This window comes from Brachycentrus maculatus, unplaced genomic scaffold (assembly GCF_059751285.1).
Source record: "Brachycentrus maculatus isolate JH-2025_06_01 unplaced genomic scaffold, ASM5975128v1 h1tg000326l, whole genome shotgun sequence".
NCBI classification, from domain to species: Eukaryota; Metazoa; Arthropoda; class Insecta; order Trichoptera; family Brachycentridae; genus Brachycentrus; species Brachycentrus maculatus.
Window position 1 is genome coordinate 799526 of NW_028281075.1, and position 72089 is coordinate 871614.

The 72089-nt window shown below is 31.6% G+C and overlaps 1 protein-coding gene across 1 annotated transcript; it reads right to left on the bottom strand.

Annotated features, from left to right (window-relative positions):
• Window positions 1-4568: 4568 nt before the first annotated feature.
• Window positions 4569-39928, bottom strand: RunxB (RUNX family transcription factor Runt related B). Its single transcript, XM_088268582.1, has 5 exons — window positions 39782-39928; window positions 37250-37466; window positions 21740-21934; window positions 6167-6319; window positions 4569-5413 (listed from the first exon to the last, which is right to left on the bottom strand). The coding sequence occupies exons 1-5, from the start codon at window positions 39926-39928 to the stop codon at window positions 4569-4571; spliced, it is 1557 nt and encodes a 518-aa protein (XP_088124708.1).
• Window positions 39929-72089: the final 32161 nt, after the last annotated feature.

Below are 72089 nucleotides of genomic sequence, written 5' to 3' on the forward strand. Positions count from 1 at the left end.
CACATCACATACATAATTACGTCACACATAATTTTCAGTTGTACATGTTTTCGGAATGCCCAGAAAATTACTATATCCCAGCAAAAGCAGCATAATTTTTACTTAACATTTACCCGCTACAGGGCAGAAAGTGTTGTTTTTGCATTATGAAGAAAATGTATTATTTAATTAATTTTTTAAATATCCTTAATATTTTTCAAATGGAAAAAAAAACATTCAGGTTTTACTTAAAAAGATCTGTTGCTCAATAAAAAGTTCAATAAGTGGCTTGATATTTATTTTTAATATATTGTATTATATTTTTTAACATTAAAAACGATCTCCTGAAAAATCAAGTTTTTTGATATATGACGTTGTTGAAAGGAGTGAGCGATATGGTATTCGATAAAAATGTTGAACGCATTAAAACACGTGTTACAATAGATTTTAAGAAGAAGTGGTATCAACTAAGCAAAATTTTATTGAAAAATGATTAAAAAATCCCCTTTTTAATCAATGTTAAACTGCAATATTTTGAAGCAATTAAAATGCATAAAATTATAAATAATAACAAACCCATAATACACAATATGACAATGACTCAATTGTCAATTTTCCATCTGATAAAAAATAATAAATGAAAAAAACAGCTCCTTCATCATTTAACGTCCCGATGACACAACTCTAAAAGTTTGACGTAGATTTGCTTACAGTGTTTGAAAATGCATCGAAATACGTGTCACAATAGATTTTAAGAAAAGGTGGTATTGACCAAGTAAAACTTGTATTTTAAAAAAAAGTATTGTTGGAAATTGAATATTCGTATTTACTAATTTGGAATATTAGTATATTTTTAAATGGTATACCGGTATTAAGTGTCCCTGCAGCATACGGTTAATAGGGATGAAGCATCGCTGCGGTTTGATAAAATAATGGACGCTGTCCAAAAACTAGTGATCCTTCCCAACGACCTCCCCCCGCCCCCACCCCGACGCCCTACCCCTCCCAGTCTCCAACACAGCGCGAGGGTGTGCGCTCTGGGAATGGAAAATGAAATTATATTATTCTGATTGGGAACCTTTACATTCTAGTATCAATTGATTATTTGTGCCAATGATAAAGATAATTATATCAAACGCCACCGCACTGATCAAAATTAACTGGTATCCTATATTGTTCAAAATAATGAATATAAATATATATTTTCAACATTTTGAGTGTGTACAAAAACCTGTTCACAAATCTGGATTATCTCCAATAAGTAGTTATTTTTTTGATATCTCAATAAAGATGAAGAAGAATATGGAAGTCTGGCCATTGGAGTCTTGGTTAAGTGATCACATTACACACCTGTGACATTCACCAATTTTACCCATGATCAACAACCACACTACTGAAATTTTCGAAACCTCTAGATATATTGATCAAACTCGTAACACAGTATGCGCGAGAACACAATTAACATCTATGGTGGGATGAGGAAAGCTATTATTAAGCAGAGACTCTCTCCATTTATATATGAAGTCAAAATCCTAGATTATATTCACATACTCAGTGTCGTAAACCCTGTGAGAGCCCAGACTTCTATTTTCTTCATCTGTTGAAATTTCAAAAAAATAGGTAAATGTTATTGGATATATTTTAGATGATGTATTGTATGACGGTGTACTAGCTTCACAAACTAGTACGAGTGCGAGTTTCCAACCTGGAATGCCCTAAGTACTGCTGCTATCCTAGGCTCCTGCATTCATTTCTGATCCATTTCCTTTCCCATAAAATAGTAATGTAGTTCACCCAAAATTCCTTCACTTACGTCAGATGTATCCCATTAAATAATCCGCACCTTGGCATTATATCATCTGAATGCAGATAGGGATAAAAATATACACGTATACAAATTTATATCTAACGAACAACAAATATAACTGATAAATACAATATTTAAACAACATTTTGAGTGTGCCCAAATACTTCTTCACAAATCTGGATTATCTCCAATCATAGAAGTTTTTTTTTTAATTATTTTTAACATCCCATGATGTTAAAAAATTAAATGAAAAATAATTCATATAATTGGATATAATCCATTTGTGAAAAAGTTTTGGACATACTCAAAATGTTGTAATTAAGTTAACTGGCCAAATTATAAGCTAAAATAATAAAAATGAAAATGATATTTTCAGGCGTTTCTCATGTCGCTCACTCCTTTCAAGAACGTCATAAATCAAAAAACTTCATTTTTCAGGAGAACGTTTTTAATGTTTAAAAATATAATACAATGTATTCAAAATAAATATCAAGCCACTAATTGAACATTTTACTGTGAAATAGATCTTTTAAAGTAGAACCTGAAGGTTTTTTCTCAATTTGAACAATATTTAGTATATTTAAAAAAATAATAAAACAATACCTTTTGTTCAAAATGCAAAAACACTTTTTGCCCTGTAGTGGGTAAATATTAAGCTAAAAATATGCCTCTTTTGCTGGGATATAGTACATTTTCTGGGCATTCCGAAAACATGCATAACTGCAAATTGACGATTTTTGATTTATGACGTTCTTAAAAGGAGTGAGCAATGTATGCGATTATAATCCAGGATTCGGTCGTCACATACTAATTAAGAGTTTTTGCTTAGTTAAGAGATTCTTTTCATATCACCAATAGATGACTCTAGTGAAGTTCTAATGATTCAAGAACAACGTTTCCAAATTGGTTCATATATATATATATAGAACTTCCAAGAATTTGAGTAGTGTGGTTGTCAATAATGGGTAGAATTGGTGAATGTTACACGTGTGTAAATTGATCACTTAAACCAGCCTATGACGGTTGTCAGCCCCGTAAATGCCCGGAATTCCATGTTCTCCCTCATCTTTGATGGGATGTTGAAAAATAATATTTTTTTTATCTATTTTTTTCCGCAATGAAAATAAAACAAGAAAATTTTCGGTTCGATATAATTTATTTTATTTTTACATGTAATGGTTTTAAACATTCTATTAAATCATACATGAACACAACAGAGCGATATTTATTCACAGTGCTTTATGTATACAGAAACAATATATTATTATAAATGTTTTAATTTTTATCTATGTGTTATATTTACACCATTTATCACGCTAACACATATAATTTGAATGTGTACATACATACAAAAAATAACAATAATATATATTAGAAAAAAAAATTCAGTGCTATTTACACCATAATAATGAAGTCAATATAAGTGATCATGCGACATAATTTTTTTTTGTTTTTGAAAACTTACCGTCATTGTGTTCATATATATAAAGGGTGGCAATAATAACTAGTTTTGTAAATTAATGAAGTACTTGAATACACACTTTAATAACGCGAAATTACATTTTTACCAATAACTATGTGCTTGTTTTGAAATATCAGTAATTTCATTGATTTCGAATATCAACTGTTACGCCATCCTGTAGCTCGATATTTTCAAAACAATATGGCAAATTAAAACTTTAAAAAAAAAATTTCAACATTGATTTTTTTTAAATAAGGATAACAAATTTTAATAATCAGCTACATACAAGGTAAATAATATATATTGATGGCACTATTTACATAATTGAATTGATTTATTTGCTGAATTTCATAAAAAAAGAAGGTCATGAAATGTTTTTTTGTTATTTTAATAATTTTATTAATGAAATAAATATAGATTTATAACCATTTTTTCTATCATAAATTTGTACAATCACTTTACTTTGTAAGTACATTATAAGTGATATTTTCTTATAAATAATAGTATATAGTTCATAGGTGATCCAACTAAAACTTTTGATTCACAGAAGACCAAATTAAAAATTAAAATGAAATAATCGTTTGTTGATTTAATTTAATACTTAAAAATTATAAAAAATAAAACACCAAAACGCATTTTTTTTCAACATCCAAAGTTTAATGTTCTTCGATTTTTTTTGAACATGATATTATTTTAATTTTTCAGTCATTGTAAAGTTACATAATTTTTCAAATCATTTTATTTTTATTTTAATATTTTACTTCACAAATTATAGCAGTATAATTTTAGATAGATAAAACAAAGGATCAACATCGACTCATGAAATAACAATAAACTTATTTTATAAGAAAAAGTAACTAAATGTGTTGTGTGTTTATATATATATATATATATATATATATATATATATATATATATATATATATATATATATATATATATATATGTCTGTACTCATATAAGGATCGATTAATTTATTTGGTAACTTAGATAAAAATTGTTTACATAATTAATATTTTGTACATAAATATATTTCTATACACCAGAGAATAATAAACCAATTTATTTTCCCATCCAAGAGTTTCTAGTGGCACTGTTTGTATACGCACAAAACCGCACACCGGCATTTTGAAAAATTTCAAGTTTACTTAAGAATTTAATAAAATGCACGTTATCGTGTGGGATCATTATTTATCTTGACATGAAAATCCAACAACATATGAAATCACTTTTATCAAGTCCTCGGAATGTTTGGAAATGTGTTGGTTTCTATCAAAAAGTACCGATTAAAAACTCAGAAACAAAAGTTACTTTATACAATTAGTACGGTCTCCATACATCCGAATGTCGTGTAGTGGTATTTCTATCGCTTCCCCCCTTCGTTCGTCCACTCGCCGTGAGAGGACTCGATGACCGTTTACTCGAACTGACACTTGATGTTTCCGTCTCTTTTTTATCGGAAGACTTCTTTTTGCTGAGGTTAATTCCATTCGACAGTCCTTTATGAGCTGCAGAAGCATCACTTCTGCTGCTGCTAGATTTTGTTGCGTTAGTGGCTTCGAGAAAAGCTTTGGGAGTTTCTTCTCTTTTTGTGCTTTCTTGACTGGAGTCTTCTACTCTGATGGTGTCCGGTGATGCGGTACTTATCCTGGTGTTGGAGGGCATTAGGGATGGATGCCTCATTTGGAGCCAGGGCCAATCGTAGCCACCTTGATAAAGTTGGGAGTAAAGCCATTGGTTCGGGGGTTGAAGTAAAGGAGTATTGAGGAACAACTGCGCAGCGAGAGCATTATTGAATAAGTTTCCTTGCGCATGTCCGGCGTGTTGATTAGAGTTATGGAAAAAGTTATTTATGTCTTGATTCTTGCCATGAAAGAAACTTGATAACTCGTGGTTTTTCTGCATGAAGTCGTGTTTCTTGTTGAGGAATAAGCTCAGATCGTCGCTCTTAGATTTGGAGAGGACTGTAGTGAATGCTCCCGGTCTATCATCAGGAGGGGGAGAGCCTTTGGAAGAGGCCGTGACAGATATCTCGTCATCCTGAGGAGAAGAGAGATGAGACGAAGAGTTGAGAAGATCTAACTGAGGAGATGCTCGAGGACTGGTGGTGCTGTGAGGGTTGCACGTCAGACCGACGGAATTCAAACTCTCTGGATGGTTTATATCTGAAAGAAAGTAAAACATGTTACTCCGGAATATTAATTAAAAAGGACTTCTTATAATTAAAGCGTTCTAAATTTTCAGTAAATAAATTAGGACTTGGTATTTTAATCAACTTATTTGTGTTTACCGATAAATTTCAACGCAATATCATCAGACTAGTCAGTGGAAGTGAACTAGTCAGATAATAATACAAGAGCGATTAAATTGCTAATCATTTAACAGAACTCAGTTTATCAAAATATCAATATGTCAGTGATATCTTCTTCTTGTTCTTCACTTTGCAAATCCAAAGGATCTGTTTGTTCCTCCGCCTGTCGCTCTTGGGATGTTGACTCCCAGCTGTCTCTCCAATAATTGTATTATAAAAAAATTATATCCTAAGTACAGAAACCGAATTTTAGCATATTGTAAATATTTACAAGCGCATTAAAAGCATTCAAACCATCTTAAACATGCATATATTTTTCCTTTCATGTTTATAAAATCAATGAATTATCATTAATATAGTATTGTACAAAGTAGTTAATGTGTATTTCAGAAAGGTATATTTTTCGAGTATGGGCATACAAATCCGAGTGCCCTTACAATTTTTAAATTTGTAATATAAATATATGGCGACCATCGTAATTTTTATCTGTATTTTATCGTTGTAACGTTGTATGTCGTTCTTAAACTATGAAAGTTTTTTTGAGTTGCAAAATGAATATTTAATGTTTCATTGTTTGAAAGTTAATTTAAGAAAATTCTCATCTTACCTCCATGAAGCTGGGCAGCTCTCGGGACTCCGGGCTCTAGGGCGGCAAAGACGTAGGGGCTGAAGTGCGGCGGCGGCGGCAGGAAGGGGCCCGCGGGGCGCGGCAGCCCTCCCCAGTCACCGCCCGGTATTCCAGCTAATTGTTGAGCTATACCTAATAACAAAAAAAAACAAATAAATTAAATCGAATATAACGGTTCGTATATTATGCGTCCATCTCACATCTATCGAAAATGCGCACAAACTTATATATTAAAATTCAAGAATAGTGTATAATACGGCATTTTTTCATTGTTGCATTAAATGACCGAATCATACCAGCTTAAAAATATACAACTGCTTTGTTACAAAGGACTATTATTGTTCATCTGTGTTGTATGGTTAACGCGTTTGGCTACCGTGTTTGAGGTCACAGATTCGAATCCCTAGGGGGTCATTATTATTGTTATTATTATTCTTCACGATTTTTCTCTAACCACCAATTTAAAGTATGAATTGTGGGCAGCACTTTGGCTCTATGGGATCAATTTTTTTATCAAGTTCACACTCCGCCAATCCGATTTGGCGCAATATCATTAAATTACAGTTACAAAACCGTTTGCAAAAATATGTATTTGCAATTTATGAGAAAAATATTTTATGGTTGGATGTGAGTCTTTTAGATAATCTAGATTTTTTTTAAATAATTATCTCTCTAAAAAATATTCTTAGCATCCGTAAAGTAAGGACATTTTTTACTAAATTGACTTTACTTTCATTTCACACGCTTTCACACGAGTCGTGTGAAAATGGTTCGAGTCTAGAATTTACGACCGCGTTATGTTCGTATTGAAGTATGCATTACCATCTAGCGGACGATAGACGAACATGATGGATAGAAATCACTTTCCATAAAAGTAATATATTAGTTGTTTTTTTCTAATAATAACGCGACTCCACGACGAGGGAAGCAGAGAGGACTAACTGGCTTTATGGGTCAATTCTGTAGCCAGTGATTTGAGGTTAGCGGATCGGCTATTCAATTGAGAATAAACAAAATATAAAAACAAATTCTACTTCATAGAAGAATAAAAAGTATTTCTTTTTTATCCATCCGAATTATTTTATTGAACAACTTCAGTGCCTTGTTCTATTGCCTACTAGTTACTATTTCTTCAACTAGAAAATATCGTTGAGTAGACTGGAAAATTAATCGTAAACATGTCAAAGAAGTATAACTAGTCAACTGCGAGTAATTATCTAAGAATTTTGTGAATTGTATATTTTTAGAGATCACACGTACTTAAGTACCACAGAAGTTACTTAAAAATATATTTTCCTCAAATTTTGGAAAACGAACGTTTTTATTGTTATTATTTTAAAGTATGTTTTTTTTTAATTGTATATCATTCTTTTTGTGGAAATGACTAATGAATTTCGTCGAAACTGACATCAATATTTAAAAATCCTTCTTTTGAAAATAAACGTCTTTAATATTGTCTGCCTTGGCTAGTGTAATGGTCAGTACGCTAGGCTACCATTCTGGAGGTCCCGGGTTCGATTTCCAGAGGAAGTAGGTCAAATAAATATAAGTGATTTTCTTCACTCTAATATTCATTCAATATTGCCCTGGACTGGTACGTGAAGCGGAGGGCTGGAGGGCTGATCACTTTCTTTCACGCGTTAACGACTAAGAAAACACTGCGTTATAAACGCAATCATATAATAATGCAGTGACCATTACACCATTGGGGTGCGGATAAGTGTTTGAAGAAGAATGTTATTTCAATTCATCTATCATTTCTTAATGGATAATTCAATTTTAAAATATTGATTTTTTATCTTATCTTAAAAGACAACGGCATTTTTCTACCTACGGTGAATATATTATGTATTATCTACCAAACATTATTATGTAGATCTGTGTTTTAAGTAATGAAATATTCAACTTAACGAACCCTTGATAGATTTCTTTATTGGAATTGTTCATTTCATTAATGAAGCATATTGTGCCACCTTTTCTGTATCATTAAGCCTTTTATCAACCCTTTCTCCCTTAATCTATTACCCTCCCGCGCCTCCCCGTTAGTAGCTGATAACGGGTAGGAAGCCGTTCTTACCCTTTTACCAGTTTTAGTGTTTCAACCCCAACACTTACCATTCTTTAAGGGCTGGTAACAATCGACAAAATCTCAAATAATGAAATACATTACCGACCCTCTTAATAATTTTTCGCGTCCGTCGCTTTGTTTCTTTGTAGAATACGCTTTAAACTTTTCGTTTTGACATTATTATTTGTCCTTTGTAAAGAAATGCTCGAATCTAAATTCAGTTATTCTGATAAAACATTTGATCAGACTGAAATACTATGCTCTAGTTCGAAAATCCATCGGTCTTATCGTTTGAAATTATACGAGTACAAAATACCTTAGTATACCTAATGCCTACATATTTTTTTGTAACTCCAAAAAATCCAAGAAAAAAATCACATATAAATTTTGAAAAATATTTAAAAAAAAGACTATTGTACCATTAATTATATAAAACAATAAACCATTAGTGTAAGTCCCTCTCCAAGCACAAGAGCTAAGTCTCTTTTTTGGAGAGGCACAGCGAATCTAAAACTAAAAGTTTGCCATATGTATAAATGTTTAGAAAATGTATTATATTGTACTTAAAAATGTAACTATATCAAATAAATAAAAAATAAAAAAAAAACATTTTTGACATAATATTTTTTTTAAATGTTTTTTAAAAAACGTTGTAATAACTGTTACAGCAACAACAATAAAATCCCTTTGTTCAAAAAGTATTAAAATATTGTACCCAATGATATTCTGAAAAATTGAATTGAAGGTGTTTTATTTACATCTGCTTAAACATGGTTTTCTATTGGATTACCAAAACTGTTTTAATAACCTTTTTTGTCTGCTTCAATCCGAAATAATTATTATTTTAATTTTTTTTATTTATACCTTTCTTTATAATATTTACCTTTGTAATATTTACACCCAATTAGTTATCGCCGTTTTAATGGTAAATACTAATTTCATGTTTTCAGTGAGTAACTATTATTGGCGCGCCGAGCCATTAATTTCGCAGCGATATTAGCCATAAGATTTATTTATACAAATAAAGCCACGAGAGGAGCTGGTGTGTAGAGGAGGAACGTCGGAGGCCTAGTTAACCCCTGGTTAACTTAATCCTAGAAATTATTTCAGTGCCCGCGCCCGCGGCATTAATCATAGTCTGCTTTAAGACTGAGCATAATCACCTCTCACCCTTTTAACAACTAGAATTAAGCAAGATCCCGGGAGTGGGAGGGAGACGGGCGACGGGAGGCACCTCCCCCCAAACTTTACCCCCAAACAACCCTTTTAACCTACAGCCCCTGGGCTTAAGCTCGCTTATGTTCCCCGCGCCGCGCCAGAGTCGCTTGGAACAAATTATCATTTGTCGCCCAACTTGAAATCATTTTGGCTAAATTAATTAACGGGCTCATTTTTGCCGGTCAACTCACCGAATTGATTAAAAACATTGATTTTTTTGAGAAAAATATGAATGAAAAATATGAAAAATATTTTAATATCAATATGAATGAAATTAGTAACACAAATTAATATCAATGTGAATGAAATTGGTAATATTATGATTTATTATAAAATTACATTTAACATATGTATCATTTCCTTTTCAGTTATTATTTTTTAAACAACAAAATAAAAAGAGTATTTTCTAACGTTTCTCAACGAATATAGTCGAGTATTCAGATGTCACTTAAAAATTTGAGAGTTTCTGCTCAATAAAAAGCTTCTTTCATCTCACCAATAGATGTCTGTAGTAAAATTCTAGAGATTCAAGCATAATGTTTCAAAATCTGATCATATTATAAATTGGATAGACCTTCCTAGAATTTGAGTAGTGTGGTTGTAAATCATGGGTAGAATTGGTGAATGTTACACGTGTGTGATCACTTTAATCAGCCCCGTAAATGCCCAGACTTCCATATTTGTTGAGATGTCAAAAAATAATATAAATGATTCCTTTGACTAAGCTATCAATTTTCAAGTATTTTTTTTAAATGCTTTATTTTGCAGCAATATATTTTCATCATCATCATCATCAAACCTTTATCCGCACCCCAATGGTGCATAGGGCACTGCATATAAACGCAGTGTTATCTTGATCGTTAACACATGAAGGAAAGGTGATCAGCCATCCGCTTCAGGTACCAGTCCAGGGTGATATTGAATAAATATAAGAGTGAAAAAATCACTTACATTTATTTGACCCCCCCCCCTGGGAATCGAACCCGGGACCTCCAGAATGATAGTCGAGCGTGCTGACCATTACACTATGGAGGCGGACAAATATATTTTAATTAAACTTTATGTTGTCACTTTAATTAAGTAAACCTTTTAACTCTTCTTGTTCATTTATGTTAAGAAGTCAAAAAAAAAAATCACTGCTACGTTTAATTTTATATATCTAATGAAATAAATTATACATAACTATGATTCAAAATATGAGTTAGCGAGTTGTGTATCAAGCACTCTTAGATATGTATACCCGAGGAAGGAATACCAACCTAAATAGATACCCCCCCCCCACTTCCGCAGTCCTTTGCTGATTTCCTTTCCCGCCCTCCGACAGACGGGACACTACTTTTAAATGCCCAGATTTTCAGCGCGTCCCATTTCCCGCCAAGAAAAAGAGGGATTTTTACCCGACGGGAATTTTCGTCCCGAGTGTCAAGTCATGCGGATTGCGAAGGATTTCCTCCGAGTTACGCCAGATATTTGAACGGAGATTCTTTAGAAAAAATAACAGACGGGGATTAAGTCGCTCGTCTTAGTGGGCTTTGTCTCAGGCAGGAGGATCAGTAATTTTCTAAGCCTCTTTCCCGCCCGTAGCCTGCGAACGACTCCGGTCTTCTTTTTTTAATAGCGGAAGGGGTTGACTAAAAAATGGAGGGTTAAAGAAACATCGTAATGCGCTCTAAGAGATTGTCTTCGGATCTCTGTTAAGTTTTGTGATAATCCTTTCGAAAAAATGTAAGGATTTTAAAGGCAACTGGAACGAAAATGTTTTCGGTGGAATCTATCGAGTGGAACCTGAGAAGAGATTACACAATCGACAAGGATATTAATTAAAAAGGGGTTTAAAGAATTCACATTAAATATGTTACAATAAAAGTAGATTTTTTTTAAATAGCTCCTTTAATTGGAAATAATTCAGATTTGTGAACGAATAATTGGACACACTCAAAATGTTCTAAATAAATTTAACTGGTCAAATAATAAGCTAAATAAATAAAATGAAAATTATAATTTTTGGCGTTTCTCATGTACCAATGTGATTATAATCCAGGATTCGGAACTCACATACAAATGAAAGAGTTTCTGTTTAATAAAAAGCTTCTTTCATCTCAGCAATATATGTCTCTAGTAATTCAAGCAAAATGTTTCGAAATTGGATCATATTTAAAAATTTCCAAGAATTTGAGTAGTGTTGTTGTCAATCATGGGTAGAATTGGTGAATGTTACAAGTGTGTAAAGTGATCTCTTAAATCAACGCCTATGACGGTCGAAAGCCCCGTAAATGCCCATGCTTTGATATTCTTCTTCATCTATATTGAGATGTCAAAAAATTATATGAAATGTCGACTACTTAAAAATGGTATTCCTTATTTTATACGCTTAAAATAGCTGTCCCCTTTATTATAAATAAATAAATAAAATAATAAAATAACAACTTTGTAATTTTTTCCACATGAATTTTATTTGACCAGCAACCGGATTTCGTCGTAACCAACATCACGAGTCTTATGATGTTGTTTACGACGAAAAAATGTGGAAAAAAATATAAAGTTCTTATTTTATTCTATAAAATGCAGTTCCACAAAGAAATGTCAGTACAAAACATGAATCAAATAAATAAAAACTACATGGCTGATTCTTTTGACCCATAAACATCACAAGACGATACAAACGCCTCTCTCCCTGAGAGGCATGAGGCTCTATCTACACTCGCACCCCACCGCACCCCACCGCACCGCCGGCCACCCGCCCACCCTATCCTTGACGGCCGCCGGCGCCACCAGTGTGAAAGACACCTAACTAATGACACCTTTCCTGCTACAAATTGTTACGCTCCAAAGGCCCGAGCTACCTCCGCGCGGAGTAAGGGCGGCCTACAACACACACACGTAACTCTATACACACGAGAGCCGAGGGGAGGCTGCTCCCCGTTAAGGAACTAACGACACATACCAACCGAGGAGCCAACTCAGCGTGCGTAGTTACAACATAATTTTAACGACACTAACACGTATCTCTAAAATCAAAATCAAGATAATTCTTTTTCTCATCAATTTCTGAGACGAAAAGATCTAACCTAAACTATTCTTTTTTTTTAATATTTATCAACATGGATGAAGAAGAATATGGAAGTCTGGGCATTTACGGGGCTTATGACCGTCAAAGGCTGGTTTAAACCAGATTCATATTTTTCTTCATCTATGTTGAGATGTCAAAAAATAATATGAAAAATAACTCCTTTAATTAAAGATAAACCAGATTTGTGATCAAGTGTTTGGACACTTTCGAAATGTTGTAACCTATTCGTGATAATAATAAAATAAATATAAAAATCAGTTTACGCGATTTTAACCATCAGAATTTTTAACGGCTCCTGACATCAGGGTTTATTTTGTTACTACTACTACATATATTACCATCACACCGTTTCCCCGCAGGAGTAGGCAGGGAGGACGGAACACGACACTCTTTTATCCTGACATACACTCCTCGTTTCCTTCACATTCATACATCTTGTCACACATGCCACTACCAGATTTAAGGTTCGGATTAATCTGGTCGTGCCAAGTCTTTTTCGGCCGTCTTCGTTCTGTTCTCCCGCTTACATTCACCATACATACTTTTTTAGTCAATCTCTCGTTATCTATTCGTTCCACATGTCCATACGCCTACAAAGAACCCTTCTTAATCTTTTCACTTATCCCTTATTCAGCATTACATTTTTTTTGTTTTAGCATTTAAAATCTAAACCATAACCATCAATAACTCTATGCTAAAATTATTCTTGAAACATAAAGCCGTAAAAATAAATTTGATAAAAATGTAAACAAGATAATCCCAACATTTTGAGTGTGTCCAAATACTTGTTCACAAAATCTGGATTATCTCCAATTACAGGAGTTATTTTCATATTATTTTTTGACATCTCATCAAACATGAAGAAGAATATGGAAGTCTATGGAAGTAGTGTGGTTGTCAATAATGGGTAGAATTGGTGAATGTTACACGTGTGTAAAGTGATCACTTAAACCAGCCGATGACGGTCGTCAGCCCCGTAAATGCCCAGACTTCCATATTCTTCTTCGTGTTTGATGAGATGTCAAAAAATAAGATAATCCCATATTTCGTATTTGATTAATTTCGATAAATCTCAATTACTCTACAATAAAATAATTGATACGAATCTTTCGACTTCTCCAATTCTTGACAAACTCTCTAAACTGATTTTTTCAACACATCAACGAGCAGCAATCGAGTTTAAAAGATAATTTGTGATTTCCGGATTTCGAATTTCTGTTCAATCAGCGTTCCTAATTTATATTATTTTTTGACATCTCATCAAAGATGAAGAAGAATATGGAAGTCTGGGCATTTACGGGGCTTACGACCGTCATAGGCTGGTTTGAGTGATCACTTTACACACGTGTAACATTCACCAATTCTACCCATTATTGACAACCACACTACTCAAATTCTTGGAAGTTCTATATATATGAACCAATTTAGAAACCTTGTTCATGAATCACTAAAACTTCACTAGAGACATCTATTGGTGAGTTGTAAAGAAGCTTTTTACTAAGCAGAAACTCTTATATTAGTATGTGAGATCCGAATCCCGGATTATAATCACACACATGAGAAACGCCATAGATGTCTCTAGTGAAGTTTTAGTGATTCATGAACAAGGTTTCTAAATTGGTTCATATATATAGAACTTCCAAGAATTTGAGTAGTGTGGTTGTCAATAATGGGTAGAATTGGTGAATGTTACACGTGTGTAAAGTGATCACTCAAACCAGCCTATGACGGTCGTAAGCCCCGTAAATGCCCAGACTTCCATATTCTTCTTCATCTTTGATGAGATGTCAAAAAATAATATGAAAATAACTCCTGTAATTGGAGATAATCCAGATTTTGTGAACAAGTATTTGGACACACTCAAAATGTTGTTCCTAATTTATTGTTCGTCTTTTTACATTACACACACTCGGTTTAAGAACTTTGAGATCACAAAAGTATTGACTAAGTAATCAAAATCCTCAATATATAGGTGTCTTAACTTGATATGCAAACATCCATCGTTATTTTTTTATAAGAAAGAAAATGGAAGTCAGAGCATCTCAAAGCTTACGACTCGGCATTTGGCTGGCTTCAGCGATCACCTTATACTATTGTGTAACATTTACCATTCTGACAATTATTGAACATTCGTATTGCATTATTATTTTTTAATCTGTATTTATTATATGTAATGGTCTCGTTTACCTTCCACATGCGGGTAACTTTTTTAATAGATTTGGAAGTATGGCTGATTGTGGCGCCATCATTTGAGAGATGAAGTGATATGAAGTATTTACATTATTTATCTTGCTATATTTGAAAATAGGTGAGATTCAATCCAAATTTTTTTTAAGTCACAGCCTGAAATAACATATGTTTGTTTAGATACTTCTATTGTGACCAGTTGAGATCATTAACAATATACATAAAAATAATGTTGAGACACCTTTAATATTGGTAAACAAATCCAGTATTTAATGTTATAATAATAATCATATTTTCAAAATCCTTTGCGCTGATATTTCTTCCTTCAGTTAGCTTATTTAATACAAACCGACATATACACTTTTTTTTAGTATCACCTCATATATATATTTCCGTCTTTTTACAATAAAACAAAACATTTATTTTTATTACAAATCTTAAAAACGTATTTATACAAAATAATTTATTTTGCGATATACGGTTTGTTATTATGTAAGTAGGCTCCCTTATTACGAGACGTCCCACAAAATGTTCACAAGAAACTGTATATGCGAGTACTCTCCCTGCTTGTGCTCGCCAGACTTCGGCTCAAAGTAAATTTGCCGCTCGCAACGTAAAAGACAAACGCTTTAAGATATATCATAGGCTTAATAAGAAGGCTTTGGCATTTAACAGTTTCACTTTGTCATGTCGAAAGTTTTGGGCCGTGAAAGGGTTAACTAATCCTATAGGGAAAGAGGCTCTTTGTTCCACAAACTGTGCGTACAAGCTGCTTATGTGAATACTGTCTTAACGCTCTGATCCATTTTCCTTCATTTCGCGTTCATTTTCACACTCTACTTAAGGTTTTAAAATTGCCTGAATATTTAACATTGCAATAAGGTTATTGGATTTAGTTTAGTGGATCTTGTCTGGTGGATGATTCGACCAATAAGAAACATGTATTTGGGAAATCGCTCTGCCCACAAATTATTGCAACTACTTTTAAATAAAACCAAATAAAATATGTACATACTTCATTTAAAAGTAATGAAATGAAGACGTATTTTAAATCATTTTCAAAACATATTTGAATTATTAAAAGAAATTACTAATATCCAAGGCGTGTAACTTTTTCTTCAGATTTTTTTCAATAAACAGATTTTTTTAAATAACGTTTAGCTTAGTTTATAAAACAATGAGAAAATATGCAATTTTTTTTATATTGGTTTTCGAAAAGAATACAATAATTGAGAAAATAAAAACACAAATATTTTGGGAAAAATAGTAAAATTAGAGTTGTTGAAATATTCATAGAAAACTTTCAATCATTTTGTAAATAAAAAATTAAATCATTTGTAAATAAAAAAATAAATTTTGTAAATCTGTTTTGTGTTTTTGTCATTTTTCATATTTAATCTTTTTTTATCCAAAGTTATTTTTTTTTTATGAATTTCCATATTTATATCATCTGTAGACATTTTTTTACTTTACCTAATAAAAAAAGAAAGTGTCTGGTATGTTTGTCTATTTATATTGTAATAAAAATTGTGTTTTTCTATTTTTTTTAATATTACCCTTTTCACTTTTGCAAATAGAAAATAAACGCCAATTTTCGACACTAAACTGAAGAAAAAATTGGTTATGTGATTAATTTTTATTTTCGTTTTTGGTGGATACAAACGTTTGTTTCCAACGCCCTCATTATATTTCTCTTCTTTCTAACTGTATGCGTTTCTCTACTCGTTCGAAATACATACTTCCAAAATAATGGCTAGATATTTCAACCGTCGCCCATCGATATAATTCCAAATAATGTACGATTTTCATCCCGCCTCGAACCAACCCTTAACTAAGGAAGAGGATGTACCAGTATTAGGAAATGTGGACAGAATCTCCATCATACGTGTTCTTAAGAGTCCCGAAGGTTGTTAAATTTAATGCCCCATTAATTTTATGATTCCACGGGATAACCCACTTCCATCTAATTTCCACACGGCGAGATTAAAATATCATTAGTTTTACGTAACGTTTTATGATTTTGTCCTGATTAAATCTGAACTGAAGATTGCAATAGTCAATCTCATTTGATTACATTTACATTATGTTTAATTGTCCGTTAAGTTAACTAGACACAAGTACCTGGAAAGGAAGCACTCAAAGCCTTATTTAACGTAATTAAAGTCGTATCTTGTTTTTTTTTACACTAACATACTCGTAAATCTTCAAGTATTAAAAATGCATATGTGATATGAAAACAGTTTTATATTTTGATTCGTATCGTGCAAATAATTTTTTGTGTTATATAAATAAATTTATGTTATATTTAACAAGATTGTTTGCGTTGAAATGTTTTGATTTCTAGAATTGTTTAATTAACTTAGATTTGCAGAATATTTCATTTTAACTTATTTCATGCCACACTTTTTTCATCACACAGTTTAAATAAGTTTTAGTTTTAAAATTACCCTTATCCATACTTATTGCTTCTTTGGATCATAATACCAGTCCAGGGTAATAAATTTAATTAAGTAAAAATTTAACTTCATTCGGAGCATTTTTGAGCATGTTTTGCTTGAAATCAATTTAACACCAGATATCGCCCACTCCTTTCAAGAACGTCATAAATAAAAAAACTTGATTTTTCAGGAGAACGTTTTTAAAGTTTCAAAATATAATACAATGTATTAAAAATAAATATCAAGCCACTTATTGAACTTTTTAATGTGCAACAGATCTTTTTAGGTAAAACCTGGAGGATTTTTCTCCATTTGAAAAATATTCAGTATGCTCAAAAAAATAATTAAACAATACATTTTCTTAAAAATGCAAAAACAACACTTTCTGCCCTGTGGCCGGTAAATATTAAGTTAAAAATATGCTTTTTTGCTGGGATATAGTACATTTTCTGAGCATTCCGAAAACATGCACAACTGAAAATTGACGATTCTTGATTTATGACGTTCTTGAAAGGAGTGAGCGATATGTTATTTAAGTCAGTTCTTTAAAATATATGTTACTTTTCGTGTGTTTAAAATAAGATTCATTAAAATTAAAGCTCTCTTCAAGTTAATAACCCATTTATTTCCAGTGCCCAGTTTTCTATTCATTTTATGAAATACATTGCATATTATGTAATTACACAATGATCGACTCATGGTACATTATTGAATGGTACAAAAAATCAGCACCCTAACAAAAAAGGTGGCATTTAAAAATAAAATACAAATGTTTGTTATAATATATTAAGGCATTTTACATTGAAATTGTCCAAAAATTGTTTAAACACTCAAATATTTTTCAAATGTTACAATCATTAAGCATATTTTAGACTAACTTATGAAGATTGACTCGAGTCGAAAATAATATTAATAGTTTAGTAAGTTAAGATACGAAGTTGCAGTAGAGTAGGGTGAAGGTAAGGTGGGTAACTCTGAGTTAAGTTACGAACTCGGGGGAGGCTGTATCGGCGTGTTGATATGTTTAGGGGCTGACAAAGGCGCTGGTGCTGCTACCCCTTCTCATCTTGGCACCGTGAGCTTTAACAGAATTATCTCAAATATCGAGGGATGTTTTGACATAAGTCGTAAAATTACCGTTTCGCACGATTTTGATGAACGCAGATGCGATTTCAATTCGGTGGGTCGGTGACTTGAAAATTAAATTTATGCGAGATAACATTGCTTCATGTGTCTTTACAGGCAGCCGTGCTAATGTGATTATTCTATTTTTGTTATTTTTTGTTTTTCAATATTTTTAATATAAAAATAATAAAGTTAATTTATTATTTCGGCATTTACTTTGAGGTAAGACATTTTGATTTTTTTAAAGAAAACACTTGTTTTTTACCACTTGAGTTTATTTTATGACGACTAGTTTCGGTATCTAAGCTTCCATCTGCAGGTCTAAATTTACATTTGTGTTTTCTTTAATAATACAAAAAAAGACAAGTGTTTTTTTAAATAATAAAATAATGAAGATTTATTAAAATGATATTTTTATGGATTTTCCCTTAAAATCGAAAGCTTAAACAAATAAATAACATTATGATTATGTAACTATTGTTACAATTAACTAAAATAAATGTCAAATACTACAAAAAAAATGTTCATAATATTTTCCGTAGTCGAGACACAAATTGTATTTTTATGAATTTTCTCTCAGATCTGAAATCCGAAAGTAAATATATTATTTATCTTATAAAACGGTTGTTGCAAATAACTAAAATAACGTAAAATAAAACTCAAATACTTCAAAAATTAAAAACTTTCTAATATTTGCAGTACAGAAATAATTAAAAAACAAATGATATTTTTTTAATTCATTTATTGATTCGGCAGCCACTTCGTGGTAAATCCAATCCATTTTTAATAAAAATTATACTTAGTAAATACCACTATTTCTTAAAACCTTTATTTAAACATAATTTTTTTATATTTTATGTAGGTATTTTTATATTAATATTAAATATTTAAATAGATATTTTTCTTACCAATTTAATTTCACAATGGGGCAGCACATCAAAGACTTTTAACATATTAATAAATATATTTAGGGCAAATGTAAAATATGACAATTTTTGTGTAGTATTTTAAATAAAAACTCATTTGAGTTTAGGAAAACGACAGTTTTAATAAAGGTACAGATTTATTTTATAATTAATCCTCGTTAGTACAACGTATTCCAGCTATTTGTATTTCCAGCTTTACTCGTGTGGGAGGTCATGTATAGGAGTTATCCGGGGAGCAGAGAACGGAGGAGACGGCGAGATGGTGGTAGGAAGGCACTTGTTAGTTACCTGTGCGGTTTGCAACAATCTCCTGTTAACGTCACGTGGAGTGATTGATCCGGAGATATTTGAACAGGATCTGAGACTGTTTGCCGAATACTTAGGATGGGAAAACAAAATGTTTGGAAACTCGAGTCGTGCGTCACTTTTGAACTTGTTTTAATGCTTATGTCAATAATATCTCGACCCTCTTTTAAATGGTGAAGCGTACGAAATTGTGGATGTATTGAATTGTATCCGTATATTTTTTTGTATCGTTTTTAGATTTGAAAAAGCCTTTTTCTATTATAAACCGTGAATGGTAAGATTTTTTAATTTAATTATTTTTTTTTATTTAAAAAAATATAAAATTAAAAAAATAAATAAAACATCGATAAAAAAACATTTTATTAATTTATAGCAGATAGGGGAAAAGTGAGAAAAAAAATGTAGTCAGGTTGCCCAAAAGAAATATTTTCAATTGATGATACTATAAATTCGATATGGTTTTAAGTGGCAAAGGGAGTATTCAAATTTAAAAGTATTGTATTTAAATTAAACACTTTCAAATGAATGTTATCTTTTACTTCAAGTCATATTCACGTATTCGTAATTTTGCAATTTCGTTAATTACTTAAGCACACTTAATGCTGAATGCAGATTTTTAGTGGTATTAATTTTCAATAATTCTTTGATTGTTTATGTATCATGATTGAATTTTTAAATGTTATGCTTTTACCTTATTTTTTCAAAAATAATGTTTTAAACTCCTCTAATATACATATTTTATTTTTAAAAAAAATTATCAAATTGGTACCTAGCACAAACGATACGAGTACAAAGATTATAACAAAATTTTGAAACTTGCTGATTGTTTTCATTAAAAACAAATGGTTTTCAAAATTTTATATCGTGTTTTATTGACTGATTGTTGTATTCATTATTTTAAAAGTACAATATCATTTTTGCATTTATAGTCACCACATCGGTTTTGAAGTATTTTCTCGTAAATAGCCGCCCTCTACACATTTATTTATCCAAGAATTTATTCTTATTGCCAGGGCGGAATATGAAGGGATATCAAGGCCATGTGACACCTAATGCGAGACATTTCAAATGGAAGTGTCAACCCTTGTTCTAGATGAAGGAGGAAATAACTCCCAACTTGCTGACAGAGCTGCTGCTATCAGACATCTCACGCCGCCCGAGAATCATGCTTCTGGCAGTTGTACCACGCTTTCATTTTTTCTGAGAGTAGCGAACAAAATAAAATATTAAACTGTTTTTTAAAACTATATCATAATAATGAAACGTAAAAATAAAATATGATTTGCTTTGTCTTCTTAGATTCCCATTATTTTCTTTTTATTATACTTTAAACAAGGTATTACATTAGATTTTACTGTGTTATACAGTATTTTTTCCTTTTATTTTTTTGAGAAGTGAAATATTTTCATTTTATTTATTCATTTACTCTACAGGTAAAAATTGTGAATATTTTATCCGTAAACAAAAGTACAAACATTTTTACAAAAATAATCGCTTTAGCTGATTTATGAAAATATATTCCATTTAAACAAGTAAAGTTAACCGTATTTAGTGAATATCTCCCAAAATCTACATTCTAGGAAAATAAAAAAATTAAAAGAGAAAAAATACCGAAAAAAATATGAAAAATACGTCACCAAAAGCCTATTTAAAATGATTATTTTTTCTTAATATCATTTTGCAAATGATTTACTGACTGATTGGCTGACACTAGTTTCTCAGACGTTCGTGTACCCAACGATATAACCCCAAACTCCCAAAATGTAATTGATATGTTGATATTTATTTCAACCGTTTTTGCTAAATATCATATTACTCTATTTATTGTTTCGGCATTGACTTTAAGGTAAGACATGTTACAATGATTAAAGAAAACACTTCGTTTTTTACCACTTGAGTTTTATTATAGACTACATGTTTCAGAAGTTAAACTTCCATCATTCATTATTATGCAGACCTGAATGATGGAAGTTTAACTTCTGAAACATGTATTCTATAATAAAACTCAAGTGGTAAAAAACGAAGTGTTTTCTTTAATCATCATATTACTCTAATAATAGATGACAGAATAAAGCACTAAAAAAAATCTCGATGTTAAAAGTATGATTTTACCAAAAATAATTTACCTTTTTCGATAAACCGAAGCAGAATGTACAAAAAGTCGGTATTTTCTTATTATTATCACATAATTTTTAAAAAAATGTGTTAACTTACCAGAAAGCTTGAAAGGAAGTCCAGCCATAAGAGGGTCGTGAAAACGTGGCCCAAAATGGAAAGGGTGAAATGATTGATGCCTCGCCTTGGACCTAGGTTCCCTGGGTCCATCCACTGTTACTTTGATAGCCTTGCTATATGTAGCAATTTGCGGTGGTGTAGTCGATAAGATTATCGTTAGAGTGAATGATTTGCCTGAAAATGAAAAGAAAAAAAAAACAAATTAGCCAACATTCATGATATTATTTTTTGACATCTCAAAGATGAAGAAGAATATGGAAGTCTGGGCATTTACGGGGCTGACGACCGTCATAGGCTGGTTTAAGTGATCACTTTACACAAGTGTAACATTCACCAATTCTACCCATTATGGACAACCACTATTCAAATTTTTGGAAGTTCTATATATATCAACCAATTTCAAAACGTCGTTCCTAAATCAATAGAACTTCATTAGAGACATCTATTGGTGAGATGAAATATTTGGACACACAAAATGTTGTAAATATTTATGATACTAAAGATGTCATTAAATTAAGAAGCTAGATCGGAAACATTTATGAATAAGAGATTTTTACGAATTTAATGTTTTTAATAATTGATAAACTTGGTATAAACGCTCTCCTTATCCTGCATCGTTAAGTTTATGTTATACCACTTAAAAACACTGCTTCATAACTACCGGTTTCGGAATAATTTTTCCATCATCACGTCAAATGTAGTCTAAATTTCACTTGATGATATAATGATTATTCTGAAACCGGTAGTCATGAAATCATGTTTTAAGTGGTACTACATAAAGGGAGTAATAAATGAAAAGGAGAGTATTATATTACCAAACTGCAGGGTAAACAATGTTTTTCAATAAGAAAAAAGAAAAGTAACTCAATAAAGTAAGGAAAAATAAAAGCTTTTAGTATGAATAAAAGTGCAAAGAATTGGTTATAATAGATTGGTTTGAGTAAAACCATATGGGTGCTTGGCAGATCACCTCAGATAGGTGAACTAAAATGGTATTTTAAAATGCTCATTTTATATGAATATTCACATACAAACTAAATGCCTATAAGATTTATTGCTAAAAGACCTGCACTCTTCGTTGCATCGACAAATATTTTCAAACGATATAGTCAGTATAATCCTAGCAATTTTTTGGTATGTTGCCAAAAAATAATAACGTCACATATATTTAAGAAGATTTAAGATACTGCTAAACGTCGATAGAAAAAATAATAATCTTCCCCACGCAGCCATCGAGTTAAATGTAGCAATCGTAAGTACAGAGAGAAAAGACGCACCACGTTCAAGTTTTTCTATTATTAAATTTGATTATGAAATTATGCAACCGTTTTTTTATTGTAAGCTTGTAATTAAACATAGACAATAACAAAAAAGCAACTAACGGAAATAAACACAATCAAAAGATACATTTACAACCAGTAAATTTTCTAAATTGGAAATTTGATCCCCTATATTAAACCACTCGTAGGCACAACACGTTATAGCGTACGAACAAGCTAGAGAAAAAGAGCATTGAATTTCCACATTCGCTTCAACGATAACCGTATTTTATATATCTTTATTAAAATTCATCCCCCACCCTCATATCCGCAAGGAGTCCTCCGGAGGTTTTGAATAATTCTGCATTTGTTTTCTGAAAAGGGATGGTATGACGCTAAGCCCAAATAAACTGAGTACATTGATATTTAAGCTATTCGAACCCCTGAGAGATGTTAAAAATATGTTCAGGGGTCGAAATAGAAGCTTATGGTGTTAAATCAAATCTTGATCTCATATTATATGAGTTATTTATTCGATTGTTTGTTAGTAGGTAGTCCAGTTAATCACTTTTGAAAATGCGTTAGATTAAAAAATATGTACATTGGAACTTCTCATAATGAGCATAATTCGTTCCAGAATCTTACTCGTTAAGCGTCACATCGTTTATTTTAACTGGTATCCCGGCTCACAAGTTAATGTCGTGAAAAGAGGACTTTCTCTGTAACTTGTTTTGTGAAATGCCGCACGGAGTACTTTTTAAAAAAATTGTTTGTTATGCGAATTACTCGTTGTGAGAGGTTTCACTGTACATAAACGTCATTATTATAAGTTTTCCCAACTAAAAATGCCCACATCAAGCTTTCAAAATATATTTGCATGGGTTTCTTTTAAATACACTCATTATATTTTATATTCTTAATACAATCAATGTTTTGTGTTTATATTTACATTATTGCAGCTAAGATACTATCTTTTTTACGTTCCAAGTGCAGATTAAAATGGTTGCAGACAATTTAAAGTCCCTTTCCAATTTTACCAAGAATTCGAACCCTTTAATTTTTATAGAGCACACAGTTTCTGCACGTATAAATGTATTCTCGCGAATGTTTGATGTAAATACGGGTACACAGTCGCGCTGCTCGATTTTTTGTTTTGTTTCCCCCTTAATGATGTCCCGCGATCCATCACGTGCGAAGTTTAAGGGTTTCTGTAATTGAATAAGCGAGGCGCAACCTTCCAGCCGGGGATGCTATAAAAACGTCACATTGTAAAATTCATATAAAACGGTTCTATTTTTAAAGGTATTTCAGAGATCGTTGGACAACCAACTCCTGAAATAGACAATTTCTCTGGATCTTTCTACGTAACAACAAATTACTTGTATTTAAAAAATATTATTTAGCCGTTAAACATATGTTTCCGCTTCCGTAGTGATCAGAACGCTGGGCTATCGTACTGGATGACCTGGGTTCGATTCCCAGGGGGGGGGGGTCAAATAAATAAAAGTGATTTTTTCACTCTAATATTTATTCAATATTACCCTGGAATGGTAACTGAAGCGGGGGGGGGGCAATCATATTTCCTTCGTGTGTTAATGATCAAGATAATACTGCATTTACACGTTTAATGGTGCAGTGCCCTATGCACCATTGGGTACGGATATGAGTTTGAAGATGAAGAAGGAGAATATTAAAACATTTTATGCTAAATATCAAATTGCAAATTTTTATAAAATAATCGATCATTTTTTGACACACGGATATTTATAATGGACATTTTTTATCATTTTTATCGAAAGCTTTGAGCACCAAAGCTTTCGACAAAAATAAACAAATTAATTTTGATTATATTATTTTTATTTTAGTGTAGACACCTGATATTAAACAAATAAAACATTTAGAGGTTCCTGATATCACAAATATAGTCTTAATCTTATTATTAACGCCGTAGATGGTTTTCATAATCATAAGTCAAGATTTGGGCACGAGTCTGGCCCAGAGAGGCCGCAACATTTGGCAGAACAATGTGCCCCCCGAGCCTTCTCGTCTCCTCGCTCTCCTGCTTCCCTGGTGACTGTTGATACGGCCGGGGGGTGGGGCTCCTGTTTAAATGCAAAATGCCCCCTCTAGTATTCATAAATAAGTGTTGTCCCATTAAGCGGCGGGACGGTTGACTCGGTCGCCTTTGATTCATTTGTCGTTGAAAGCTATGTTTTTTTTGTATTAACTAACGTCCAAGTGACTCTGAAATCTAGCTACGGCTTATGCAACACCGTTTATCATGTCCCTACTCAGGCTTCAACTTTATGAGTTTCATAGCCTATGCCTACTTGAGAGTGGATTTACTCTTTATGTTTAAAGTAACTATAATTTCATGTAATTCATGAGTGAAAATTCTAGGCAAAAACACTCGCGTTGAAAGCTATGAACGAACATCGTGGCTTAAATAATAATTCAACTGATTAAAAATAAAAAATAAAAAATAAACAAATAATCAGCTTCTCTAAAATAAATTTTAATTTTACATATCCTTTAGTAAAATTTGGCCTTATAATATGCTTTACTACTCGATAAAATACAACCTTATTTATGAAACGTATTTTTTATATCGGGATAATTAAGATCTGTAAGTTATGTTTTAAGTATATTTTGTATATTAAAACCATTGTTTACTTTGTGGTATAGTTATATAACACTCTCCTTATTATTCATCGTTCACTTTTAAGGTGGTACATTTTACAAAAAGTGAACGATGATTGACAAGGAGAGTGTTATGTTTTAAGTGATTGTATCAGTTATTCCATAATAGTTATTTCTAGTACATAAATTATATATAGGGCATTTTACTTTAAAAAAAAGCATCATTAAAATTTTTTATTATTCCCTATACATTAAAATTCTACAATAACTCGTTTTTTTAAATAAAAAAAACTTTTTGAAATACAGTTTTCCAATTTGCATATTATTCTAGCTAAATTTAAATCTTTGTTTTAAAATTAGTTTAAATTTATATCTTATTTTATTTGCACAAATCCATTGTAATATGTTAGTTCAAACTATGTAATAAATATATATTTTAATTAAGTTTAATGTCACTAAATGAGTAATTTTCAAACAAATATATTTTCTCGTGAAATTTGGCACTCAACATCTACAATTCCCGTATAAATGTTCGAGACGAAATTGTGATATTTCTGAGCGACCAAGTCAATGTACTCTGCTTAAGACGCGGCTACACACAGCATCCATATTACCCCCTCCTCTCTTCCAGTCCTCCTCGCCATTCCACGGTCATAGCATATTTATTTAAATAAGATGAAATGCTTATCTCGGAAGCATGAGAGAGAAAACTCTTATTCTACGCCATTATATGGCAACGAGAGGGTCTCGGGTAGTATCTATTAAAAATCTACCGTAAAGAATTGGATTAAACCTACGTACAGTTTATCTGCTTGCATTATATATGTATATCGACCTGTGTTTTAGAGTCGGAGGAAATAAAGATTTAAGTGCTGGAATATCTTTATACCGGATAATAAAACAGTTTAATATATTTGACTGGAATATGGACTCTATCGTTATATTCTTAGCCATTATAAATAATATTAAGGTATTTTCCCTTTTTTTGCTTTAATCAACGAATTATTTTATATAAATTTGTTTTACCTAGCTGCGTTTTTTATAAAGTATAAAAGTGTTTTTTTTTTGCATAAGGCACTCGTTAATTTCTGTTTTGTCATAAAATGATTTCACAACATTCCTACTCTCAAATTTGTTGTATATATTGTGTGAATATATTACTAATATTTTTTTAATACAGTAATATTCCTAAGGTGAGATGGTCAAGTTCATCTTAATAACACTTTCGTGTTTAAGGTGTCAGATAAAAACTATGATTATCTAATAGAAAATAGGTTTTTTCGTTCTCTGTTACTAAACAATTTTATTTTTTTAATATACACAAAGCAACTATTCTAAAAGACATACATCGTGCATAAATTAACATTTATCCACGAAATCTGGATTCTGCATTTTATTCTTCTTGGTTTTATTGCATTTTCTGAAGAAAATTCTGTCAATGTGTAAATGACATATTAAATGTATTATTATAACAGTTAAATAAACTGACGATAAATTTTATTAAAAAATATTATTATAGAAATGAAACAACATTTAAGCAAATGCTGAATCGTCAAAATTTTGAAAAGTATATTTATTTTCAGGAAATAACACTAATAAGAAGAAATAACCTTTAAAATATATTATGTTATAATTTACTGAACACTTAGAAATGAATTTCGAAGGCTTATCATCTAATTATATCCGTTTTCGATTTTCCTTTATTAAGAGTTTTTTTTAATGTTCAATGGTTTAATTTAATACTCATCAACATATGAAGAAAATTTTACAATACTGGAGTGTCCTTTTTTTAAAAATAAATATAAGGAAGAAAAAACATCGGTTTTGAGTTTTCGTCCCACTTTGACTGGTTGTACTGTTGATATTTTTTTCATAAGTCTCCAACAAACAGCAATAAGAAAATGAGGCAAACAGCGGCAGAATCCGGTCCATATTTTATGAAGCACTTTTGGCTTTTGGTTTCTGAAGAGACGACTTATTTATTTATACCTTTCTTCCTGTTCCCCAGACTCGTATTCTTTTCTCTGTTCTTATCCGATATAGATGTTACACATGACTTGATTATATTTATCTGTAATTTTTTAAATTTATTTATAACTTTTTAGTACACACCTAGAGGTCTAAATTTTACAGGAGATTTTTTTTAAATGATAGGTCGATAGATATTTTAAAGTCAAACTATATCAATTCTTTTGATGATAAAAACTACTGGACTTTTTGATCGTGAATATATTCTTAATGTGAACTCAAGATTTGGATAATTTCAATTAAACCACAAAACACAAATCTTATGAAATTAGTTTTAAAAGTCTATAAGATCAATTGAGAAATAAACTAATAAGATCAACTAAGAGATTTCTGTAACTAAATCGTATCCGACATGTAACCTACAATTCTCGGCTCGGGTTCAAGATAAGATTGTTTTTATTTCGTTATTCATAATACCACATACTTAATAAGTAGAAAATTAGAATTAATAATATACTCTTTGTAGTAAACTTTTTAAACTCAATAACACTAGAAATTGTAACCAATCATTTATATTTAGTGAAAATGTAGCAAAATTCTAACACAAACCTACCAAACCGCCAATATATGTACTTCTCACCTTCATCTATACCCAATGGTGCAATAACTAACTGCGACGTATTGATGCAATGTTATTTTGATCGTTACTGACATGAAGGCAAGGACCATTTCAGGGTAATATTAAATAAAAATTACAGTGTAACATCGCTAATATTTATTTTCACACCCCCCTGGGAATCGAACCCGGGACCTCAAGCACGGTAACTAAATACGCTAACCATTACACCATGGATACTAGTGTGCGTAAATTCATCCACACATTTTGCCTCATGCGATTCTCATCGCCTCATACGCAACCGCCAATTATAACAACTAGTTAACCTCTGAATAGAAAATTTATAAAGTCCACCAAAACATACCATTGTTTAATTATTTCAGGAAGCTGAACTTTTGGAGCTACGAGAAATCTATTGCCAACAGTGTCTAAAATATGTTTTCATCCGCCAACATTTATTTCCTTAAAATAATAATAGATCTAGTCAAAGAATGAATAATTTATTAGAAATACCTTTTTGTAAATCCAGACTCGCGCAAAGACACGCATTTTTCATAGCTCCAAAACTGTTCTATTTATTCCACAAAGACTATTTGTTAGATGTTAATTACCTAAGGTTGTGTAAATTTGAATTTTCGCTAAAAGAGACAGATTTGAGCTCCTTTTTCTTGTAGACGTATTTTAGTTATTTTAAATTTTATTTTCAAAATAAACTTTTTTTTATTTCTGATAGTCAAGTATTTTTTTTGTATTTTATATTAACACTTTTAATCTAGTTCTACTTTTAATACCAATTATATTCTTGCCAGTGCCCTTTACTATGACCTAAATTATATTGTATACCCACGCACAGGCCATGCCTTTGTGGGATCCTTTTTTGTATTCATATTTTATTCATATTTTTTTGTATTTGAATTTATGTCATGTTTGTATAATGCAAAAGAATTTAAAATAAAGAGAAAAAAAATACCGTACACTCTTATATTTTTACTGATATAATCGTTCATTTTCGAAGAATGCGTATGGTTGGTATAGGGGTAAGTTTACCCAGGGTAGCAGTGGCGGTAGAGGGATGCGGGTAGCGAGGCTCCGTGTCGACATGTCGTTAAAACATTTGTCAAAAACGTCAGCGGCAAGTGGCGACATGGCGGGGGATGTCGCGGGGTGTGGAAAAATTCGCATAATATTGCCTTCCCGCGGGGGAAGGGGACTGACTCTATCAAAAAATAAACAGCTATTTACAACGGATGGGTGTGATTTATCCACGCGACGACCTTAGCGTTTCTTGCGCAACCCTCTCTATTCGAGGATATTTTTTCATCTTTGGAAGAAATATAAAAGAATAAAAAACATTAATGATTTAAGGGGTATCACAACGTTGTTTTATATATACATATATATATAAACATACATATTTACTTTATGGGCCGAGTAAAGGTTTTTTTTCCATGTTATTCATACTTACTGTATAAAAAATTGAAAAATGTAAGCTTTTTTTTAATATTTTGAAAATTGATTGAAGGTAATTAATTATTTTGTTTATTTTTTGGTTCTGATTTTATAAATATGTATATTATGCATATATAAAGAGTTTATAGTAAAAATTGCAAGAAGCACAAAAGAAATGACACATTTTTGACAAAAATGAAAATTCTCCCCCTTTTACGCAGTTAATCGTTAATTGCGGTTGAAACATTAACGTTTTTATAAAAATGCTTTTATATATTCCACCTACACAGTTTAGTGGATAACGCGCTAGGCTGGGGGTCCCGAGTTCGATTCGCAGAGGGGTCAAAATAAATATTAGTAATTTTTCACTGTGATCACCTTTCCGATCCGTATTTAACGATCAAGATAACAGTGTTTCTATACGATACCGTGCCCTATACACCATTGCGTACGGTTAAGAATTAGAAAAGAAGAGGAAAAAAGATATTTAATATTTTTTCGGTTAGTATCCCAGAAATGCGAATTTAATTATTAGCAACCTTCTTAATTGGGGAGCGTTCACAGCGCAACGGTAATATCCCTGACGAGGGAGAATGCTGCCAGAAAAATGCGAAAAACACTGACTTTTCAATTCTCCACTGTCGGCCAATTTGCTCCCAATTCCAATAATCCCGCTGTTATTCCATTCCGCTCCCTTATAACAATAATTAGGAATGAGTGGTTCGATAATTAAAAACGGAGAAGAGAACTTTCCTTGCGGGGGAAATTAAAAAGGAACCAAGGGGTGATTTCCTCTGATGAAGGTCTCCAGGAAACACAGAGACGTTTAAAAGTCTCTTTCAATTTCAAGGAGTGTTCTCGACTTTTTCAAAAATAAATAACGAACATGCGTTATTTGCAATTCGTTTCGTATGTACTTATGTTCAAGGATACTTTTATATTAAATTTTTTGAGCAATTGAGATGTCATTACTGTAGTTGTTACTTCTTGCATACTAGTCACTTACGCGTCTCTGAGGTTTAAAGCATTGATTTATTTAGATATAGCCACAAAATGATTTAATATAAGTAACAAAATGTTTACATGCGTTTCGTTGACGAAGAATATTAAATAAATATATCTTATTTTTCGAGTCACTGTGAACTCCTTTCATTAATTGATTCAACAGTCACTTTGTCGTAAAATCAATTTATTTTAAATTTAAGTTCTACTTAGTAAATAGCACTATATCTTGAAATCTATTGTGATACGTGTTTCGATCCACTCCGCATCATTTTTACGTGTTTTACACGTAATCATTTTCAAACAGCATAAAGTGTTTGAAAATGATGCGGAATGCATCGAAACAAATGTCACAATAGATTTTTAAAAACAGTGGTATTTACTTAGTTAAAATTAAACTAAATGTTTGAATTGCCTTCATCATGTATGAATTGCCTAGTCGGCTATCGAAAAATAAATTCTCCCAGTCTTAGGAACGTTATATATTATGTTCAACATAATCTAAGTCAACATTTTGAGTGTGTTCAAATACTTGGATTACATCCAATTAGACAAGTTATTTTTCATTTTATTTTTTGACATCTCAACATAAATGAAGAAGAAGATGGAAGTCTTACCAATAGAAGTATCTAGTGCAATTCTAGTGGATTATATATATAGAACTTCCAACAATTTGAGCAGTGTGGTTGTCAATCATGGGTAGAATTGGTAAATGTTAAACGTGTTTAAAGTGATCACTTAAACCAGCGTATTACGGTCGTAGGCCCCGTGAATGCCCAAACTTCCATATTCCTCGTCATCTATATTGAAATGTTAAAAAATAAGATAATCTTTGTCGTTGATGATTATTTTAAGGCTTCAGTTTATCACATTAAAGTGGTTTATTTTTCAAATGAGCGCTAGTTAATGATGTGGCGTATTAAGTGGAGTGCACCTGATACGTAAAGAAAAATTACCTGAGGGAGAAGGAGGGTTGCAAATCGCAGATACAAGGGGAAGAGAATAAAAGGGGCGCAAAGTGGAAAAATGTTAAGATGAACGACCCTTTGCATGAAAGATTGGGCGTCGATGTGATTTATTCTTAAAATAAAAATAAAACAAATGTATTTAATATTGAGCTTTATATTCATTTTCGAATTAGATTTTTTTATAATTCCTTTAAACTTAATGTGTATTTACACGCATCACACCTCTTCAATTAAAACCAATAGAAACCAAACACATCATAGGAAGAGTAAAAGTCAAAGGGATATTTAAAACGATTTTTGATAGAATCACAAAAGAAATGGCAAATATTTTTTAAAGAAATGAAAATTCCCCCTTTTAAGCAGTTATTCATTGATTGCACTTGAAACATTAACGTTTTTAAAAAATATAATCTAATATTTATCTTAATTTTCCTATGAGTATATGTAAAATTAAAAAAAAAACATCGTTTAAAATGATTTATGAAATAAAGTGATTTTTTTTTGTTTATTCGGATCTTTACAGTATACGAGTATAAACAGCTTTGTGAAATAAAACACACTGATTTTTATATTTGTAAGAATGAGAACTATATGGGAACTAATCGAGAGCGTGAATTCCATAGAGGCAGAAAAGCAGTGCCTATCCTTACTTACCCGCATGACATATAAACGCAACCAGTAACTACCCTACCTTACTAAGTAGTACCTAGCTTACCTTACTACCTACCTCTACTGCCTACCCTAATTAATTCTCTCTGCACGCCACTGAAACCATTTAACTATATTATTATAAGCAAGTATACTCTCGCAAGTCTAAAAAGTGCTTTAATTATTGTGTTGCGTAATGTTTTTAAAGGAATTTCCTTTTACTAAATTATTAATCAAAATACATTATGGCTACTGCAATTAAAATTCATGTTATTTAATACCACAATAAAATAAAATGATTTGCTAAATAATTATAAGTTTTAATTAGTGTATTCATATACATTATATGAAGGAGAGTAATAACAGTGTTCTTTAAAAAAATATTTCATCATTGTTACGTTATTCAGACTTTCGATCAGCGCACACGCCACAGAGATATAAATCAAAATATATAAGAATAATAATGAGAAGCGTACAAAGTGAAAAGTCGTCGTTTTAACTGGCAATAACCTGAGGGTGAGAAGGGGACGAAGGTGCACTTTTTAACGACCCACCCAGTGGAAGTGTAAAGTACAGGAAAACTCCTAAATCATGAAGTATCTCGAACCAAATCAGGAAATCTCATAAAGACTTAAGTTTTTTTTTATATTTAAATTGAAAACTATATATATGAAAACTATATATAAGAAAGTAAATTTTTAAATTAATCAATTTAATTATCAACATATTTTTTATCTCATACATTTTTATGTCTTACTAGCAACATACCTACGTAGTTTGATTCGCCTTTTTTATCTTTCTATGTACATATTATGCGAATGAGTTAATAGAGATAAAATAACTGGTAAAATAACAGTATGTAAAATGGTTCGGTAAAGATCTTGCGTATATTCAAATAAAAGGATCTCTGCTTTATAAAAGCTTACTCAAATCAACAATAGATACTGCCATAAACTAACACATGAAGTGACGTGTGATTTATAATATTTGTATGAGTTCCAAAACTTTGAGTAGTGTGGTTGTCAATCATGGGTAGAATGCTGAATGTTACACGTGTGTAAAGTGATCAGTTAACCAGGCCCTATCATAAGCCCCGTAAATACCTAGACTTCCATATCCTTTTTCATCTATGTTTAAATGTATAAATATAAAGATATACGAGTAAAATTTTGTTTATGTTTTGTTCTACAATGATGAGTGCAAAACTTGTTTCCAATATCATCAATATATACTTTTCTTTATGTCTTTGACTGTCTCGGCTACCGTACTGAAGGTCCCGGGCTCGATTCCAAGGGAGGGGTCAAATAAATATATATAATAATAAATGAGTATTTTTTTTACTCAAATATTTATTCAATATTACTTGAGGCGGAGGACTGATCACTTTTTCTTCATGTGTTCACGATCAAGATGATACTGCGTTCATATGATGCAGTGCCCTATGCACGTGAGGATGAGGGTTTATAAAAATATCTTTTTGATGCCCGTCTCAAAAAGTGGAGGCTGCTAGGCAGGGTACAAGGTATAGTTGTCAATAATTAAAGTGGAGGCTGCTAGGCAGGGTACAAGGTATAGTTGTCAATAATTAAAGTGGAGGCTGCTAGGCAGGGTACAAGGTATAGTTGTCAATAATTAAAGTGGAGGCTGCTAGGCAGGGTACAAGGTATAGTTGTCAATAATTCAAGTAAAGGATCATTTATTTTCAGATGAAAATTGTAGCTACACTCTTTTGGACACGCACAAAAAGTTCTTTTTTCTGATTCGCTTTGCAAAAGGGGCTTGATATCTCCCCCTCCCTATTAGGCACTTTTGTTTTAAGGATGTTTTTCTCCCGAGTACCAACATCCCAAATACTAAATACTGGAAAAAATAAGCTCCCAACTACAGGGGGGACGAAGGCCCTTGGCTCACTTCTGAAACGCGGAAGTGGCGTGTGGTGAATTTTTAATAATAACTGAAAAGCTTAATGATGAAGTTGCCTCTGAAGGGGGATGAATGATTCCCTTTTTTCGATTAAAGGACTCTCAAATTATGTCTGACAGTTTTAACGCTACGTTAATTTTAGCGAGCCTCGCAATTTAAAAAAAGTGTCTCGATGTTTTTTTTCTTCAGAATATTATATTTCATAAAATACTTATCTTTAAAATAAGAATTTTAATCGTGTAAACTTGAAAATATAATAACTTATGTAAAATTCAATACTTGGCTTTAATAGTTTAAAAAAAAGCTAGATAATACAAGATTTTTACAAAATTCTTTTTTCTTATCCTCATCCGCACTCAATGTTGAATAGGGCACTACATCTTTTAAAAACATTAAATCAAATATTAGAGTGAAAAATCACTTGTATCTATTTTAACCCCTCGGAACGAGCCCGGGACCTGCAGAATGGCCACTAATTGCGCTGACTACTGAGCTACGAAGGCTTTTTATAAATTTCGTATACGAAATAGTTCGTTCATATCGTTCGTACTCATTTATATGAATTTATTAACCAAAGTAATTTGAAACGCATAACAAATCTACTGAATAAAAAATAAGTCAATGAGTAACCTACAGTCTCTATACCAGTAGGTAGTTCAAAAGTTTTCTCATTGTTCCATCAACATTGTGATAACATATTTATACTGCGCGGTTTACCTCAATCAATAACTTTTCAATGGTGATAATTGATTTAGAAAAGCTCTTTTGTATGAAATAATGTCTCCCTCAAAACACCTCGGGACAACACAAATTAAATGAAAACTGACCTGAAGCCCTACAGGACGAGGTACTACATATTAAAGGACTCAATTTTCTACCGGTGTTGATTTCATTAGGAAAGGACACCGTAGACTAATTAAATATCCTTCAACATTCCACACAGGGGTAAGGTAAAAGGTTGCACATAAATACTCGGGTCGGGTAGACGCTCGAAACTGGCGTGGCGGGCTCGATTCCTGTCAATTCCGAAATTAATTCAAGAAATATTTATTCTCAACAGGTCTAGGTGTTTTTAATGTATTATTCACATTACCCTCTATATTCTTGCTATCCTACTGGCAGGCAAGCAACACCGCAAACTTTGTGTGTAATTTTTTTTTTAATTGTTACACAATCTTTGTTGTATATATACGTATAATTATATTGATTTAGCATTTGCGGATAAAAATCACAAAAATATTGAAATTCAATATCGTAGAATATGTTTTCCAGTTTTCGATTATTTATTTTTTAAGTTTTTTTTTACCTGACAAACTTGGCCTGTTTAATAATAAGTAGACTGATGTCATAAAACAAAATGTACTTTTGAATGTTTTCCGCAGATACTTTGTGGCACATTTTATAAACTTTATTAAATGAAATAACTTTGTTAAAATCACTTTTTATTAATACAATTTAATCTACCGGTTTCAACAAGAACCTTGTCATCATCGGGGTTTATATTAATGAAAAAACATTAAAAACATTATAATACTCTCACCAAAAAACTTCCACATACTCCGTAAAAATCCTAAATGCTATTTTTATGCAATGAATAATATAAATAACATACTTATAGGATTTTTACGGAGTGTGTGGAAGTTTATTGGTGAGAGTATTATAATGTTTTTAAGGTTTTTGAATTCATATAAACCCTGATGATGACAAGGTTCTTATAGAAACCGGTAGGTTAAATTATATTAATAAAAAAGTGGTTATATCAAAGTTATTTCATTTTATGAAATGTACTTTATTTAGAAATTACATGTCTAGGTTCCCTTCAAAATATTTACTTTCACTTATCCCAACGGTGGTTTAGCTCCTTCGTCGCATTTGCTTTAATCTCGGGAATCGTTTCGAATGTTCTTCTTTTCAATGGTCTTTTGAGTTTGAGGAACAAGAAGCAGTCAGAAGGAGTGAAATCCTCAAAAGACCTTTGAAAGGAAGAAGATTCTTGACGATTTTCGAGATTAAGGCAAATGCAAGGAATGAGCTAAAAGACATCACAAGAGAAGCGTTCTTAGGACTGTTCCCAAGAGTGGAAACATCGTTGGGATAAGTGTGTGTTCGAGAGGAGAATACTTTGAAAGAAACTAGACATTTTAACTTATAAATAAAACATATTTCGTTTTATGACGTCAGTCTACGTATTAATTGAACAGGCCACGTATAAATTAAAGCATACATTCTTTTATAACTTGACTTATTTTCTTACAATGTTTCTTTGTTCAGTGTTGAAATAGTTCTATATGCGTTAGACATACAATTTGATTCACTTTCCTGTATATTTCTAAACGTATTGTGAAAATACTGTTTTTAAAAACCGTTGATTTACCTAACATATATACCATACATATGTTGATAGGGACTATTGTTATATATGTAGGGATTATATACTATTGTTATATATGTATTGTTATATATGTATTATATGATAGGGACTATAGAGAAGTAAATTTTTGAAAATTACTTAAGTACTACTGAAATTATTTAAAACATGTATTTTTTACCAGGGGAGCATAAAGTTATGAAGATGCGTTTATATTAAGCTCGAAAGAGTTGCGGTAATATCAAATCCCTGTGTTTCTTAAATGTTATTTTAATAGTATGTTGTATTTTTTTGTTCGCCTCCGTAGTGTAATGGTCAGCACGCTCGGCTACCGTTCTGGAGGTCCCGGGTTCGGTTCCCAGGGGGGTCAAATAAATATAAGTGAATTTTTCACTCTAATATTTATTCCATATTACCCTGGACTGGTGCCTGAAGCGGAGGGCTGATCACCTTTCCTTCATGTGTCAACGATCAAGATAACGCTGCGTTTGTATGATGCAGTGCCCTATGCACCATTGGGGTGCGGATAAGGGTTTGAATGATTTTATGTTGTGTTTTTACTTAGAAACATGTAATAATGCAAATGCAAACAAGGATCTGCTTTCGATCCCAGTACAAAAACACGTGGTAATGAAAGAAGTACATTACCTCTGCCACTGCGGCCGACGAAGCGCAGGTCGTTGAACTTGGCGACCTGGTTCTTCATGACGGCCGTGGAGTTGCGCAGCTCGGCGCAGTAGTTCTCGTCGTTCCCGGCGCGCACCGTCACCACGGTCCCGTCGCCCACGTCGCCCAGCGCCACCACCTTGAAGGCCACCGGCAGCGTCTTGTTGGAGCGCCAGTGCGGCGGCAGCACGGTGCACACCTTAACAAATCATTCATGATTTATGGTCCATTACAAATTTCGAGGGTAAATAAGTTATGTGATCCATAGACGACATGAACTGGAAGTATGATTCCATAGGTCTATTTGCTAGAGACCACATCTCGAACGACGAAGTACTACAAATAATCAAAGAATTTTTAATTTTTTTATTATTATTTTTTTTAATTTGGAAAACCAACACAGAACAATAACATATAAGTATACATCTCAATTATTGAAAAAAGCTCCAATTACAGGTTTTCGCAGAACGAGCGTTAACAGTAACAAAAACATTACAAATATTACATACACTTGTTTTTTTTAATTAAATTATTATTTTTTTAATGAAGGAGAGGGAAAGGAATTGGAATAGGGAGTGGAAATTATTATTTAAGAGAGAAGTTAAGTCGATGGATGTGTCTTTACCATATTTTTTAGTGTAGATAGTTAAGTGTTTGTGAAATCAATATAGCTAAATTCATTGTTGTGTGCCAAACAAGAACGTTGAAAATAATAATTTTTATTGTAGGCTTTTTTGTTGATGGGGACACGAAACATAGTGTAATGTCTTGTCAACCTGGCAGGAACATTTATCGATATTAGATATAGAGCTCTGAGCAGTCAACTAAACTTAGAAATATTTTAATAAGAATAAAGGCACCTACTCGCGACTATCTCGAAGAGACGAGCCGAATGGATGGGTCAGACAGGGGGGTTTCCTGCACTCAACAATAGAGGAAACGATCCAAGGAACAAACTCAAGCCGACGCCCACGCTGCGAATTTCTTCGCGACTTATAACGAGGATATGGGCTGTTCACCGTATGAGGAGCTGAAGAGGGGTTCGCAGTATAGACCGGAGTAGCGAAAGGGGTGTCATTTGTTGATGAAAACTAATCCATAGGATTGAGAGTAAAGAAGAAGGAGGTATATTTATTTTCCCTTCTGTGCCACTCCACGCTGAGGGTTGACAATGGCCATGACAATTTTTACTTTGTCTGCAGTCTCTATATTTGTCTAAAAAGTGCTTCCACTGTAGCAATAACTCGCTGTTTATAGAGACGTTATATGAGACTGTGTTTAAGGCACTGCAACATATAAACGTAGTGTAATCTTGATCGTTAACACATGAAGGAAAGGTGATCAGCCCTCCGCTTCAGATACCATCCAGGGTAATATTAAATAAATATTAGAGTGAAAAAATCACTTATAATTATTTGACCCCCTCCAGTACGATAGCCGAGCGTGCTGACCATTACACTACGGAGGCGGATGAAACATATTGAATTAGTTAGGTAAAGGAATTACACATGGATGGATAGGACTTTGGCCAATGTCTGTACACGACGGATTCTTCAGTTCTTTGGATACGTTGCACGTGGCAATGAGTATAGCCTGGAACTACTATAAGTGATTGGTAGCCTGGAGGGAAAGAGAGGGAGAGGAAGATTTCCACACGCTGGACCGATCAAGTTAAGGCAGCAGCAGGCAACTCGGTGAGAGCTACATGCAGCGTAGTCAAGAGATAACTGGAGAAGAATCATTGCTTCAACAAGGGTCACATCCCTCAGTAATGAGGAGTAAGACGGAGAAGAAGTTAAAAATTTATGAATGTTTGAACAACAACATTTTGAGTGTGTCCAAATACTTGTTCACAAATCTGGATTAGCTCCCAATTATGGGAGCTATTTTTCCTATTATTTTTCGACATCTCTACATAGATGAAGAAGAAATTAATTCATCTCACCAATAGATATCTCTAGTGAAATTCTAGTGATTCAAGTACAATGTTTCGAAATTGGATCATATATATATAGAATCAGGTATTACCCAAAATTGGTTGCTTTGCCAGTAAATTAAAATATATATATATAGAACTTCCAAGAATTTGAGTAGTGTGGTTGTCAAACACAGGAAAAATTTGTGAATGTTATACTTGTGTAAAGGGATCATTTAAACCAGCTTATGACGGTCGTAAGTCCCATAAGTACCCAGACTTCCATATTCTTCTTCATCTATGCTGAGACGTCAAAAAATAATATGAATTTTAATATTATTTATTTTATCAGACTGGATTATTCATCCTATGGATGAGATGTGAATGTTCAAATGGAACAAATACTTTACTAATTTCTCTACTGATCAACAATCAGCCATACTTCATAAACGTACTGAAAAACTTAAAACCTTTGTGAGGAAAGATCTATGATCATGGCAAATATACTGGTTTCAATAATTAATGTAATATGGATGTTCAATAATGAGCATTTTTCTTCATCCATGTTGAGATAAAAAAAAATGAATATTTGAACTCACCACGTGCGGGCATCCGGTCCTGACTAGCTCGCCGGGGTGCTCGGCCATGAGCCCGTCCAGCGTCCTCTCGGCCAGCAGCTCCGCTGACAGGCCTGGCCCCTCGAGGGCTGGGCCGCTAGTGGAAGTCACCTCCCCTGATAGGTGCATCGCGCCGCCTAGCGCCGGGCGCCGCGTCTACCCCGACCGGAGTCAACTCCACATCCTCAAGCTCCTAGGCAATCTGGCTCCGATCTTGCTATTTCACCACGCACTGGTCTTTAAAAATCTTTAGAACACTTACTTTTTTTTGGAATAATAATAGTCGGCTCCAATCTTGCTATTTCACGACGCACTGGTCTTTAGAAGCACTTTCTCTAAAGTTTTAGCTGTTTTTTAGACATGTAAGGGTAGACAATTATTAGTTTTTTTAGACTTATAATAGTCGGCTCCAATCTTCCTATTTTACGACGCCTTGGGCTTTAGAAGCACTTTGTCTAAAGTTTTAGCTGTTTCTTAGACATGTAAGGGTAAACAATTATTATTTTTTTGACTAATAATAGTCGGCTCCAATCTTGCTATTTCACGACGCACTGGTCTTTAGAAACACTTTTCTAAAAATTCTAGCTCTTTCTTAGATTTTTATTGCTAGAGTATTATTAGTTTTTTAATACATTTACATTTTATAACACACTCTTATGACTTAGACATTGATATTTCACAATACACTAACATCCGCTGTATACCTCTTCACTTATGTAGTTTCGATAAAAAGAGTTTTTGACAAGACAGTTTTTGGTTATAATAAGAGTTACTCACAAGTCTAATTAAATCAATGGATGAATATTCTTAGATCTTCGTACCACACACTTTTTTGATCTCATATGATTATTCACTGCATTTTAATATTACGTGTTTCATATGAGTTTCGTATTTGTTAATAATTTTATATTTTTTTAATTAGTCTGAAATCTGAACGGTAAATAAATTAGCTCGTTAAAATAAAATATTTTTATTAAGATCTTAAGTTTTTTTAATGAAGGTTTCACCTAGTGAATACCACTATTTCCATAGTCGTATTTACTAAGTTAAACTTCAATAAAATGTGGACAGATTATACAACAAAATGACTCCGAATCAATTAATGAAATCTTAGATCATCTTCTAGAAAACTTAAACGGACTTATATATCTTATATGAGTACGGGTATGCAACGCCTAATGCTCTGGTCATAACTTTTTTTTTTTAATATTCCATATTATCTTTCTCTTCCATGTCATTTCCAATCAGTAGTAATATTCTTCACCTCAGCAACTGTATTTCATTGAAAATAATTTATTTTCTACTCCTAGATCCGTCAATCTAGAGCGCAGGACAAATTATCCCTTATCCGCACCACAATGATGCAAAGGGCACTGCATCATATAAACGCAGTATTATAGAAATGTGATCAGCCTTCTGCTTCAGGTACCAGTCCAGGGTAATATTGAATAAATATTAGAGTGAAAAAATCACTTTGCAAATTGCAATCGAACCTGGGACCTTCAGAACCGTAGCCGAGCGTGCTGAGCGTGGTGTAATATACACCACGGAGGCGAATTCACTATTAACCGCCCTACATATATGAACGTACGTGATACGCGCGGTTTTTCTTTCCAAAAATTTTAATGCGTACCGGATACACTGACAGTTTTTTGTCAGGTTTCATACCTGACAATATTTTGTGACAACAAACGTTGTAATTTTTTGCTTATTTATAAAAATATGCCTGAAAATAACCCGAAGGTGGGGTGGTCAAACATGGATATTGGTAAGAAGAAGAAGAAAAAAGATATTTATTGATTTGGCATTTAATTTGTAGAACTCCATTTTAATTTATGTATTAATTTTTAAATCATACACAGATTTTTTGAGTCTACTGAGTTCTATTTTATTAACAAAAACACATAATGTGTTTTTGTTAATAAAATACAACTTAGTATGTAGACTCAAAAAATCTGTGTTTGATTTAAAAATTAATACATGAAAAAAGATATGATGATAAAAATAAAAGATGTTTCGTGAAAAATTTCGATGCAGATCAAAAGTCTCCCCTTAACTCAAACCGAAAAAGATTCATCCGCTTGTATCATATCAGATATAAAGCATTGTACTGATTTCTCTTTCTCTAGATATTCCTTTGATCTGACTGACTGAGCATTCACTTTTATCAATACGTTTCGAGCATCAAATTCCAATTTGGTTCAAACCCTACAAGCCGTAATAAGCTTTATCCCCCGAGAGTGGAAGCCATATATTTATTTGAAGTGTGCACCCTTCATACGCCATTACAAACAGTTGGCGTATTTTTAACAATGATTTGACTTGACTTATGGATCGATATCGTCTCGAGAGGACACTCGTACTTCGAAAATTTAAATAGAATACTTATACATCGTTGATTTAAAGATTTAAAAAATAATCACTTATCAACAGAACTGTCTACATAATAAGACAAATGAGTTCTACCTCTAACCGGACGCGAAGCTGACGATTTTATGTTAGTTGAATTTTTTTTAATACTTACAATGTATAGAACACAAATAATTTTATTTTTATATCGTATTACCCAACAAGCAAAAATTAGTTTTACGCACTAACTCAGTAATATATATTTTTTTTATTTATTTATAAATTGGTGAATCCGTTTATCCATTTGTACATTCAGTACATATGTACTGTAGTAAGATATATTTAAATATTAAAAAAAACACCTTTTGTTTACATCAATATATATTGTTTTATAGCACATACTCGAATATACATTTATGTATTTTATATATATATATATATATATATATATATATATATATATATATATATATATATATGTGTGTATATATATATTTATATATATATATATATATTATAAATATATCTATAAATTTTCCCATTAAGCTACACATGAAGGAAGATTTCATCAAATGTATTCATATGTTTATTAAAATATAATGTAACTATAATACATATCTGATTTTTCATTAACTAACATTAACCTCACTTAAGTTCCACGATCTTCTATGAAATTCAAAGTGTTTTAAAAAATAATTTAGTGATATAAATCGTACTCGCTTGATGGTCAAGTCATATTTTTTTTTAAAATATATGGCAACGTTTTTGTTAATTGTGATGACTCCATTATTGTCGACCTAGCAACGATTCTATTAAGTATTCGATAACTGCAATACCAGGGGACAAAGCGCACCCCTTTTTGTCCTGGAGTCCCTTCCGTGAACCCTGACCCTTGCTCCTCATCAGCTGATTGGAGAAATGAAACACAGACACGTGCTGCGCTACACTAAATAAAACATTTCCATCTCAGATCACGTGGAGGCGGAGATTTGCAAACTTTAATGAAATTTTCAAATTATTGAATAAATAAATGTTTATTTCAAAGTATTATTTGTTTTCAAATTTTTAATAATAACAAAAACTAAAAAATAAAATAAAAAATATATTCATATTCAATACGATTACAAACCAAACTAAAAGGAGATCTACAAATATTAATTAACTTTTTTTAAATAATTTTGCAGTAATATAAAACATACTTAAAAAAATTATGAAAATCCTATTCATAAAAAAAAAGAATTTTGAAATCACTTGTAACGAGTGGAGGCTTAAAAAAATATTTAAAAAAAACTAATGATATTCAAATTATTTGTTAAATAAGCATTTTACAAACATTTTTAATATGGATAGGTACATTTTTGGTAAATTTATAATATTTTAAATTCACTTGTAAATAAACACTGGTAAATATAAAAAATATTACTTTATAAATATCAGCACATAAGCTGCCTCGATAATTTCTATCTCCATTTTACTGACAAACGATTTATTGGATGTAATAACTTTTTTACTTCAATATCATTTGAGTATATGCTTGTTACTGTAACTTGATACTGGGCAACAATTGTTCAAAGATTAAACCATGAAAAAAGTCTGCATATAAACAATATTACGATTGATCTTTGCATTAGTCAAGATGACGACAGAGTTAAATACATACATTAATTTACTTCGGGGAATGGTAGCATCCTTAGCACTAAACTAGTAATTATTTAAATTTTACATAAAGTGTTGAATATTGAGAAGCGTTAGTGGGGGCGCTTCGGAGGGATGAAGCGAATTATGGATGATTCATTCCTTGTTCTCACTCTCCCGCCCTTCTCAATGTTAGGGGTGAACTTCACTCCCGGGTCAAATGCATCCCTTATACAATTGGGTTTACATGCTAAATTGTTACCGACGACCTGAGACCGGGAACTCAAATCCGATTTTCTAAGGGAGGTTCTTTACATGTTACTATTCAAATAGTATTATAGTTTTCCACTCTCGAATCGTTGGAATAAAAGAATTCTCTTAATTTTTATTTGAAAATTTACTTGTGGTCGCTTCACATATCGCTCACTCCTTTCAAGATCGTCATAAATAAAAAATCGTATATTTTCAGTTGTGCATGTTTTCGAAATGCCCAGAAAATGTACTATATCCCAGCAAAAGTGGCATATTTTTAACTTAATATTCACCCGCTAAGGGCAGAAAGTGTTGTTTTTTTCATTTTGAAGAAAAGGTATTGTTTAATAATTTTTTTAAATACAATTAATATTTTTCAAATGAAGAAAAAAACTTCAGGTTTTACCTAAAAAGATCTGTTGCACAGTAAAAAGTTCAGTAAGTGACTTGATATTTATTTTTAATACATTGTATTATATTTTTAAACTTTAAACGCTTTCTCCTGAAAAATCAAGTAGTTTGATTTATGACGTTCTTGAAAGGAGTGGGCGATGTGTTGATATATATTTCCAAGTTTTTAAAAAACAATTTTTAAAAAATACAACTGGACTGTTTGTACAACTAGCTGTGTACCATGTGTGTTGTTTTAAGGAATAAAGCCCAAAAAAATATTATTAAAAAAAAAGTTTTTTTCCCTTGATATGTTTAGACGAAAGCAAATAAACTAATTTTTTACAGTAAATTAAAATTTAGAAAACAATATTAAGTTTTTTATTTCATGGAAATATATTTATTTTTAAATATTTTTTTAACAAAAGATAAATAAATTAATTATTACAATTAATTCAAGTTCCGTGAACCATAAAGCCTTTGCAATTAATTTCGTGTTTGGTTAAATAGCATTTTAAAAATTCATTAAAAATTTTAAAGAAAGTATAATCTAATCGTGAGTAAACATCGAATAAAAAAATGTACTCTACGTACAATATTTTTATTTTAATATTTCGATTGAGTACAATATTTCTTAACATAATGACATTATTTATCTTTTGTGTTTGGGATATCTTCACTAAAAAAAAATGTTATTTTGTTACTTTTTTGTGAAGTATTATTCAAAACAAATATTTATTAACAGAAGCTACTAATATTGAGTAAATAATAATTACATAGTTTAAGAAGTGTAAATTTCAATATATTTACATGACGCGATATTTACTTGAGAGTTAAACGGTGTATATAGCCTGAAACTTTGAGATGAATAATAAGTCAGTCAGGTAGGTACCTGCCGTAACCGGGAGTTTGGCGCCTCTCATTACAAATGATTTAATGCGATGAGACTGACGTATAGTCAAAGTGGTTACCCAGAATGTGGCATACTTTGCCCAACTTTACGCAACTCGACACCTCTTCTTATTGGAACGCAAAACTTGTAGCACTCAACTCACTTCAGATAATAATATTCATATTTACTTTGTATAAAGTTTGAACTAAAAAAAAAGATCGCGTGATCTTACCTCGAAATATTTCTATCCAGTTCACAAATTGTCTTTGGTTTCACAAAACTGACAGCCGAGTTAGCGCGTTCGAAAAAGTTTGGCGCGCAAAAGTGAATTCGGTTTCCCGCCCGCGGTCGCCGTTCGCGGTCTTATTGCGTGCAGACTGGAGAAAACTCCGCGCCACGGAAAGAAGTGAGCGCTCCGAAAGAAGCTTCTCCTTACATTCATTACTCCCTGCCAGATATGACATCGCGGGGGCGGGGGGAGGGCGCGGGGAGCGACGCTGGAAAAGTATGAAGGTATACTTTGGTGTGGAAGAAGAAGGCGATAAAACGACCGAAAGAACGTCGTTGGTTGGCCCCAAGACGGAGGAGGGGGCCCGCAAGATACAGGGGCAGGGGGCGGCGGTTGCTTTCTTTCTACAAGGGCGTACTTTGACTGCACTTTTCTCAACGGAAAATATTTTTTAAAGCGGAGATAAAATAAATGAATGTTATTAATTAATTCATAAATAAATTATGCATTTTTCAATGAAAAATTTTAATAAATATTAGCTGGTTTATGGTTACAAATTTTGACTGAATTTTGTTGTTATTTTGTTTCCGTAGATCACTAAACAATATCGTTAAATTGTCTGTGCTTCCATGTAATTTTAAATGAAATAATATAATTCTTGACGGTATTTCATTTATTGGTCTTCTTTTTTCTACCATCATTTTGTTTATAATGTTTTAGATTTTAGGTTGTAAAAATACATTTCAATATTAATCAAATAATATTATTTATATATATGTGAATGCTTAATATCTTGTACAGAATAAATATTCACAAATAATAATGTCATAACAAGTCATGTTGTGCGTAGTTATGTGCGAAATGAATGATTAAATAATTACGTTATTGCACATAAATATAAATATCATTTAAAAAATATATTATCATGTAAATATATGTGTGACGTATATTTTTTTAATCCGCTACATCTATCATACATGTTTCATACAAGTATTGATCATTTGAGATTCATGAAAAAATCTGAATATTTATAATTGATACGAAGGCACTAAGGCCATGAAAAAAATAAAGTAATACGCATTGGTTTTATTTGTTCTACTATCCCCATTTTAAAAACTTTTTATTGATTTTTTCACTCTAATATTTATTCAATATTACCCTAGACTGGTACCTGAAGCGGAGGGCTGATCACCTTTCCTTCGTGTGTTAACGATCAAGATAACACTGTGATTATATAATGCAGTACCCTATGTACCATTAGGGTGCGGAAAAGGGTTTGAATTGAATTTTAATAACATAATTTTCTTTTTTTCCGTTTTAGTCCTCATTACTGAGGGTTATGACACTTGTAGAAGCAATGACTCTTCTCCAGTCATCCCTTGACTGCGCTGCACGTAACGCTCCAACCACCGAGGTGCATGCGGCTGACAATAACTTGATCGGTCACAAATAATAAAAACACAAATATATCTCTTTAAAAAATAATAACAAAAAAAAACAGTTATATAAGGCTATATGTACAATGAATTGAAGAATCCGTCGTGTACAGATATTGGCCAGAGTCAGCCATATAAATTTAGAAAATTTATTTTTAATTTTGCAAACTGAAATCACCTTTTATAGATTTTTCTCAAACCAAAATCTAAAGTGGTTTTTCTCAAACTCTTTTTTATATTTTTTTTTTCTTATTTATTTTTTTATTTTTTTAGACGGTCCGCGCCGCCCTATGCGAACACACACCACCAACACCACGGGGAGGCAGCCCCCCGCCACCCCACCCGCCCCCCCGGCCTAGCGCCGCCCCGCTCCAAGACGCTGGGCTTTCTCGTAAAACCAGCCTTTTTCTCTTTCTTACCCACTCCTTTAACCTTTTCCACTTACGGCGGACATTAAGCCCGATCCACATATGGTGCGACATATATTCTTCATAAATTGCCACGAATGAAGAGACCTCGTGGTTTGTAGTCAAACACGCTAGCCACAGAGGAATGTAATTTTTAAACATATATATAATAGGTTTTTAAATATGATAAATACATACTTATATATTCATACTATATTTTTTTAAATGTATGTATGGGTATATATTAATTTTTTACTAGTACGGCTTACTAGTAAAAAATTCCAAAAATATGTCCTTTATATTAATGTATATTTTACAATTAAAAAAATGTTTACAGTTTTTGTGAAATTATTTAGGTAAACAATCGTTTTTTTTATCTCTCAATATATAGCTATTTTTGCACAAATTTAATATTCATTGGAGGCAAAAGGTTATAGGTATTTTAGAAAGATGATTGTCGTTTTTGAAATTCTTTAATATTCAAAATAACTAGTAACAAATATATACGTAGAAACAATTTTTTTAAATTGGTTACCAGGTTAAAAAGTAAAATATTATATAGTCCGCCAATCCCTGAAATTGGTTTTCTCAAACTTAACGCCTTCTTCTTTTACCCAAAAACTGTAGATTACCAATTTTCCTCAGTCTTTTAAACTAGTTTACACATGATTTATAACTTAATAACTTAACTTATAAACTTACCTTAACTTGTAAACTTAATTCGATTTAATATACTTTTACGACGTATTGCCCTATGCATAGCCATGCGCAGAGAAGGTAATAAAATAGAATATTCAAATTTATGTAAATCAAAAGTCACATTTTGATTTTTGTAGAAAATGAAGATGCGTACATAACGCGGAATTGTTCCGTATCGACGAATATATTTATGATATTGAGCAAAATTTCCCTTCCAGCCGCGGTCCAATTACCCCGACCGCAGCCTGTGTGCGGCCGTCTTAAGGTCTGGAGGCGCGGGGGGTGGGGGGCAGTGGGCGGGGCCTGCGGCGCCGCTACGCCCGACATCGGCGCACCGAGACACACATTTCCCGCGCCGCAAACCCACCGAGGTTAGCCGCCGCCGCCACTGCGCGCGCGAGTGGGACGCCGCTAGCGCGCGCGAGCGGAGCCGGCGGGGGTGGACCCGCTCCGGCGGCGTGTGTGTGCACCTGTACCGAGAAACGCACACTTTCCCAACAAACTGTCACCTGAAAGTCGAGCACCTTACAAAGATTTTTCTTTTATTTTCTTCTCTCGTAGGTACATATTTCTAGGAAGTACACGTACATCCTAAGAATATCGGGGTAGTAATATAAATAATCTACACTTTTTTTTATTAAATATTTCCCTTTATTTAAGAACCAAATAAACTTATATATTTTCTTACTAATAATTTAGTACTTTTGATTCAATTCAGTCATCCCACGTTTTTTTAGTTTGAATTCAAGGAATTAAAATGTTTTGCAGTATAAAATTTAGTAAGATGAAACATAATTTTTTGGTATGGGTATCACACATTATAATAACAACAAAATCTAATATATATGCCTAAAAATAAATAAAACTATTAAAAAAAAAATTTCGTTTCTTTGATCAATTATTCCTTGAACGAAAAATGTTATAGCTCACAAAATGCATAAAGATATACTATGGAAGATAGACATTGAATATATAAGAGATTCAATTTTTTTAATTTTTCCCACAAAAATATGACTTTATTGCACCAGTCTTTATAAAAAATGTACATACCATCTTTACATATATTACCGTATATTGTGTACATATATGTATATATATATATATATATATTTATATATATATATATATATATATATATATATATATATATATATATATATATATATTTATATATAAAAATATATATATATATATATATATATATATATATATATATATATATATATATATATATATATATATATATATATATATATATATATATATATATATATTTATATATAAATATATATATATATTTATATATATATATATATATATATATATATATATATATATATATATATATATATATATATATATATATATATATATATATATATATTTATATGTATATATATATATATATATATATATATATATATATATATATATATATATATATATATATATATATATATATATATATATATATATATATATATATATATATATATATATATATATATATATATATATATATATATGTATATATATATTCAAACATTTATCCTGTTAATATTCTGGTTAATACTACATTTATAAAATAAATTTTTCAACTGCTCTAAAAATTTCTGTATTAATATTTAATTTAAAAAGGTTCTTATTTAACACATTTACTTTGATATTATACTACAACTTTTTCTGTTTTAAATTTATAACAACTCGCTTCGTACCTGATTGTATATAGTACAATATTACATATCCATGAATAGATAAGACTGACAAATAAGTTCGATGTGCATGAGGGTTAAAAAAAAGAAGACGAAAACAATAAAAATAACTTTTTTTATTAATGAAATATTATAAATTATAATATGACCTTTGACTCATTGGATACTGTGAATTTTGTTAAATAATAGCAATTCGACACGGGCGACATTAGATTACATCGAAAGAAGGATGACTTTTAACCATATTTTGAAACCAGAAAACAATAAAAAAATAATTTGTATTATAGTGGACCAAACCGCTATTCAGCAAATCAAACATGATAAGAAATAATTAGACGTTCAAGACGTGTTTTATATGAAGTTGAAAGTGACTGAAAAGAACAAAAATGTGCACACCACCACAACGTACAAGGTTTCTGAAATGGACAATTATGTACTTATCAACTCAACATAATGTGTCTGAAACGCAGAAATATGTACAAGCCGTAAACAATGCTAAGTTAAAATTGTAGTATTCCGCATTACAAAAAAAAAAGGAAAATACCTATCCCTATGGCAAATATAATTTATTTCATATTAATACAAATTATAAGTAAAGAGTTTATATTTATATTACATATAAGAAACATAAATATAACAATTTAATATAGAATATACTATATTACATGAAATTTTCAATTTTGTGTAACACGTAGAGCTCATTTTCGTATGGTTTGAGGTAATAATGTAACCCCTCGAGGCGGCGTCATTAGTGAGCATATTCCTCTCAGCCATATGGAGGTTCAATTTCAAACAATATCCATTTCCGTTCGTCTCCGGGATCATTTAAAATCTACCTACGTTAAAAGCAGGTGAAATAGCGAAATCTGCGCCTCGCTGTAACATCACAGGGAAAAATATTTATTGACTTTGTTACTAAACAATTATTTACTAACTTTATTGTAATAGTATGTTTACTAGGAACAATACTCTTCCGTCCAAAAAAACTTTTATTTTAAAAACCGTCATGTGCCAATTAAACTGTGTTAAATATTTAATAGAAAGTGTTGTTCTCCATGTAAATCTCTCGTTGTTATTCAAATATCATAGACATCTCAATACAGAAAAAAAGCTTTTTTCAAAGAAAATATAGAAGTTTTGCCATCCAAAGGTCTTGTGATCTGTTATCAGCTGACTTTTAGTGATCACTTCACAAACTGTACAACACTACCTCTTGCCTACCATATTAGTCAACGGTTGATAAATTGTATATTTGGTTTAAATGATAACACACATGACATTTTTAATATACTGTTTAAACTGTAGCTGCAGTAGATAATGTTTAATTAGCTGCAGTAGATAATTAAATGTTTCATTATAAAATTTGATATAATCGTTCGTCTTTGTTGAGGTCCAATATTTAAGCATTTCGATTGAATCGAGAGATAATATATATTTTAATTTTTAAACACAATAATTAAACACCCTAATTAGTTTGATCTGTAATGTAGGTAGCTGGAAAACCGTCTTCCTGGCACTACAGTTGGGGTCATATTAATGTTCAATTTTCACGAGTGATTTATCTTTTACCAATCATTTTATCTGAATTATTGATTATAATTATTGGTTTCTTCACTTTTGAATTTTAATGCTTTGCATTTTACTCCCACTTAACTGTTTTACGGATCCACAAAATCTGTAGGAGCTTTTGAATTCACGCGAGCGTGACGTTGTCACCGTCTGTCTTCAGTAGCTGTACGACTACGGCTCTACAGCCCATCTTCACACTACAGTACGCTCGTGTATACACCAACGTGTAGCTTAGCATCAGTCAACTTATTTTAATCATTCTATATTTTCAAAGAAATATCTAAATTATTATAAAAGTAACTTTATTCTGGCAGTAAATATCTCCCACGTGAAAAAGAAAACATTAAATTGTCATCCAAAATTTAGAATCTAAATTGGACACACGTGTTTGTTCATTGAAATAATATATCTTGTGTAGTCGTATATTCTTCCGAATAAAAAAACTAAACGTTAATTAAACCAATTAAATTATTTAAGAAAATATTTTCTTTCACCCTAACGGTCAAAAGGTAAAAAGGCGCTTCGTGTCAAATCGATTCTGTATTAATTATATTTTTAATTACATGAGGGAAATTGTTAGTGTTGTACTCCAGATTCTTGGATTTGAGAGTTGAATATATTTGATAGAATACAGATGACGTAAGCCAAGAAGCTCTGGGTGCTATCACATTGCTGGTATAAAATAAATAATGTTTAATGAAATAGGGGGAGATTAGAGAATAGCTAAGGCACTCGAGGTTGCATACAGGTGTTCCTACAACCCTAAGTAACATACGAACCATTGTAAATGTAAATTGGAGACAAGTTGAATTAATTGAAATCAATTCAAACAAAAATTTTTAGAGAATAATTAAAATGTTTTTTTTTTTTAATTATTTCACTTAATGTTTAGTCTTAATGATATTCAAAGGTACATAAATTGTTTGTTAATAGTAAATTAAAGTCAAAATATTAATATTTAATTATATTTTTTAAATCTAATTTACATTTTCAAAACCGAATAATAATTTTTAAAAAATCGCCTTTATTTTCTATTTTTACTGTGATAAATACTGAACAACTTCTCGATCAGTGATATTACACTATTTATATTCAGGGGTAACATTAACACAAAGTTTTCCGTTATGCGACCATTTTTAACGTAAACGAAAAGGTCTGACGTTTTTCATTTAAATATTTATGCTGCGATCCCTTTGTTTAAAATATATTACACCTCTGTATCCTCATATATTATTTATTTCGACTACTACAGTTTTAAATATTTTAATTATGTATTGGGGTGATCTTATATGCACACGAATAAATACATACGTAATATAATATATAATGCAAAAGGGAGCAAGATAGAAAAATGTATCTGAATCAGGAGCAATAATGGACCATATATAAGCATTTGGCTCATAATCATTCGTTCTGATTCTAAATAAATAAAAAATAAAATAATTGCATGTTAAAAGCATAGTTAACATTGTAGTATGATAAAATAACACTTCTTATCATTTATCGTTCACGTTCGTGTAATACCACTTTAATAAACACTAATAAGTAATAATTTTACTGACCTGATAATGGAATGATAATTCCGAAAACGGTAGTCACGAATTAGTGTTCATTAAAGTGATATTACACAAAGTGAACTATGAATGATAAGGATAGTGCTAAATATTGTAAAAAGGCAGTAATGCTGTAAATAAATAAATAAATAAATATTATTGCACTGATCAATACTATTTCATTAGGAATACGTTATCAGATGTGAAGAGAAATAATCCAATATTCAATAATTTATAAACAACACTTTATTTTTTACAATGTGAAAATCTTCATTAATACATAATACGCCATATTTTTACATGTCAAAAAATCAAAATAAAAAAAAAAATATTTACGTCAAGCTTATATTAAATTTGATAGATCATATTATGATATTACTCACGACCAAAGATAATTTTTATTAAAATAATCTTATACATGTATGTATTATGTTTTATTACAATTTCCATTGCATTAAAAATTTAATCAAAATATTTTGGAATAAATATTAAAAATTACTTTTCATGCGTATTGGTATGATTTTTGATACCATCCATTCGGCTGAAATATACTTTTATTATTAATTGTGTTAATTTTTACATGAAATATACAAAATAAATCATTATTTGAAAATACTCAATATTTGACCGGAAACTGAAATGTAATAAAAAAATTGTTTCCTTGGATTTTTAATTAATTTTATACAGATACAAAGGCGAAAAAATTTCATTAGATTACTGAAAACCGTGATTACTCAGAAAGTCGCAACCTTGGAGTAATTTTGAGAATATTTGAGTACTGCGCACAATTTTCATGATAATATATTAACATTTACCATTAGCAAACAGCCCCCATGATACATGAAAGGGCCTTAGGGCAGTGCGGGGAGGGGTAGGGGGAGGGTTAATGCCACGTCGGTCCATAAAAGTTTGTTTCCCCCGTAAGATGGGGTTAAATCCCTTTTTTACCTTCCACACTTTCCTAAAACCCTTTTCCTGTGTAGAAAAATGTAAGGCCGAAATCGCTAGTGGCCATGCAAATCGGCTCATTGCCGTAGTATGAAATACTCCGTACTCTACAATATACCTTTTTCTATTTCCATTTGTTTTTAGTTGATTTTTTAAAGTCGTATGTTTTACTAACGCAATAAATTTTTAAGTACTTGAATTATACATTGTCACAAAAAAAACATTGTACAACTACTTTCTACGGTTGTTTGAATTGGTTACCGAGTAAAAACAAATTAGGACTGCCTTATTTTTTCGTCAATTGATTCGACAATTACTTTGTAAAAATACATTTTTTATTTAAATTTTGGAATTTCTTAGAATCTTATTGTGACACGTGTTTTAATGCATTCGGCATCATTTAAGTACTTTAAAATTATGTATAATGCATTGAAGCACGTGTCGCTTTAGATTTTAAGAAATATTTACAGAGTAAAATTGATTTAAAATAAATTCACTTAAATAGACTACAAATGTAACATGTAATAAATTGTACATCAAATGATTTTTTTTCTTTTCAACCTTGGATAATATTATTTTTTTAAATAAATTGTAAATTTTTTAACCGATCGTATTTATTCTGATATCAATAATTGCGACCATAATGCTGTATAAAATAATGTAAATAACTTATCGCAAATTTTAACTAACATATACGACATATGCCTCAAAAGTTATGCAATCTTATCTTACCCTAGAAATAAAATTAACCCAAATACTAAACGTAATTTTTGTAGATATACATTAAGTCAAATATGAACTCCGGTTTTGAACTCGGAATCTGAGGCCTTGATTTGTTCCGTTTGAGCAGTCGATATTCTTTGTTCCAATAGTAGGTACGGGGCTCTGTGATTCACTTCTGTCGTAATGTTATTTTCTCATTACCACGTATTCATAAACTACGTGAAATGGTTTCAGTTCGCCCTTCTTTTCTGCAGCCGTTCATTTCAATTACCCTCCGAATTGTCTCTCACTCGCCACCCTTGTATCGGACGTACCCCGCGCATAATGCGAACAGACCCAACCGAAGCAACTCGGTGCGGAAGGGTTAAAGTGAAAGGATAAGCTGTAAATGGCATCCATCCCTTAGACATGATACTGCCTTCTCTTCATACCAAATGTCACAGCCCTTGCGTATACCATATGTACCTTCCTACAGCTCTAAGCCAAAAGGGTGAAGATCTCGCGATGTCTATTAATCTAATCATTTTACAAGCTTAAAGCTGAGGATATAGAAAGATCGAAAAAAAATTACCTATTCGTTTATAAGTCATACGGGACAAGATATGATCCGGTACTAGGCCTATTCGTTTTTTTTCTGGTGTCCACCCGGATGCTAACTTTTATTCAGCCTGATATCATTATTATATCGTACCTCATTATCATCATACTATAAATTTCTTTACTTTATTGAAATGACTTATAAATTAATATCTGGTGACTGGATAGTTGTGACGTGAAACGCATATATCTATGCGGTCGAAAGGCTTGCCGGATATTGGGTATACGGTCTAATAACTAATGGTTTCATTTGTAAAATAATATTAAGTAGTAATATTAAATGAAATAACCATTTTATTAACAAGAACAACCTCTGTCAACTATAAAACTTTTCACATAATATTTGTATTTTCATTCTATTTTTTTCACTGTCTATTTTTGTGATCACTTCAAAGTTTCTCAAAAGGAATTTATATAATAATTGACGACTATAAACATAAATATGATCGGACTATTTTGCTACTTCAGCACCCAATCCCGAGTCAAGTATCCCTTAGCTGGTTCCGTTCATGGCTTTACACGTGTTGACCAAATCGCCTATGACTATTGAAGAAAAATAATTGTAACCTGGGGACAAGAACTAGGAATCACCCCGCAATAAAAATGTACGTGAAGAGAAAATATTTGGGCTTACTGTTTTATTTTCTCTCCCTCTACGTTTACAATATTATGTAAACCTTTCATTCTTAATTCTTTGTTTTCAATCTATTAGCTGTACTATGATATTTAGTTTTTATATCTAAAAACTTACCAACGAAACAATACATTATTAAAAGAACTTAAAGAGGTCTTTTACTCTCAAATTCGTAGGTCAGCTCAGTTATTTTCAGCTCATAGTGTTAACTCCCTTATTTAAATTACTAACCCGTAAGGCCTCTACTTCTTAGAGGTTTGTCTGCAGGTAGGATGGTAAGGATTGGGAAAATAAATGTGAAAAATGCATCACAAACAAAAAATTTAAAAATTATTACAATACTCTGAGCAAAATATAATTCACATCTAAACAGGACATTTGCTTTTTTCATCTCTGGCCTTAAACTTTGCAATAAAACTACGCATCGACAAAGGTCATTCTACCATTCATGAAAGGTTCGTTTCCAAAATGCATTTCCTTGTAGGTAATAAATTTGTTGTTTTTATCCATTAAGTATGTATCACACGGGGTTGCTGTTGCCTTCAAACGCCCTAAGAAGGAAACAAAGTCTACCGACGTCAACGCCGCATCGCATGCAACGAAGAAATCATGTATGAGCAGTGACGGCTCACGTCTCGGGCGGGATATTATTATTACTCTCTAGGGAGCTATTCTCAAAACCAATCGGTCTTATGGAGCGAAGCTCAAAAAATCACCGCATTTGGTTAGCGCGCTTATACCAAAATATCAAAATAGCATACCAACTAGAATGCAATACAATATTTTGGGTAATCTTACAGCACAAATATTGAATTTAGATCCACAATGGGGTTATTATTTAGATTTTAATCGGTATCGCAACAATGAAGAATAATTTCAATAAATGGATGGAAATATGATTTTTTGCATTTACAGGCAATGACAAAAGTTATACAATGTTTGTACAGTTTTGTGTGTATTTTTAAAATACCGGTATCCTCTTATCCTTAAATTTTTAAACCACAAAACTTTCACTTTCATTAACATATTTTAACATATTTTGTGTTGAGAGTTCTTTTTCTTTCTGTGCAACTTCTAACGAAGATCGGCGATCATCATGGCTATCTTCAATTTTGATGCTGCAGCTCGGTACAGAGATTTGGTGGTTCTTCCAAACCATTGTCGTAGGTTTTTCAGCCATGATGTCCTTCGGCGTCCTTGAGTTCTTCGCCTCTCAATCTTTCCTTGTATAATTAGGTGCCAGAATTGACGATTTTTAAATTTAGTATCGTTGGTTAAATATAAAATATACAATAAATAATTTATTAAATATATAATACAAAATATGTAAATTTATTTTTTATATTGATGTTTCAAAGTATTTTAAGTAATACTTTAAAACATCAAAATATGAATCTTTTTAATTAGGATGAGGTAGTGATTGCAATATTAATCTTAAATTAAAAGCTACTTGATAGTGTTAAGATATTATAATATAAAATTTAAACAAAAATTTGTTTCCCAATTTTTACAATTATTATTTAGAAATTCATATTTAAAAAATAAATCGGTCCATATTTTCAGTATGTAAATTTTTAGGAGTTAAAACAAAGTAAATTTTCCTCTACCGTTAAACCCAAAGCTACCTTTGTTCCATCTACCGCTACCGCTTTGATCTATAAAACCTAATATCGCCCACTTTAGACTGCTTCTTCATTTCGTTTAACCTTACCAGTTTATGACACACTTTTATATTTCTCGCAAATGCTGAATAAGGTATTTCAGCCCAGTTCATAACCTGCAGAAAACATTTCATTAAAGTATAAAGGATCTCGTTTGCTTTGGTAAACTAGACATTGATTTTTAAATTCATAACTTTACGAACCGGAAGGAAAAATATACATAGATGTGTTCTAACATCCATTATAATAAACATACGGTTTTTAGTCTTACATCTGTCCAATAACAATAAATAATGTAATCTAACCTTTTAATTCTCCTACCTTCTCCACCGCTTCACAACGAATAGTCCATACTTAAAACATAAGGACTGAAAGTAATGTACAAATAAAATCAATTTTTATATGCATTAGTGCTAAAACTTTATTTTTTATTAATAAAGTTACCATATTATTGGTTATTATACTTTTGAAAAAGCAAACTTACTAATAATATGGTAGCTCACTTAGTAATATATATATATATATTTATATATCTTGTCATGAGGCGAACCTCTGTTTTGACGGCAATTATTTATTTTCATAAATAAGCAAATCACCAAAATATACACAGTGTTATGCATTAATTGTTCGCGTAAACTGGTAATAGGCATTTGCCTATCAAAAATACATAAGTAAATATTTTTTGAATGAATAAAATTTTGAATAAAACCTGATAATGGTCCATTGGAGTTCCTTTTTTGAACCGTTAACCGATGATTTACAAATATGACATCTTCGTATCCAGCGGACCTCGTTAGCAGGAGAATCATAATTCCACTGGGATTCGATATTACCTTCATTCCCGAAATTTGGCCATTTAATAAAAAGTGAGGTGTTTGTTTTTTATACCCCTCGAGAGTCTAATGGGCCCCAACTGTCCCCTAACACCCCCTCCAACCCTCCATCCCCTGCTTTCCTCACGCACCCTCCCATCAGGGAACTAATGGTCACCCCTAACCTATTATGTGTCAGGGAGTATTATTGGAAAACATCTTTTTTGATATATATACAGAACGATCTGTAATGTTTATAAAATGCAAAATTTATCAAGAATTTAAACTTTATTTTTAAGCGATAATTAAATGAACTATATCTTTCCACTCACTTTTTTGGCGACAGTATTTTTACTTTCCCTTAAGTGCGTGCAAATATGAATCATCATATTTCTTTACAACATTTTGAGTGTATCCAACATACTTGTTCACAACACTTGTTCTCAAAATGTTGTAAATAAATTATCTGGTCAAATTATGTATAAGCTTAAATAATATAAATGAAAATGGTATTTTCTTGCATTTCTCATGTGTGTGATTATAATCCAGGATTCGGACCTCACATACTTAGATAAGAGTTTCTGCGTAGTAAAAAGCTTATTTACATCTCACCAATAGATGTCTCTAGTGAAGTTCTAGTGATTCAAGAACAAGGTTTCTAAATTGGTTCATGTATAAAGAACTTCCAAGAATTTGAGTAGTGTGGTTGTCAATAATGGGTAGAATTGGTGAATGTTACACGTGTGTAAAGTGATCACTTAAACCAGCCTATGACGGTCGTCAGCCCCGTAAATGCCCAGACTTCCATATTCTTCTTCATCTTTGATGAGTTGTCAAAAATAACATCATATTTCATTCAAAATTTAAACAAGTAGGATGATTAAAGAATTTAAAATGTCATAAATGAAAATATTACAATACAATAATGTTAACAAATGATTTCTGAGACTTCTCTATGGAAAAAAAAACCTATTAACATTTTTCCAAAAACGTATTTTAATAATACATTATTAAACTTTTTGAAAAAAGTCGAGAATAAAAAGAAGATTTTTTGAATTCTCATTTCATAAAAAATGTTTTTAGGATTTGGTAATAGATTTTCACCTGAATGTATGCATTTAATTCCTTGTATACGAGATAAATAGATGATTAAAAATTAAATTAGATATGAATTTGCAATCAAGGGTAGAATTGTAAATGTAGTAATTTAGTAAAAAGCGTAAACTTAATTTTTTCGTCACATAAATAATCTCCTTGTCTCTTGAAATATATCTAATACGAAAATTCATAAATTACACATAATAATAATAATAAAACCCTTATCCGCACTTCAATGGTGCATTGGGCACTGCGTCATATAAACGCAGTGTTATCTTGATCGTTTACACATGAAGGAAAGGTGATCAGCCCTCCGCTTTAGGTACCAGTCCAGGGTAATATTGAATAAATATGACAGTGAAAAAATCACTTATATTTATTTTACCCCCCTTGGGAATCGAACCCGGGACCTCCAGAACGGTAGCCGAGCGTGCTGATCATTACACTACGGAGGCGGACATATTATACTCCCAACTTCTTAAGATTCTAAAGAGATTTTTATTCAAATATAAGCCTGCTGACTTTTATATAATATATATTTGAAGCACTAAATTTGTAATTTTCCATTTTATAATTAAAATGCAACTTTGTTTTAAAATTATACTACTGTAAAATTAATAGTGATTTTAAAACAAAGTAACATTTTAACCGTTGACTTTTCTTACGGCGACTGACGATTTATTACACTTACTTGTCTTCATAAATGTTTTAAAAATATTTTTATTTAAAATTGTCCATCCTACTAAACAAGTCAGTATTTACGATCGCTCTGAAGAAGAACGTCGTAATTTAGTCTTCTAAATTTCAGAGTCAACGAGCCATGGAAGAAACACATGAAATTTGCATCAATAAAAGTGAGAATGGAGGACCCCAGCATCATCATCTTAAGGTCCCTTTATCCCAACTCATTATACAAACACGTGTAATACACGTCATGTAATCAGGGTCGATTACACAATTTGTTATTTCCACCCTCTGCCAGTTTTTCTACAAGACTGGGTGGTTGCCCTGGTATTGGGTCCACATTTCCATATTTAAAAAAAAATTAACTGTCACAATGCACTAAATTTGTCCGCCTCCGTAGTGTAATGGTCAGTACGCTCGGCTACCGTTCTGGAGGTCCCGGGTTCGATTCCCAAGGGGGGTTAAATAAATATAAGTGATTTTTTCACTGTAATATTTATTCAATATTACCATGGACTGGTACCTGAAGCGGAGGGCTGATCACCTTTCCTTCATGTGTAAACGATCAAGATAACACTGCGTTTATATGACACAGTGCCCTATGCACCATTGGGGTGCGGATAAGGGTTTTATTATTATTATTATTATTATGCACTAAATTTAAATTACACTAAATATTAATCAACAATTAATAAAAAAATAATAACACTCTATCCAATACTGGTAAAAAAATACAATTTCATAGTTTTAAGAGTATCAGAATTTTTCTCATACAATTTAAGTACATATAAAACATTATTTTATTTTTATTTAATAATTTAATGTATATTTAAACAAATAATATCAATAGAGTAAAATAACAATTCAGTAGTTTTTTCCACATTAATTTTGTTCGACCAGCAACCGGGTTTCGTCGTAACCGACATCATCAGACTGGTGTGAGGCTAGACAAAATCATGTTTATATCCATAACAAGGCAGGGGCGGAAACCATGCTTTTATATGTTGTCAGAAAAAAATATGAAAAATCGTAGTTTCCACCCCTGCTGTGTGGAAAAAAACTAGATAGTTATTATTTTATTCTATAAAATGCAGTTCCACCAAGAAATGTCAGTACAAAACTTGAATCAAATAATATCAAGAAAATAAGTGATGTTATTCAATCCTTTCAATAAAGTTAAATATACGATATGTTTTTTACCAGAAGTTATCATAAAAGGGTAGGTTGATACTAAATAAAGGAACCTAAGCTAAAGGACATCACAGATACGTATATTGGAAAACAAATGGAGGATAAATACGATTATCCTCCATTTAAATGGTGTGTTGAGATAGTTTGGACATGTAGAACGAATGAGTGAGGAAAGAACGGTAAAACAAATTTACGAGGCGAATGTAATTGGAAAAGAAGCACAGGAAGACCGAGAAAAATATGGCACAATCAACATGGCGGTATGTATGAGGAGATGCATGAACGTGGAAGAGGCAAAGAATGTAAAATATAACGATACAAGCGGTTGCATATAAGTATACGAGTATGTCCAAGCTTGTGTAAGCTTAAATGTAGGAATTTCTAAACATGTTCATTGTAAAGTGAATAAATAAAACAAAATTGTACTTGTCCACTGTTAGTACTACCTCCCTTTTACCCCATGGCCGCCCTAAGTTCGGGTGTCGGGTGTTTTTTATGATTTCAGTGGGCCAGAGTTGGGGCCAGAGTTCCTATCATTCGCCTTTTTATGTTCACTTCGACCGGCTCGGGAAAGGGAGACATAAAAAGGGAAAGAGAAAAGTTTGCACAAATTATTGCATCCCTCCTTATGAAGGTTAAATTATGTACACATTTGCATTCCTCATCAAATCTTGATTCTATTGAGTGATCAGTGTACATAAAAAACATATAGAAGGTTAACATTTAATTAAAATTTCTAAATGGTAGAAATTTTTTAAATTTAACTATAAAATCGAGATAATTAATGTAACATCGAAAGGTTACTTATGTTTTTAAATAATACACAAACGATACACACACATATATAAATGTCGTTTCTTAACAGCGCCGGATCTAACAGAATCTTGTACCCCTTTACTTAGTGAAAAAGGACGGGAATAAACAGGTTAATATAGTTATAATATAGTAAATTAATACGACCATTTTATTCCTCCCTCACTTGTAAGCAAGTGGCCGAGCGTTGGTGTGATGAGACGTCATCCCAAGATGTGCCTCATTTAATGTGGATATGTCCGATTTTTTTAAAAGAAAGATTTAAATTAGAAACAGACTGTGTGAAAGATGATACGCAGTTAACAAAAATTGAAGAGGCAATAGAGTATAAAGATTTATGAGATTAAGTGATGTCTTAAAAAAATACTACAAGTCGAATAAGACAAATACATTAGTTGTGTGACAAATCTTGATTGATATAAGATATTGAATCCATTGTATCTATTGCATTGTTTTTTAGGAATCAACCTTATTCATTTATTATTTACTATACACATTCACTATCATTTTTGATACATATAATATAAACTGAATATGCTATAAATCCTTGTACTTAATAATAGGCAAGAAGAATTTTCTTAGGCTTTCCTAATTTATGTAAGTTTTTACGTACGCTGGACGTAAAATAAATTTCACAATGAATTTAGATAGTTTTCACGATTTCAATAATGCATTACTAGAATCACGAAAAGCAAAGCGATGAATCGCATTACATTATCTTTTCTTCGTTCGAATAAAATCCAAGTTATTTTTTCAAAAGAAAAAAAATACTGCCATAAATAATACGAATCCTCCGCCGAGCGAGTTTCCTTAAGACTTTAGAAAGAACGAATTTTAAAATGAACTCTTCGTACATCCGATTCATAATTTATGAAGCTTTCTTCAAACGGAAGGAAAAATGTATCCCGGCCGTGAAGCAGGGTCCATTTCCTACAAGTGCTTTGATGTATTTACCATTTACATATTTGTATTTCGGATCCCTCTGCACTCTGCCCTTCCTACATTTGTGAGATCTCGGACTTGCGATGCACCTAATGTATATTGATATACCTATTCCATAAATATTTTCTCTATATAATTTTTAAATTCTGTTTTAGACTGGCAAGGGAGATATTACTTCAATGAAAATTTAAATAACCTTTTACATTATGAAAATTTTAGAAAAAAATATATCGTATGATTACGTATGAAAATTAATATCTATTCTACGTTTGTGAATTATCATCTGTCAATATCTCGGAAATAATAAGATATAATGACTATTTTTATAATAAATAATTCATATCAAAATATGGAGATCTAGGCATTAAGAGGACTTGCGACTTGTCATTTGAGTTTTTTTTAATTATTTATTTGGCAGTCACCCAGTGAAAGGATGTTCCTGCCAGTGTCAAGTATTATTTTTATTTATATGAGTTTAAGTGATTATTTTGTACATCGCAATGCATCGTGTGATATTTAGAATCCTACCAATGATTTCAAAACTACATTACTGAAATTTCTAAAGTTTTATTTATCTAGGGTTGGCTGTTTTAAAATGCATATTTTTGCTTTAATTTTTTTGTGATTTTTAATAATCTAACATAAAAAAATTTAAATGCGATCATAACATTTTTTCCAACAGTCAGTCCAAGTCGAGAATAAATTCCATTTAAAAGGAACGTTGTACATGTTAACTTCAATATATACTGATAATTTCTATTGAAATTTAAAGTAATTTGAACTAAACCGATGTGAGATCCTATCAGAAAAACATACTAATTTCAATTAGAGATGTAGATGACGTAACGCATATATTTTGATAAAATGAAGTAACACGGAGAAAATCTTTTCGATTCAATCATAATAAAACATACGAAATTTGAAAAGTGCGTTTATTAATCATAAGTAGAATGGTGAAAGTTAAACAGTATACAAAGTGATTTCTTAAACCAGCTAACGATAAGTCGCAAACCCTGTAAATAGCTAAACATATTATTCTTCTTTATCTTTGAGGAGATTTAAATAAAAATCTTGATAAATAGCTTTATTGTATATGAAAATATTGTATAAGAAACATAGTAATTTCATATCGATTAGTGGGAGGTTTGTGAACATTTTCATTTGTATCATTGATTTGGTCGCTTTATCTTAACACGATTTTGAGTGATGTCGGTGTTGTGTTCACACAGCAGTATGTAAATCATGCACGGTGTTCACACCAAGACGCGACCCCGTGCCGCCCATGCAGGTTTCCGCTAGTAAAACTACCAGCCTGAACATAACAATAAACACAACCGTCACTAGCAATCACCAAAACAAATGTTGACACAAACACTCCGCACGCCGCGCCGCCCCAACCCCCAGAGCCACCCCTGTGTAGCGCAGGTAGACTAACTGTCAGTCCAACTGAAAATCGCAACTCTCGGTAGTTACTCGTGCTAAATTCACATAATGTTTGCTTGTAGTGAAATCACAATACTCGCTAGTTACAACATTTTGAGTGTGTCCAAATACTTGTTCACAAATCTTTAATTTTTTAGAAGGGAATTGCATTTATGTATTAATTTTAAATCAAACACAGATTTTTCAAACAAGTCTACTAAGTTGTATTTTATTAACAAAAACACATAAAAATTAATATTGTGACAATTGTTTCGCCTTGTTAGGGCATTATCAAACGAATTGCATTTATTATTTACCTTGCTTTTATGTACAAGGTTTAAAGATCATTATGTGGATTTTTATTTCTTCTAACTAAATAAATATGTTTTTATTTGAATCTGTGTTGGGAACAGAAGGAATAATCTAGTGTGGGCCAGTAAGGAACTTCTCAGCATTTGCTCATTGCTAGGAGGAAACCACGTAAAACTCCTCAGGAGAAGGCGGACTGTTGACTGCCATCAGCAGACCTTCTGTTCCACTAGAAGAGGGTTCGGCATTTTGAGTCCTAGCTTGATTTATGTTGACCAATGTCGTTCACTATTTTTATCATGTATGATACTACCTCTCGTGACAGTTCCTGATGAACTATTACGGATCCAATATCGGATAGGTCCTCACCCAGGCTCCTGCAACGCGCCTTCCAGCTGTTGTCTTTGAATGCTGAAAAGGGGGCAAAGCGTCAACAGGTGAGGGACATCTTGAGGTGTCTCATCATAATACGTACAGCTGCCGATCTCGGAGATCTTGAAACGATGCAGGTAGCTAGCTGTTCACAAATCTGGATTATCTCCAATTAGCAGTTTTTTTATTAATATTTTTGATATCTCAACATAGATGCAGAAGAATATGGAAGTCTACGTATTTACAGGGCTTACGATCATCATAGGCTTGGTTAAGTGATCACTTTACATACGTGTAACATTCACCAATTCTCTCCATGATTAACAACTACATTACTCAAATTCTTGAAAGTTTTAGATGTATTGATCAAACTCGTAACACAGTATGTGCGAGTTCACAACAGCCATCTATATTGAGATGAGGAAAACTTTTATTAAGAGACTCTTTCCATTTATATGTGAGTTCCGAATCCTTACGAACATTTACATTTTTAAAGATTTTTTCATTGCTGTATTTTAAGACAAATGATCTTAATATTTCGCAACTTAACAAAAACAATATATTTTTAACACTCTCCTCAATTTTAGAAAACAATATCATAAAAGGTAAGTATTTTCTTAAAACTTAAACAGCGTAAAAAAACAGGACGATTTTTTTAATACGTCAGCAACTGACTTTTATAACCACCCATAGCGTGTTCCTAATTTAAAGCATTTAACAATCGTTTCCTGGGTCGGCACTTGATGTCAAGAAGGTCAACAATCCGTCAAGCTGAAGCACGCTACAGGGTGTTTCAGTACTACAGACCTCCCACTCTTCACACAAAGCCACCATCAGCAAACCATTGTCCTCGAGTAAACAACCATTGCGTGCTGAATACAAACGACGCAAGACGATAAATTTTTAATCCTATCCTTCGAACTTGAAAGGTTAAAGCTCCTACTAATACGAAATCATTATTATCATAAGGGTAGTTTATCGATTAAACCATCGAAAAACAAAAAAAAAAGTTTGAATTATCATGATCATTCAGAAGTTTAATGTAATATGTTATTTATAATGTTGAAATTATAACACTTTCAGTATTGAAATTAAATTGTTCTCTGTGACATCTGAAAATTAAGGGTTTATTTTGAGTGATTTTCGCTATCGCTAGACAAACTTTATATTAACTGTAAATAAATGTTTTTTGCCATCTACCCTGTGATTTGGATTGATGTAATATATTATTTAAATAGTCCTATAATACCCAAGTTTATTTTAAATTACAGACAATAAAAGTTATGACGTTTTCTTTGAAAGACATTGGACTTAAAAAAGAAAATCAAACCTTAAATTCATTTGATTTCTTAATTTTTCAATACCTACTGATTTGAGTTGTTTATTTTACTATTTTTAACTGGTTGTTTTTTTAAAAAAATATTTAAGTTTTGTATTAACATTTCTTGGTGAAACTGCATTTTAAATAATAAAATAACAGCTATGTATTTTTTTCACGCGAATTTTATTTGACCAGCAACCTGGTTTCATCGTATTCTTAAAAAAAAGAACAAATAACAAAATAATAAAATGTATACTAAATAAACTTTTGAATCCTGAATATTTGAAGCAGACAAGACAATAAATTGAGTAGATTGTTGCAGGTACCTAGATATTCCCTCAGAAGATTTTACAACCAAGAAGTCTCCCTCAATCTGACAATACACTCACCTAAATATGTTTCCAAATAAAAGTGAGAAATATGAATTCCTTTGTGGAAAGAGATATTCCGAATAGCGAGGGGCAGACTAACCTTATATCCCGTGGAGAATGCACGGTAAATTTTCAATACACGACTTTATTAGGTGAGGAGACCCCCGCGGATATTAGGCGGTGCCGGTAGCTGGCACTTGTTCCACCCGGTACCCGGAGTCAGTGTTGCCACATATACAGATTTATCTGTATCCATACAAATTTTAGGCTGCCGTTACAGTTGACAGATTCTACACTAGTTTTATACATATTTTTGGAATTGGGCATGATTAAACAGAAGAATGAAAAAATAAAAATAAAAAATAAATATATATATATATATATATATATATATATATATATATATATATATATATATTATATATATTATATATATATATATATATATATATATTTATATATATTATATATGTATATATATATATATATATATACACATATATATATATATATATATATATATATATATATATATATATATATATATATATATATATATATATATATATATATATATATATATATATATATATATATATTATAATATATATATATATATATAATATATATATATATATATAAATATATATATATATATATATATATATATATATATATATATATAATATATATATATATATATAAGTGTCAGTGTTGTCACATATCCAGATTTTATCTAACAGAATTTTAGGCTGCCGTTACAGTTGACAGATTCTACACTAGTTTTATACATATTTTGGAATTGGGCATGATTAAACAGAAGAATGAAAAATAAAAAATAAAAATATATATATATATATATATATATATATATATATATATATATATATATATATATATATATATAAATTATATATATATAAAAATGTGCATGAAATTTTCTGGGAAAAAAAATTGTACACAAGACATTGACGGAAATTAACTTTATCTGATTCTGAAACAACTGGTTACAACTTTATTGTCTTTTACACAAAGCTAATCAAACCAAAATACGTACTTATCATTTAGGTACTGAAACTATGGAGGGACTGATACTAGCAAAATAACTGCTTAACAAAGAGCCATGCTACAAACAAAAAAAGAAAAGATATGAATTCTAAAATTAATAAATATCTGTTTAACAAGTAATAAATATATTTTACGTAAATACGATAAGTGTTTTATTTTCTCAAAAAGGTTAGATTTTCAATAAAGTACGGTAATTTTTTGGTTCTAAAATTTATTTTTTACATATTTCATACAGATTTTGAGTTATTGATTCTAAACAGATTTAATACAGATTTCTAGACTGTAATTCTGATTTTTTGGTTTGGCATATGGCAACACTGACCCGGAGTACCCAGCCAGCCGTACGGATGGGGTCGTAAAAATATGATAGGCCTTTAAGGAGAGCTCGGCACACCCTGCAGGGTGGCGAGTGATTGGAAATCGGGCGCGAAAATTGAAGTGAAAATATGCACGTTTATTGTTATAGCATGTGACGTTATTGGACGGGTAACATTCAAGCTGAATCCCACTCAAACCATGGAAATAGAATTTTTCTTTGTCTAGATCTTCATTTATTATTTAACCTTGCTTATTATGTACGAGGTTTATAGATAATTATGTGGATTTTTGTTTCTTCTAACTAAATAAATATGTTTTTATTTGAATCTGTGTTGGGAACAGGAGGGATAATCTAGTGAAGGGCCAATCAAGAACTTCTTAGCATTTGCTCATTGCTGGGAGAAAATCAGGCAAAACTCCTCAGATGGCGGTTTGTTGACTGTCATCAGCAGATCTTCCATTCCACTAGAAGAGGGTTCGGCATTTTGTGTCATAATTTATCCATCTCGATGTTATGTCACCCAAGGTCTGGGCACTGATCACTGCCTGTGCATCTCTATAAGATAATGTGCGTTACATCACCATATTGCGATTGTGGACAAATTATAGGGGATGCAAACCATACGATCTTTCAGTGTCCGCTCACAACAGAGAAGGATATCTTTCTAAATAGCTTAACACAGGCAGGAATCCAACTCCCCACAAAAGTATTCACCTTTATTTCTGAACCTAATTCTAGAATTGCGATCATAATTTTTAAAACGATAAAGCTAAACGCATGTATACCATAAAATTTTATTATTTATTTATATTATATTATTGTGTTAGACGGAGCATGTGTAAGACGGAGGATATCGTGAAGTGGGGACGACAACGAAGGCGATACTGGAATAAGCATATGAACAGAATGTCAGAAGACAGACTTCCACGTATCGCGCTTCAAGGAAACCCTGAAGGACGCAGACCCCCAGGCAGACCTCCAAAAAAGTGGAAAGATAGCTAGGAGTCATTTTAAGAGGGACAAGCGGAGGTACAAACAGATCTTCAGAAAGGAGAAGAAGAACATTATATTTTAATATTTTTTTGTTTGTAAATAAAAATCAGACTTGACACTGGCAGAAATATGCCTCAGTTTCCTCAAACAACTCGTATTTTGTTGATATTCTGTTCCTACCTACAATTCTTCTTCCACTTTTTTTCTCATATAGCAGTAATATCCATTACCCTGAGCTCCTTTGCTTGTATCCCATCGGATTGGAGCGCAGGACTGATTACGTTGTCTTCGTGTAATTAATGATAGAGATACACCGCCTCGACCCGACGTGATACGAATTGGGGTATTTGAATGAGCGAACATTTCTTTTCTTTTTCTTCTTTTTTGTTATTTTCTTCATCTTCAGCTTGCGTTCATCCGCTCCTAGATATAACCGTTGCTTATTTCCCTTTATGTCATACAATTAGGAAGGAACATAACCAATGAGATGGCGTCATGAACTCGCATGTTCAGAAGTGAATATAGAATTCTTGGTAAATATAACAAACTACAAATACAAAATAGAATGGCAGCTTCGCATTTCATGACTACGTCCATTCGACGTAAAATAAAAAAAATGTATAAAGAAAATATGAATGTACCTACAAACAAAATATACATGTATCAACATAATAATACTGTCGTATTTTATAAGAGTGCTCAAATATTTTTTTAGGAACTCAATATCCAAAAAATAAAAATATGATCTCATGTTAATTTTAGATGGATTAAACTTTGTGATTTGCATAATATTCCTAATAATGTAAGATATAAATTACTGCGTAACAAGCGCCATATGTGAAAGGTGATGGCCTTTCCAGGTAGACATTGGAGCCAGGATATGTGGCTGATTGAGGACACCTATTTTAGTTTCTTTTCACGGATATTTTCTCAAACCCTCAGGGAAAATATCTAAAATAAAGTTCTACAACCACACTGAAAAGGGGTAGCGAAATATACTGAATTGTACGTTTTTATGTTAAGGGCTTAACTTATTATGTATTTTAATAAAATGTTTAAGAAAAAATATAACTTTTGTGAATGCGTACACCTACTTGATTTATTTTACTAAGTATCATTAATCATCATCTTCGATAATTTCAATTAAAGAAAAAAAGAAACGCAATTGAGTAAAACCAATAATTACAATTGATTGGTTTGAAACCTCAAACATATTTAATTCATTTATGTCTCAGACAGTGTTTAGATAATAGCATAATATAGTGTTCTTATTAGAATTTTGTAATTTTAATATACCCGTACATCTTTATTCTCGATTAGAAAATCCACACACTGTGACGCAATCGCTCGCAAACGAAGTCACATCCTGAGGACCACTACTAGACTCCGAGTAGGTGAAGCTCCTACCACCAAGATAGGTCGTGAGCTACATGACTCACGTAGGTCTTGAGAGTGAGCTATGATACAGCGGGAGGTCACAATAGACTTAATACGGTCGCAGTGACATAAGGGATGCAAGATCCCTTGACTTCATAAAACAATAAAAAAGGTCGTCAGCCCCGTAAATGCCCAGACTTCCATATTCTTCTTCATCTTTGATGAGATGTCAAAAAATAATATCAAAAAATAAAATAAAAAAGGCCACTCACATTGCATCCAACACCAATAATAAGAGAACATATATGGGATAATAAGAACATTACTAAATAATAAGTTAATAACTTATTATACAGTAAACTTTTCACTACATTTAATTATGAGCAATTATAATTGAGATATAAATAAGTGAAATCCATCTTTGAACTAAAAAATCTCGAAAATAATTTTGAATTATTTATATTTTGGACAACTGCTAAAGATCTATATTTTTTAAATTAGTTTATACAATATGACAAGCTTCTAGTAAGAGATTTAATAAAAATAATATATTTTTACAAAACATATTTACGGTATTGTTTGTAGAGCACTTATATCGATGCAGTGACTCCTATGTTCTGAAAATAATTTTATATTCAGAACACATCTCGCTTCCACCCTTGGCATCTTTTATTCCAGGTGGTGACATCGGTGTACCTCCAAACTTGCAAGCACCTAACTCTTACTTCTTCGAATCCGACAACTTTCCTCTTTTCTCGGACAAAATGTTTATAATTTTATTAATAAAAATTAAACACTTATTAATTTTATTAATAAGTGTTTAATTTATATTTTAAAAGTATGTGACCACTATTTGAGTTTTATTTCACACGACTAGTTTCGAAAACATCGTGAACATAAAAACTAACGAGCAAAAAATAATTCAGTTGCTAGAGGTGAGTTGGTTAATAACTAGACAGGGTTAAGAGGTGGGACTTTGTTTAATGGGAACATAGACAATAATGGTGAGGAATTTTGGAAAAGCATATTATTAATTAATGTTTTATCAGTATTTTAATTTTTATGTATTTAAAAAAAAATCTTGTTCATGTCTTGCCCTTTGTATATGACAGTAATAATTTGAGTGTGTGTGAGTCAAATGAGTGGTTAGTTTCCATTATGTGATTCACGAACTCTGAAAAATAATACTAGTAAGACCACGGCGATGTTCTTCCATTCTTATTTTTAGTTTCTCGCAGTTTGGCCAATATATTTTTTACCGCAGTCTCCACAAGCAATTTCATATACACCTCTGCAATTATTACTTTTGATTTTGTGTTTCCAAGAATTAACCTTTGTTTTTTTAGTTCCATAACCTTATCAGTTAATTAATATTATAAAGTTTTCTCTTTTTATTGATCTGATCGCATAATCACACTGCAACTTTTTCCATCATTATTTTTACTTACCTTAATTTTTATATTTTTATTGTAAGTGCTTAAAAATATAAAAATTTAATTCAAGAAATATTTA

Coding starts and splice junctions, on each gene's coding strand:
- RunxB (XM_088268582.1), bottom strand. CDS start 39,928: ATGCACCTATCAGGGGAGGTGACTTCCACTAGCGGCCCAGCCCTCGAG. Junction 37,467..39,781: donor GGACCGGATGCCCGCACGTG/GTGAGTTCAAAT, acceptor TGATTTGTTAAG/GTGTGCACCGTGCTGCCGCC. Junction 21,935..37,249: donor CGTCGGCCGCAGTGGCAGAG/GTAATGTACTTC, acceptor TTTCATTTTCAG/GCAAATCATTCACTCTAACG.